Raw genomic sequence first — 72089 nt, 5'->3', positions numbered from 1 at the left:
AGCAATTACTTCTATTTGAATGTGCTCAAACGTTAATAGCACATTCATTACTGGGCCAAAACAGATTTGACCGTTGCTTCACACGCCCCTCTACATTCTTCATTCAAAGTTATATTTGCGTGGCATTCGTGTTTTCACCAGCATTTCCCAATAGTTCTCTGAGATTTACGAAATCATTCCAAACGCTCTGCTTCTCCATGGCTACCTCACCAAAAGAAACTTCAGCTCCTGGTTCACCCTCTGCACCATCAAACCAGGAACGACCTGAATTCAATATCCACCCCATACAAATAATTCCTGGTCAAGCTTCTGTCCCTGAGAAACTGGTTCCCAGAAGACAACAGGGAGTGAAGATTGCTGAAAACCCTAGCCTTGCAACAAGTCCTAGGGAAGTAGACACGGAGATGGACAAGAAAATCCGCAGTATTGTGAGTAGCATTTTGAAAGACGCCTCTGTTCCTGATGCTGAGAAAGATGTTCCAACATCTTCCACCCCAGATGTTGCTGTCCCTGAAGCTGATGAAGATGTCCCAACATCTTCCACCCCAAATGTTTCTGTGCCTGATGTCAATAAAGATGTTCCAACATCTTCCGGCCCAAATGCTGAAGTACTCTCTTCCCCCAGCAAAGAAAGATCAACAGAGGAAGATGATCAAGCCACAAAGGAGACCCCTGCACCACGGGCACCAGAATCTGCTCCAGGTGACCTCATTGACCTTGAAGAAGTAGAATCTGATGAGGAACCCATTGCCAACAGGTTGGCACCTGGCATTGCAGAAAGACTTCAAAGCAGAAAGGGAAAAACCCCCATTAAGAGGTCTGGACGAATCAAGACTATGGCCCAGAAGAAAAGCACCCCAATCACTCCTACAACATCCAGACGGAGCAAAGTTGCAATCCCTTCCAAGAAGAGGAAAGAAATTTCCTCATCTGATTCTGATGATGATGTCGAACTAGATGTCTCGACATCAAAGAGGGCCAAGAAATCTGGGAAAAAGGTGCCTGAAAATGTCCCTGATGCACCATTGGACAACATCTCATTCCACTCCATTGGCAATATTGAAAGGTGGAAATTTGTATATCAACGAAGGCTTGCTGTTGAAAGAGAACTGGGAAGAGATGCCTTGGATTGCAAGGAGACCATGGACCTCATCAAGGCAGCAGGACTGATGAAGACAGTCACCAAATTGGGAGACTGTTATGAAGGCCTAGTCAGGGAATTCATTGTCAACATTCCCTCTGACATAACAAACAGAAAAAGTGATGATTATCAGAAAGTGTTTGTCAGAGGAAAGGGTGTTAGATTCTCCCCTGCTGTGATCAACAAATATCTGGGCAGACCTACTGATGGAGTGATAGATATTGCTGTTTCTGAGCATCAGATTGCCAAGGAAATCACTGCCAAACGAGTCCAGCATTGGCCAAAGAAAGGGAAGCTTTCTGCAGGGAAGCTAAGTGTGAAGTATGCAATTCTGCACAGGATTGGTGCTGCAAACTGGGTACCCACCAATCATACTTCCACTGTTGCCACAGGTTTGGGTAAATTTCTGTATGCTGTTGGAACCCAGTCCAAATTTAATTTTGGAAACTATATTTTTGATCAAACTGTTAAGCATTCAGAATCATTTGCTGTCAAATTACCCATTGCCTTCCCAACTGTATTGTGTGGCATTATGTTGAGTCAACATCCCAATATGTTAAACCACATTGACTCTGTGATGAAGAGAGAATCGCCTCTATCCCTGCACTACAAACTGTTTGAGGGGACACATGTCCCAGACATTGTCTCGACATCAGGGAAAGCTGCTGCTTCAGGTGCTGTGTCCAAGGATGCTCTGAGTGCTGAACTCAAGGACACATGCAAGGTGCTGGAAGCAACCATCAAAGCCACCACAGAGAAAAAGATGGAGCTGGAACGGCTGATCACAAGGCTCTCAGAAAGTGGCATTGATGATGGTGAAGCAGCTGAGGAAGAAGAAGAAGCAGCTGAGCAAGTAGATGAAGCAGCTGAGGAAGAGGTAGAAGCTGCTGAGGAAGAGGAAGATGCAGCAGAGGATACTGAATCAGATGAAGATTCTGAAGCCACCCCATGAACATCAGACCTTTATTTTCACTTTTACTGGCTATAGGGGCATGTCCCTTTGAACAATTGATTACTATTGGTCTGTAATATTTGCACCTTAAGTTCATGCATTCTACTTTTGTCAAATTCTGTCTAAAAAGGGGGAGTAATAGTATTATGCTTGCTATTATGCATGATTTTGAGTAGTAGGATACTATGTATGCAATAGTAGTATTATGCATGATTGATACGATGTATGGCAGTAGGATACGTTGTATGTATATGACTTTGAGGGGGAGACTGCTGCCAATGATGACTGATGTAAGCTACTAGTAAGAGCATGAAGACAGGGGGAGCAAAAAGCTGATGTCACATGAGATGTCTCGACATCCTGGAAAAGACTAGTAGCTGATAGAAGATGCTGCAGTAAGCATGAAGACAGGGGGAGCAGGAGCAGAAAGCTGATGTCACGTGAGATGTCTTGACATCCTGGAGAAGACTTGTAGATTTGCAACTTGAAGAATTTCCGCTGTGCTTGATTACTCTGATAATGAAAGTTGCTGATCCCACTTGCATAACTGCTCGTACCTGCTCAGGAAGTGTCTAAGTATGTTTTAGACAAAATTTGCCAAAGGGGGAGATTGTTAGTGCTTAGCTCTACTGAGCTTTAAAAGATTGGCTAAGATTTTGTTAAAACATAAGCACTTAGACAATGAAGGAAAGCTGGAGTTGCTGCACATGATGTCCAACGTTATGTCAAGGAATAAGATCGGGCTGCACAATGCACAAGGCAAGATAAAATGTCAAATGAAGAATTGAAGTTGCAGGATCCACGATGTCGGATACAATGTCCTGACATCCTGCCCGAAAATACTGGAGTTGCTGCACAATGCATAAGTCAAGATAAAATGTCAAATGAAGAATTGAAGCTGCAGAATCCACGATGTCGGACACGATGTCCTGACATCTGGCCCGAAAATACTGGACATATAAATCTGTTATATCTTTAACAGATTATTGTGCAGTTAGCAAGAGATTAGAAGATCTATCTTTAGGAACGAATTAAAAGATCATTAAAGTTCGAATTACAAACTAGAAGAGTTCGTTCAGGGATTAAAGATTAAAGATTAAAGATTCAAACTAAAAGATCAAACGTTATCTTTTAGTTCTTTAACTGCAGATTTTCAGGAAGAATGATAGATCTCCTCCAGCACAAGCTGTTGCAGCCCAGAATCACACACTGCTATAAAAACATGGAGGCTGCACGAGTTCTGTACCAAGTCCGGGATTGAAGAGTTATTTTGTGAGTTTTGGGACTTGAGTCTTTTGTGAGCCACCTTGATGGTACCCTAACATCAAGTGTTGGACCTAGTGTGTAGAGTTGATCTCTTGTGTGTAGAGTTGATCTCTAGTGTGTAGGGTTGATCCCTTTTGTTCAGAGTTGATCTCTGGTGTGTCTTTGATTTAATTGTAAACTCGGGAGAGTGAGTGAGAGGGAGTGAGCGGGGTTTCTCATATCTAAGAGTGGCTCTTAGGTAGAGATCGCACGGGTAGTGGTTAGGTGAGAAGGTTGTAAACAGTGGCTGTTAGACCTTGAACTAACACTATTTTAGTGGATTTCCTCCCTGGCTTGGTAGCCCCCAGATGTAGGTGAGGTTGCACCGAACTGGGTTAACAATTCTCTTGTGTTATTTACTTGTTTAATCTGTTCATACGGACACATATAATCTGCATGTTCTGAAGCGTGATGTCGTGACATCCTGTACGACATCTGTCCCCAGTATCAGAATTTCACTCTTGACTCATGCTCTTTTATAGGGTTTTCCTCTTGAGCTTCAACCTTTACAAAGTATTTTTCTCATCTGGACATAAATTGAGTCACTTCTTCTGCCAGCTCACCAACCTGGATTTCTACACTTTGGAGTACTCGTTGAGTTGATTTAGTTGTTTCCTTGAATTGCATCAACAAATTATCCAAATTGGAACCTCTTTCTGCTTCATTTTGATAGTAGGGTTGTAACTCTGGTCCCCCTTGAAAGTTTTCTATTGAGTAGCTCGTGCCAAAATGCATTTCATGATTTTTCATTGAATTTTGATTGGCTTTTGAGCTAGCATGGTATGCCATGAATTCCTCAAACACACTTTCAAGATTAGGAGTTCTTTCTTCTTCATATTGATTGTAAGGACTTAACTCCTATTCCCACCTAGAGTCATTCATGGAGTAGAGATGACAATTATCATTGTAATGCTCTCCTCCACAAAAATCACAATTGATCAATGGTGGTTGGTTGACCCATGATCGTGTGCTGTTAAGATATTCATTCCACCTCTTAAAAAGCTCTTCCATTTCTAAAATTTTGTCATGGAATAAGTTCTTCTTAAATTCAACACTGCAAGGATAGACTCTCAAGAAAGAAAAAGTTAAACAAAATAAGTAAGAAAAATAAAAGTACTAAATAATAAGAAAAAAACAAAACTTATTGCTGTAAGATCTAATGAGTTCCTTTGAAACTTAGTGGTGTCGTTCTGTATTGCAAGATTTTTTCTTCTTCGCTCTTTGTTTTTCCTACTACAATTGGCTTGAATCTCCAAATCTCATGGAACCAAATCATCTGCATAAGATTTACTATGCATACAAAGCACTAACAAGAGCAACAGTCACCAAGTCAAGAGGAAAACAAACATAAACAAAAACAAATATTCTCAAGTAATAAAAGAATAAAGAATAGACACCTAAGACTGAACTAACTTTCCAAATAGAAAGAAGTTCCCTGGCAACGGCACCAAAAACTTGTTCGCTTCCGGCAAGCGCACCGGATCGCACAAGTAGTATAAAACGGTAAGAACCGAGTATCGAACTCTCGGGGAACTTGTGTTACTTGGTAAAGCAATTTCAGTGAATAGGTATCTAGTGTGAAAAGAGATATGTTTACTATGAACAGGTGTGTAATCTAACTATTAAAAGGAAAATCACACGAGTAATGAGGTGTAAAGACAAATAGATGACACGTTGGTCTTGCTAATAGGTGCCTGATGTTAAAAGAATATTCTCTACTTAACAATGCTTACGCGTTCTATGGTGTCTCCTGAAATGCTAAACCCCAATTCCTCATGATAGTCTAGCCTAATCCTGATCAAGCATCATCCGCAGATTCCTCTTGTTGGACTAAACTCGGCCAGGACCGCATTAAGACAAACATACAACAACTAGGTTATCGTACCCCGATCCCTCGTGATAGTATGACAAACTAGCCCTGTCCTATCAAGTTCAAAGAATTAGACTAGTTTCCATTGTTGAATGACCCTAACAAAGCATGCATCTATGTGATCAAGGTAAAAGCGTACTAGAATGAAATATTGATAGCACAGAGAACACACAAAACATCATTAGATAGATAAAAAGATATTTACATCAAGTACCTACAAGGAAGATCCAATAGAGGATTTAGCTTCCCATAACTGGGAAGCTTCCTTTACAACAAAGAGAAGAGAAAGATGAAAGATTGCATAAATACAAGTAGTGGGGATGTCTCCTCCACCTCTAAGACCTCACAATCACTCACAAACTCATCTCAAGCTCTCAGGACGACTTCCTCTTCAAGCTCTGGTCTCTGCAGATCTTCACACAACAAAATCTCTCAAACTCTCTAGAACTTGGACCTTTCTCTCTCTAGAACTCTCTAGACATGCAGAAGCTTCAAGAAAAGTCCAAACTCCCTTCCAAAATCTGATTTCAAGCTTAAATAGGTGGCTTTGTTCGTGCTCGTGCGCTTAGCGCAATTCTGAACCTCTTAGTGCGCATTATTGAATTTCGGCTTAGCGCGGGATTTTCTTGCTCAGCGAATGGACTGAAGTGGTGCGCTTAGCGGGATGGCCCTTCGCTCAGTGAACATGCTTAGCTCATCCTTCTTCCAGATTCTTCCTCGCGTTCAGCCGAGGAGTGTTGTGCTCAGCGAATGTGTCGCTAAGCCGACAAGTTGGCTTAGCGAGAGGGTGAAAATCAGCACTATACAAACTCGCCTAATTAGCCTGAGATTGAGAGAAAATGATTATTAAACACACAAAATGGAAGTACTAAGTATTTATTACCTATCTTTACCCAAAAGTAATTACAACACAACAAAATAACCATAAATTGGAGGAGTTTGATACACTTTACACAGGTTTTATACACAAAAGTTAGTCGTATTCATCGACTAACAATGAGCTCACTTATCTTTGTACATATTAGATTAGGATTTCATTATTTTTGGGCCTTGTATTTAGGGCTCCATAATGTAGGTAGGGTACCCTAGAAATGTAGGATTTTTCAGCTCTTGTATTTTAGGGCACCTAGACCAGTTTTTGTATTAGGGGTAGTTTTGTAATTTCACATGCATTAAGTGAATATTTGATGTGTGTGTTGAGAAATAAATTTAATTGAATTGGGAGAAGCCCAATCCAATTAAATTTTAGAGGGGGAGGTGAGCATTTGCTTCCTACACCCCATTGCCACATCATATAGTCACACTTTGTGCATGTCCTTCATGCTTTACATGTCTCATGACACCTAAGCACACTTAGTGGATAATCTTGGACTTGATCTTGGATTAGTGGGCTGAACCATAGCTAAAATTCACTAATCATAATTAGTGAAATTTTGGCTCCAAAATTTGGCTCCACAAATTCAATTTCAAATTCAAGTGAAATTTGAATAGAAATTCAAATTTCCCTCCAATTTTGTGTGACACTTAGGCTATAAATAGAGGTCATGTGTGTACATTTTTGCAACTTTGATCGTTTAAAAATTAAACTTCAGATTTTAGAGCTCTTTTGGAGCACAAAATTCCGTGCTCTTCTCTCCCTCTCGCTTCATTCATTTCCTTCTTCCTCCAAGCTCTTATCTGTGACCTCCTATGGTGGTGAGCTTCTTTTAGACTCATCTTCTCCTTGAAGTGGTGTCTCATCTCTCTCTTCCTTATCTTCCAAGAAGCAAAGGAATACATTGATGAAGAAGATCCTAGGCCTTCAAGCTCCAATGGGGCTTACATCATGATTGCTTATTATTTATTAAGGCCAAATCATCTAAAGTCATACTTGTGAAGGAAGTGCTTGATATTTTTTGTCATGCTTCGGGATTGAAAGTGAATCTTCAAAAATCAAGGTTCATGCCTTCCAAGAATATTTACAATGTTTAAGTGGACAAGTTTGGTTCTATATCTCTCTTCCAACACACTTACCGTATTGGTAAGTATCTAGGCTTTCCAATGCTAAGTAGGAGAGTTAAAAATAGTGACTTCCATTATATTCTTTAGAAAATTGATTCAAGATTGGTTGGGTGGAAAATTAATTTTTTGAATAGAGCAAGGCGAGTCACCTTGGCAAAATCAGTGCTTACTTTAATGCCCATTTACACGATGCATAATATTTGGATTCCTAAGGGCATGTGATAAAATTGATGCTTCTACCAGGAGGTTCATTTGGGTAACAATCATTGGCAGTAGGTGAAATACGATTATGTTTCTCTTCCTAAGAAGTGTTGTGCCCTTGGCATTCATCTAGCAAGGGATATTAGTATCTCTATACTAGCTAAACACACTTGGGACTTAATGTATGAAAAAGAGACATTATGGATTCAACTGCATCAAAGTATCTACAAGAGGGCTCCATTTTGCAAGCTCCATCAACAAAATGAGCATCTTATATGTGGAACTTCATTGTTTGTGCCACTAGCTTACTTAAGCTGGGATTTAAATATCATATTGGAAGAAGGGATATATCCTTGTTGTATAATAACTGGCTTGAGGATGACTTACTTAGCACCAAGCTACCTTATGTGAATATTCAAGATACTGCCCTTTAGCATAGAGACAAATATCAAGATGGAATCTGGCACTTTGAATGGTTGACAATGATAATTCCTTAGGAGGTGAAACAAAAACTCCAAAGCTAGATTCTGAATGTTAATATGGACGACATTGTTATTTGGGGAAATTCACAAACAGGAGTCTACTCTTCTAGTTCCTCTTTCAAGTGGCTTTGTGTCGACAATCCATTGCCTAATACTCCTTTCAAGAACCAGCCCTAGGTCTGGAAACTTAAAATCCTAGAAATTGTCAAACACTTTTTTTGGCTCACCCTTCATGGCAGCCTCCCAACTAACATTTTTCGTGTCTTTAGACATGTTTCTTCTGTTTCTCTTTATAACATGTGTACAAATGCACAAGAGACGGTGAACCACCTCCTTCATGATTGTAATCTATCTCAATAAATTTGGACATCTATGAATCTTGATTGTGACTGAGACTTTTATTAAGCGGATTAGATGACATGGCTCGTAAATAACTTAGAGAGCTATATCGGTTCTTTAATGTGCTATTGCCTGTTGGATTGTTTGGAAGACAAGAAATGCAAAGATCTTCAATGACAAAGTGTAGTTTTCTTGGCATGTGATCAACCAGATTCGCACTATCCATGCAAACATCATCATGGCCTTCCCTGCTCCTCTTCAAATGAAACCAGTTTGCCATGTTGGATAGGATCCACCTCAACACTTAGCCATTAAGGTTAATATGGATGGCAACTTCAAAGGTAACCCAGGGAACCCAGGTTTTAGTGGAATTCTTACAGAAGAATTTGATAATTGGCTTGCTTCTTTTTTGGAATGTTGTGGCTTTACTATTAGCTTGCAAGTAGAGCTCATTGCTATTTTCCATGGTCTCTCTTAAGCTTGGCAACAAGGTTATAGACTGGTAATTTGTGAGTCCAACTCTTAATTGGCTCTGAACCTCATTTGTGATAAGACTACAGTTTTTTATCCTTACCACTCTTTGATCACAATGATTAAGGAAATGGAAGCTAGGGATGGGTTCTTGACCTTCAACCATGCCTTAAGAGAAGGTAATATTTGTGTAGATTGGCTAACTAACTATGGTGCATCATATGATGTCAATATGATGATTTTGAATGCATATCCTCAATAGCTAGTTCTTCTTCTTCTAGCCGGTAGAATAGGTGTTACCCACATAAGGGGTTAATTTTTCTTTTTTTTCTTGTTCTTTTCCTTCCCATGTATATAAAAAACACAACAAATATATGATAATTAATTTACATACTTGTAAATTTCCTTGGTGCTTGCATTTTCCAAAATACATGAAATTATTATATATTAATACTTCTTAGTTTATATAATTTTTTGTGAAATAAAAATTATTAGGATAAATACCCAATTTGGTCCTTGAATTTGTAAGGTGTTGACACTTGAGTCCCTAAAAGATGGAAAAATAAAATTGTCCCTGAATTTTCAAAAAGTGCGACAAATCCGTTTCATAGTCGAATTTCTCCGTTAACCTAAATGACTAATCCTACATGGCACCGCTAGACCTATTTGTGATGCAAGCTCCATTGGAGCTTGTAGGCCTAGGATCTTCTTCATCAATGGATTCCTTTGCTTCTTGGAAGATGAATGGCAGCGGAATGGAGAAAGGAAGAGAGAGAGGAGACGTCACTTCAAGGAGAAGATGAGTCTAGAAGAAGCTCACCACCATAGGAGGCCATGGATAAGAGCTTGGAGGAAGAAGGAGATGAATGAAGGGAGAGGGAGAGACAAGCACGAAATTTTGTGCTCTAAATGAGCTTTGAAATCTAAAGTTTAATATTCAAATCATCAAAGTTGAAAAAAATGCACACACATTACCTCTATTTATAGCCTAAGTGTCACACAAAATTGGAGGGAAATTCAAATTTCACTTGAATTTGAAATTGAATTTGTGGAGCCAAACTTTGGAGCCAAAATTTCACTAATTATGATTAGTGAATTTTAGTTATGGTTCAGCCCACTAATCCAAGATCAATTCCAAGATTCTCCACTAAGTGTGCTTAGGTGTCATGAGACATGAAAAGCATGAAGGACATGCACAAAGTGTGACTATATGATGTGGCAATGGGGTGTAGTAAGCAAATGCTCACCTCCCCCTCTAAAATTTAATTGGATTGGGCTTCTACCAATTCAATTAAATTTATTTCCAACCACACACATCAAATATCCACTTAGTGCATGTGAAATTACAAAACTACCCCTAATACAAAAACTAGTCTAGGTGCCCTAAAATATAAGGGCTGAAAAATCCTATATTTCTAGGGTACCCTACCTACATTGTGGAGCCCTAAATACAAAGCCCAAAAATAATGAAACCTTAATCTAATATTTACAAAGATAAGTGGGCTCGTACTTAGCCCATGGGCCCGAAATCTACCCTAAGGCTCATAAGAACCCTAGGGCCTTCTCTTGCATCTTTGGCCCAATCTACTTGGAGTTTTCTATCCAATGCCCTTGCGGGGTAGGATTGCATCAATTTGTCATCCTAAATTTTGTTGTGTGTTGCTAATGCAGAAGGACTAAATTGTCACCAAAATTTTGACGAACTAAATTGACACCACCACCATCACCACAAGTTGCCACCACCACATTAATCATGTCTTCACTGATTCCCCTTATTGAATGGTGAAAGCCATTGTAGACCTATCAACAACCACCAGAATCACCCCAAAACTTCCCAATAGCAACAAAATCATTATCTCTGTGAACAATAACAACAAACATTCATTGCAAACAATAACAACAAACCAGAACGAACCACCATGAACAAAATCATCTCGTCAGGACTTGCAACCCCACAAACAAACAAGTAAAAAAAAAGAGGAAAAAATCGAAGCACGATGCCCCTTTCCTGATTTTTTTTCTCCTTTTGGTTCGATTTCATCTCCCATTCATGCAAATCCATTCTCTTACAGCTTAAATGTCATGGTTAAAATAAATTATCAAACATGTGACTACTTTTGCATCTTCGGCAATATTGGCAAGCGTTGACCTCCTAATGAGTTTGTTGTTACATGTTTTTAGAGGGATAAAAGGGGGAATAGGTGAAATCGTCTAGGGTGGTGTTGGGTTTGCGGTAAGAGACTAATACGCTACAATGGTGGAGAGTGTGGAGGCACAACAGAGGTGGAGAGGACGAAGGTGCAATGAAGAAAGAAAGGGGAAGAACAAAGGAAGGGAAAGAAAAAGACATAAGAAATTAGTCTGTCGAAATTTTGGTGACAATTTATTTCTACCATGTCAGCCACACACACAACAAAATTTAAAATGAAAAATTGGTCCAACGACACCACGTAGAATTAACCATTTGGGTTAACTGAGAAAATTGACGGTAAAACATATTTGTCGTATTTTTTGAAAATTTATGGATAAAATTTTATTTTTTCATCTTTCAGACACTCAAGTGTAAACGCCTTACAAATTCAAGTACCAAATTAGGTAGTTATCCTTATTTATTATATAGCAATTTGTTTCAACTAGTATTGTTCGAGCTTCCGACAACCAACATGTCTAAAATTTAATGAAAATGAGAAATTTCTATAAACTAAAGTTAATGTTAGTGCGAAAATGTTAGATAAGAAATAATATGTTTGGGTTTAGGGTTGAAAGAAAAAATGAAGAGGACAGACACATAGCACATGCTAGAATATATAGTAGGATAATATTTTACTTAAAATGAAAATTGCATGTCTTATTTATTTTGTTTCGAGTTATTCATTTTTATTAATTCTTCTCTTTCTTTTTGTACATTTTTCAACACATTCAAATGCATTTGTAGTATCAAATCAAACTTACTATTATTTATGACTTGTCCAATATTGATGGTTTTTTACATTTTGTTTTCAATTGAAATTTCAAGTTCTTTGTATCCTTTTAGTAACTCGCGTTTCCTTTTCGGGTATCCTGTGGGATGTTGGTAACGGAAAAAAAATTGGGATCTTATTTGGTTATATATAACACAACCCCAATTGTGCTTGTCACCACTATTCTTTGGTTTCCCCAACTCAAGCTTTAGAGAGTTGCAACGTGTGGTGATGGTAAGGAAAGAAGATAACAAGATATTATGAATCTTGAGCTTCTTTGGTAGTGTGCAGTTCTGCCACTACACACATGTTTCTTGCGGTTGTTCTCTAATGGCTCCACCACCTTAATTGTAAGTTGTTCGACTCTCACAATCCTATGTAATTCAACCTAATTGAGGCAAATGTTTGTTTGCATGTAGATGGCCATAGGGTTAGACAAGATGCTCATAAAAATATTGAAGATATTTTTGGTTGCAAGCATTTCTTATTTTATCTGATACTTGATTTTGCTAGCTAGGCTCAACTTGTTTTAATTATCTAAGGACCAAGTTTGTTAGCACTGGACCATCCAATAGCAAGATCAACCTTCTTCTTTTTCTCCAGACTCTTGGTCATTGTATCAATGGATACATACTCTGGAACTCTATACTCATCTTCCATCCTATTGAGTTTGTCTTCATCCATTTCATCAGACAGGGTAGGATCAACTACTTTCTCACTAGCTCCAGGCATATACTTTGTATAAACTCTTTCAGCACCAGAGTTTGTCCCTATTGTGTCCTCTTCCTTTGGTATTCATACAGATGCTTCAATGACAAAACTGAAACATAGCTTCCTCCAGAGCTTCATTCTAAGTAGAGTCCATGCCTTCCAAAATTGTCCAAGTTACTTATTTTTAGCTTTCCTCAAAGCTTCAACTTCCTTCTTGCTTGTAAGGAGAAAGCTGGTGCTTGTTTAGGTTGAGGTGGTGGTGGAGGTGGATATTGAGGTGGAAAGGCTATTGAAGGAAAGGGTTGGGAGTGTAGAAGTCTCAAGAATCTCAACATCAAATTCTTGATCCTTGGGTGGTGAGTTTGATCAAGGTTAAGAGAAAAAGTGTTTGATTTTGATGGTTAACATTTTGGTGATTGGTTCAGATTCAGGTTCAGAACGAGTGTTAGGTCTGCCTTTTGGTAGGGAGTTTGGGTTTGGATTGTGTATGCTTAGTTTGAGGGGTAGGTTTGGGCTAGCTCCCCCTACGTCTATTGAGACGTAGTTGTAGACTCAAGATCCATTTACTGATCTTGAAAGCCTTATATTTGGCCCATCATAAACTTTGGTTCCTTAGGTTCCCTTCTTGAATTTCTTTTTAATTTGATGTTTGTTAAAGTCAAAGAAATTGTCAACAATACCCATTCTTACAAAAGTTGTTCCAGTCAACTGTGTGTTAGGCTACTTGTTAAGCAAGTGTATGAAGGAATGACCCATGGCAAGTATAGGAGGAAGCCATACTAGTAGCCAAAGCAACCAGAACCAAGGTTAGGTATTTGACTAAGATTATTTACAGTTTAATAGTTAGCCTTGTAGCTGTTTAGGTCAGTTAAAGGCAATTAGTTAGTTAGTCATTAGCTATAAATAAAGACTAACTACCTAGAATTACTCATTCGGGAGTAATCATAATGGTTGGTTAGGGAGGCTAGGCTCTAATCCCTAGATGTACATTTGTACCACAAGAGTAATAAAACGGGATATTTGACTTGTTTTATCATTGCTATCAGAGAAAAATTTTGATCCTGAGATGTGAAGCTATTCATGGTTTCAAAGCGAGCAAACATGGATGTGCGTGTGGAATTTCTGGAATGAGGTTTTGAAGGCATAATCAACACGCATGAGGATGTCGCAAGTCTGAAGCGATTGTTTGAAGATGAACACATCGAGCGAGAGAAACTGAAGGCACAAATGGCGAAGCTAATGGCGGCGGTGTCAAACTTATCGAGCACCGATCATGGAAGCGAAAATCATGACCATGCAGGATGTCATAATCACGATTATATCGATCGAGAGTTAAAGTGGCAGAATCTTGAGATTCCAATTTTTGACGGAGAAGATGTGTTTGGCTAGACGAATAAGGTGGAACGCTATTTCGAGATTAAAGGTGTAAAGGAATAAGATTGAATGTAGGCAGCCATGGCCACAATGGAAGGGAAGGAACTAACCTAGTACCAATGGTGGGAATTTTGCACGAAAATGCCCTAATTGGATCGATTTCAAGCAAGCTGTGATTCAGCGATTTCAGCCTTCGATGAACCAAAGCCCCTATGAGTTACTACTTAGTCTAAAACATGAAGGAATGGTAGAAGAATATTGCAAGAAGTTTGAATTGTATGAAAGTCCACTGAGAGGAATAGAACCTGAGTATTTGAAAGGGATATTTCTGAATGGGCGGAAAAAGGTGGTGAGGGGCAAAGTTGAAGTTGCATCCAGTAAACTTTCTCCCTGATCTAATGGACTATGGGCAAAGGATAAATGAGAAAAATTCACTAATGGAAAAAGGTCATGTTGGAGGAAATAGAGGTGGTCCAACTAGAAGTTATAATTCCTCAAGAACTATAACATGGGATCCAAGAAACAAAGGCACCATGGTCAAAATAAGAGAGACAAGTTCGAGCTCAAAATCAAATAGTGTGAAGTCCACTATGTAGAAGCAAGCTTCATGGTGATGAATCAAGTTGATTCAAGATGTTTTGATGATAACAAAAGATGATGACAAAATGCCCAAGAGAATGATTTCAAAATTGAGTCAACAATTCAAGAATCATGAGAAGTTTGATTTCAAGATTCAAGAAAGATGAATTCAAGTTCCAAGAGAAGAAATCAAGAAGACTTCACAATGGAAGTATTGAAAAGATTTTTCAAAAAACAAACATAGCACAATTTTGTTTTTCAACAGAGTTTTCTCAAAATTTTCTAAGTTACCAGAGTTTTTACTCTCTGGTAATCGATTACCAGTGGCAAAGTTTGATTTCAAAAGTTTTCAATTGAATTTGCAACGTTCCAATTAATTTCAAAATGGTGTAATCGATTACAAGATATTGGTAATCAATTACCAGTGCATCTGAACGTTGGAATTCAAATTCAATTGTGAAGAGTCACATCCTTTCATAAAATGTTTGTGTAATCGATTACAAGGATTTGGTAATCAATTACCAGTGACAAGTTTTGAACAAAAATCAAAAGATGTAACTCTTCCAAAGGTTTTCAGACTTTTCTAAAGGTTATAACTCTTCCAATGGTTTTCTTGACCAGACTTAAAGAGTCTATAAAAGCAAGATCTTGATTTGCATTTGAACAACACTTACAACCTTTACAAACAATTCTTCCACATATTCTTTTACAACCTTTGAATCTCTTTGAACATTTTCTTGAACTTCTTCTTCTTCTTCCTTTGCAAAAACTTTCTAAAGTTTTCTGGTTTTCCAAACATTGAAAACAGAAGTGTGCTATATCTTTTATTATCTTCTCCCTTTTCCAAAAAGAATTCGACAAGGACTAACCGCCTGAATTCTTTTTGTGTCTCTCTTCTCCCTTTTCCAAAGGAACGAAGGACTAACCGCCAGAATTCTTTTGTGTCCCCCTTCTCCCTTGTCAAAGAATTCAAAATGACACAGTCTGAGAATTCTTTTATTTCTTTCCTTTCCCTTATACAAAAGATTTTAAAGGACTAACCGCCTGAGATATCTTTTGTATCCCCTTCACAAAGTTTCGAAGGACTAACCGCCTGAGAAATTTGTCTTAACACATTAGAGGGTACATCCTTTGTGGTACAAGTAGAGGGTACATCTACTTGGGTTGTTGTGACTGAGAACAAGAGAGGGTACATCTCTTGTGGATCAGTTCAAGTGGAGAGTGTAGAAGCAAAGCTTCATGGTGAATCAAAGGTGATTCAAAGGTGTTTTGATGATAACAATGATGATAACAAAAAATGATGACAAAGGTGATGACAAAAAGCTCAAAGATCAATCAAAGAACAACTCAAGTGAATCAAGAACAATTCAAGAGTTCAAGATAAGAATCAAGAAGAATTCAAGACTCAAGAAGAAAGTTTAGAGTCAAGAATCAAGATTCAAGGTTCAAGATCTCAAGAATCAAGATCAAGATTCAAGAATCAAGAGAAGGCTTAATCAAGATAAGTATGAAAAATTTTTCTCAAAAATTGAGTAGCACATGATTTTTCTCAAAACATGTTTAACAAAGAGTTTTTACTCTCTAGTAATCGATTACCAGATTGTTGTAATCGATTACCAGTAGCAAAATTGTTTCGAAAAAGTTTTCAAATTGAATTTACAACGTTCCAATTAATTTCAAAAATTTGTAATCAATTACAATGTTTTGGTAATCAATTACCAGTGCCTTTGAACGTTGAAATTCAAATTCAAATATGAAGAGTCACATCCTTTCACATAAAAGCTTTGTGTAATCGATTACACTGATTTGGTAATCGATTACCAGTGCTTGTTTCTGAATAAAATCAAAAGATGTAACTCTTCAAATAGTTTTTGACTTTTTCAAATTGGGTTTTAAGTTTGTCTAAAAGTCATAACTCTTCTAATGGTTGTCTTGACCAGACATGAAGAGTCTATAAAAGCAAGACTTTGTTTTGCATTTCAAGAATCTTGAACACTTATTCAATCAATCTTTTACAAGACCTAAATCTCTTTGAACTTCTTCTTCTTCTTTGTACCAAAAGCTTTCCAAAGTTTTTTTGGTTTTCTAAACCTTGAAAACTTGTGCTATTCATCTTTTCATTCTCTTCTCCCTTTGCCAAAAAGAATTCGCCAAGGACTAACCGCCTGAATTCTTTTTGTGTCTTTCTTCTCAATTTTCCAAAAAGAACAAAGGACTAACCGCCTGAATTCTTTTGTGTCTCCCTTCTCCCTTGTCAAAGAATTCAAAACGACACAGTCTGAGAATTCTTTTGATTCTTCCCTTTCCCTAATACAAAAGTGTACAAAGGACTAACCGCCTGAGAATTCTTTTGTATCCCCATTCACAAAGTATCAAAGGTTTAACCGCCTGATATCTTTGTCTTAACGCATTGGAGGGTACATCCTTTGTGGTACAAGTAGAGGGTACATTTACTTGGGTTGTTGACTGAGAACAAGAGAGGGTACATCTCTTGTGGATCAGTTCTAGTGGAGGGTACTTCCACTAGGTTCAAAGAGAACAAGGGAGGGTACATCCCTTGTGGATCTTTGCTTGTAAAAGGATTTTTACAAGGTTGAAAGAAATCTCAAGGACCGCAGGTCGCTTGGGGACTGGATGTGGGCACGAGTTATTGCCGAACCAATATAAAATCTCTTGTGTGTTTGTCTCCTTCTTCCCTACTCTTTTACTTTCCGCTATGCATTTAATTTCCGCTTTTACTTTCTGTTAAGTTTCTCTTCTACTCCTCATTTTCTTAACAATTTAGTAAAAGCCTTAGAAGAGTAATTTTTAATTAGTAAAGGTTTAAAAATAATTAATTCAACCCCCGCTTCATAATTATTCTGAGGCCACTTGATCCATCAAGTGGTATCAGAGCAGGTTTCTTGTAGAAAGTCTAACCACTTCAAGATAAATGGCCTCCTCAAATCCCTTGTTTCCTGAAGGAAATTCCATTCACAGACCACCCATTTTCAATGGTGAGGGTTATCATTATTGGAAAACCCGCATGCAGATATTCATTGAAGCCATAGATCTAAATATTTGGGAAGCAATAGAATTAGTACCACACATACCCACTATAGTAGATGTAAGCACAAGCACTACAACCCAAAAACCTAGAGATAAGTGGACAGAAGAAGATAGGAGAAAAATCCAGTACGATCTCAAAGCCAAAAACATCATCACTTCAGCCCTAGGAATAGTTGAGTACTTCAGAGTGTCAAATTGTACTAATGCCAAGGATATGTGGGATACTCTCCAGTTAACCCATGAAGGAACCACAAATGTAAAAAGATCTAGAATAAATACCCTTACCCATGAATATGAATTATTTAGGATGAACCTGAATGAAAATATCCATAGTTTGCAAAAAAGATTTACTCATATAGTAAACCATCTTGCATCTTTAGGAAAAATCTTTCCTAATGAGGATTTAATTAATAAAGTCTTAAGATGTTTAAGTAGGGAATGGCAGCCCAAGGTAACTGTTATTTCTGAAAGTAAAGACCTTTCTTCCATGTCTCTTGCTACTTTATTTGGTAAATTGCAGGAACACGAGATGGAACTTCAACGCCTCAATCAGAATGAAGAAAATTACAAAAAGAAGAGAAGCATAGCCCTTAAAGCCTCATCTTTAGTACAAGAAGAAAACAAAGAAGAAGATTCAGATGATGAAGAAGATTTTTCCTTCTTTGTTAAGAAATTTCAGAAATACATCAAGAAAAGAAGAATTGACAGGCGTCAGAATTTCAATAATGGAAGAAAATCACAAGATGATTCTCAAGTCCTTAGGTGCTACAAATTCAACCAAATTGGTCACATCAAGGCCAATTGTCCTTCAAATGAAGAATGGTCAGAGAAAAGTGAAAATAAAAGATTTGATGAAAGAAGAACTAAGAAAGCATACATTGCATGGGATGACAATGATTCATCCGATGGTTCAGAAAAGGAGATTAATCTTCTAACCAAAGATTATGAAAGTGATGAGAACATCTCTCAAGGATGAAAAACAAGAAGAAAAAGCATGATCCTCATCTTTGAAGATCTAGACACTTCAATCCTGAAAAAAGGTAATATCAAAACCATTATCTTATTAAATTTCTCTTAAAATTGAAATTTTTATTCAAACAATTTGATTATGATGACTAACAATTCTGTATTTGTTTTGTTTTTTGATTGTTTGAAATCATGAGTATATGTTCTTGATTGATTTCATCTTATTTGCATGAAATATTCATTCATTTATTTCAATACTCTTCATACTTGTGTTAATTGTTTTGATAATATTGATTATTTGCATGTTTTAATGTTCATGCATAATATGATGTGTGAATTACATGATTGAGAACTATTCATAAAGTATTTTTAAATATATTTCTTATGAAAAAGTATTTTGATATTTACTCAAAACTTCTTCTCTCCTAGAAAGCCTTTTGTTTTTTATTTTCTGGCTAAAATGACCTCTGGTAATCGATTTCCATAATAGTGTAATCGATTACAAGCAGTTATTTCTGGCTATGTTGCTCTCTGGTAATCGATTACCATATTTGTGTAATTGATTACAACGCGTCCCTGCACCTATATATTCAGATTTCAAATTCTGAAACCTGCAACAAGCCTCTCTCTCGAAAAACCCTCGCCCCCAATTTTTCTTCCAGCCATATCTCACTCAATTCTTGTCCAAATCACTCCCTACAAAGCCCAAACTTCATATTTTTTCAACCTCTTTCATTTGAACTGATTGAAATTCCGAAAAAAACTCCTCAAATGGAGGAACCATCGAAGAAGTGGAAAGGCACTTCGAGTCGGAGTCAACGGCATTCCGGGGCACAGGAAACCCCAATTCCTTCCTCCATTCCCTCTGGATCATTGTTCTCATCAGAGGAACAACGTATACGGTACACAAACCTCTTTTCCTCTCGTTCCATTATCGACCCAAAATTCATAGATATGGATTTCTTCTCAAATGAGAGTTTTGAATGCCTTCAAGCATTTGAAAACTCCAATCTTATTCCATTCATGTCTCTGAAATTACCTATTTATTCTTAACTAGTCAAAGCCTTTTATTCTAATCTATAAATCCATGAAGGTAACCTAATGTCTGAGGTTTATGGGACTAAGATGGTCATTGACCAGCCCGTATTCTATGATTTAACCCAATTGCCAAGCGAAGGTGTACCATTTGAAGGTGCACTGATTGATGATTGGAAGTTTGATTTCTCTGTACATGATATCTGCCGATTGGTTTGTACCAATCAAGCGGATATGACCGGAAGGCTTCTTGCCGGTTCATTGGCTTTTGAAAGCCGCATTCTCCATTACCTTATTGTTTGCATCTTGCTTCCTAGATCTTCAAACCTTGCCCAGGTTTCTGAAGAAGATCTCATTGTCATGTGGGCCTTTCATAAAGGTTTACAAATTGATTGGGCACACCTTGTTAGATATCGCATGCATAAGGCATTGCGATTGAATGCCCCTTTGCCTTATCCTTATCTTGTTACCCTTTTCCTTCAACACTTCAACATCCCTCTTGATTCTGAACCTTATGTTCCAATCAAGAGATCATTCCTTATAGGCGCTTCAGTCATAGCATCCTTTGGTTATATAAAGGAGCATGATGGCTCATGGGTGAAGAAGGGTGCTAGAAATGTTGGTGAAGAAGGACATGAGGGAGAAGATTCATCTCTTCTTTCGAAGATTATGGACAGGTTTGATGGTCTTCAAACCTTTGTTGGTGAGAGGTTTGACACTTTGGAATTGCAAGTGGATATGCGCTTCAATGAAATGAAGTCAAGAATCACAAAGGTTGAAGAAGATGTGTCTTACATTCGTTCAAGCTTTGATCTTCCACCACCGCCGCCACCATCATCTTAGATCTCTATTTTTATATTATTAGTACTTTGATTTTCAGCCTTGTATTTTGGCTATATTATTATGGTATTTGAACAATTTACTATTTCCCTATTTGCATGGTATGTTTGAACAAATATTAAGTATGTTATTTGACTATATGGGTTTTATAGATAATCTATTTATGATTGTTGCTTCATGATTCTTGCTTCATGGTTTAGTTGTTAGAATGTTGTATGGATGTTTAGTTATGTTTGATTATTTCAAATTTGTTACGCACTTTGGCTTTTTGTTGATGCCAAAGGGGGAGAGAAATGGGATTAAAATCAAGAACTCACATGAGTAATCAATTTAATTTTAAGATATGCACAAATTCAAAAACAAAGGGGGAGAATTTATGTGAGTGATCGACTAGGAAAAAGTGTGTGTGTGTTTCTTGATTTCAGAAGTTGTCATCATCAAAAAGGGGGAGATTGTAGAAGCAAAGCTTCATGGTGAATCAAAGGTGATTCAAAGGTGTTTTGATGATAACAATGATGATAACAAAAGATGATGACAAAGGTGATGACAAAAAGCTCAAAGATCAATCAAAGAACAACTCAAGTGAATCAAGAACAATTCAAGAGTTCAAGATAAGAATCAAGAAGAATTCAAGACTCAAGAAGAAAGTTTAGAGTCAAGAATCAAGATTCAAGGTTCAAGATCTCAAGAATCAAGATCAAGATTCAAGACTCAAGATTCAAGAATCAAGAGAAGGCTTAATCAAGATAAGTATGAAAAGTTTTTCTCAAAAATTGAGTAGCACATCATTTTTCTCAAAACATGTTTACCAAAGAGTTTTTACTCTCTGGTAATCGATTACCAGATTGTTGTAATCGATTACCAGTAGCAAAATTGTTTTGAAAAAGTTTTCAAATTGAATTTACAACGTTCCAATTAATTTCAAAATGTTGTAATCGATTACAATGTATTGGTAATCGATTACCAGTGCCTTTGAACGTTGAAATTCAAATTCAAATGTGAAGAGTCACATCCTTTCACATAAAAGCTTTGTGTAATCAATTACACTGATTTGGTAATCGATTACCAGTGATTATTTCTGAATAAAATCAAAAGATGTAACTCTTCAAATAGTTTTTGACTTTTTCAAATTGGTTTTTAAGTTTTTCTAAAAGTCATAACTCTTCTAATGGTTGTCTTGACCAGACATGAAGAGTCTATAAAAGCAAGGCTTTGTTTTGCATTTCAAGAATCTTGAACACTTATTCAATCAATCTTTTACAAGCCTTAAATCTCTTTGAACTTCTTCTTCTTCTTTGTACCAAAAGCTTTCCAAAGTTTTTCTGGTTTTCTAAACCTTGAAAACTTGTGCTATTCATCTTTTCATTCTCTTCTCCCTTTGCCAAAAAGAATTCACCAAGGACTAACCGCCTAAATTCTTTTTGTGTCTTTCTTCTCCCTTTTCCAAAAGAACAAAGGACTAACCGCCTGAATTCTTTTGTGTCTCCCTTCTCCCTTGTAAAAGAATTCAAAACGACACAGTCTGAGAATTCTTTTGATTCTTCCCTTTCCCTAATACAAAAGTGTTCAAAGGACTAACCACCTGAGAATTCTTTTGTATCCCCATTCACAAAGTATCAAAGGTTTAACCGCTTGAGATCTTTGTCTTAACACATTGGAGGGTACATCCTTTGTGGTACAAGTAGAGGGTACATCTACTTGGGTTGTTGACTGAGAACAAGAGAGGGTACATCTCTTGTGGATCAGTTCTAATGGAGGGTACATCCACTAGGTTCAAAGAGAACAAGGGAGGGTACATCCCTTGTGGATCTTTGCTTGTAAAAGGATTTTTACAAGGTTGAAAGAAATCTCAAGGACCGTAGGTCGCTTGGGGACTGGATGTAGGCACGGGTTGTTGCTGAACCAGTATAAAAACTCTTGTTGTTTGTCTCCTTCTTCCCTACTCTTTTACTTTTCGTTGTGCATTTAGTTTTCGCTTTTACTTTCTGTTAAGTTTCTCTTCTACTCCTCATTTTCTTAAAAATTTATTAAAATCCTTAGAAGAGTAATTTTTAATTAGTAAAGGTTTAGAAATAATTAATTCAACCCCCCCCCCTTCTTATTTATTCCGAGGCCACTTGATCCAACAGAGGGTACATCCACTTGGTTGTTACAAAGAGAACAAGGGAGGGTACATCCCTTGTGGATCTTTGCTTGTAAAGGTTTTTACAAGGTTGAAAAGAAATCTCAAGGACCGCAGGTCGCTTGGGAACTGGATGTAGGCACGAGTTGTTGTCGAACCAGTATAAAAATCTTGTGTTTGTCTTCTTCTTCCCTACACTCTTTAATTTCCACTGTGCACTTTAATTATCGCTTTTACTTTTGGTTAAGTTTCTATTTTTGTTCTTTACTTTCTTAACATTATAGTAAAAGCCTAAGAATGATAGTTTTTTAATTAGTAAAGGTTCGTTAATAATTAATTCAACCCCCCCCCTTCTTAATTATTTCGAGACCACTTGATCCAACACACTAGGGCATATAAAGGTAAGCCTTTTAGGAGGCTTTCGGATGTTGAGTTCTAGGAGGGGGCAGAAAAAGGACTTTGTTATCATTGTGATGGGAAATTTGGCCATGTTCATACATAAACCAATAAACAATTCCAAGTCCTTATTTTGGGAGAAGGAAAAGATGAAGAAGTCAAAAGGGAAAAGAAGGCAAGACATGAGAAATAACTGCAAAGTATTCAGCTATCCCTGTACAATATGTTAGGATTGACTTCAAAAAAATCCATTAGACTATGGGGCAATATTGCCAAAAACAGAGTCATTGTATTAGTGGATTGTGGTGCCTCTCATAATTTCATTTCTGCTGCAGTAGTGGAACAACAATAAATACCAATCACACTTACTAAACCATATACTGTGGAAGTAGGGGATGGATGAAAAATCTGGTGTGAAGGAGTTTGCAAGAATGTCAAATTACAAATCCAAGGAATGAAAATCCAATAAGACTTATTTGTCTTTGAAATGATGGGAGTGGATGTGGCATTAGGGATGGAATGGCTGACATCTCTAGGTAAGATAAGGGAAAATTTTAGAGAGTTAACTCTGAAGATACCTATAACTGAAGGGTCATTCACATTAAAGGGAGAACCTACAATGACCAGATCTACTGTTTCACTGAGATCCATTGTCAAGGTCCTACGAAATGAAGAAGAGGGATTCCTGTTGTGCTGCCAGGATCTACAAGTTGTACATGAAGTAAACTTGATACCTGCATGGATGGAAGGTATTCTTGACGAATATAATGAGGTTTTTCAAGACCCTAGTGGTCTCCTTCCTTCAAGGAGACAAGACCATAGCATTGAGTTAAAAAAATGGAGCTAAAATCCCCAACATATTGCCCTATAGGTACCCTCATTACCAGAAAAATGAAATTGAGAAGCTAATTGATGACATACTGAATTCAGGGATTATTAGGCCCAACATTAGCCCTTATGCAAGCCCTATTATATTAGTGAAAAAGAAAGATAGAGGATAGAGATTTTGTGTGGATTATAGGGATCTCAATAAAATAACGGTCCCCAATAAATTTCCTATACCTATTATTGATGAACTCTTGGATGAATCAGGGGGTGTAGTAATTTTACTAAACTGGATCTTAAGTCTGGTTATCATCAAATAAGAATAAAGGAAGAATGTTGGACCTTGTGGCCTCAATAATCTTACGAGGGATAGGCTTAGAATACAGAAGAAGCAACAACAATCAATTTAACAATGTTCTTTAAACATGCAAGACACAATTGATTGCAACAAAATAAATAAGATAAGGGAAGAGAAAATGCAAACACAATTTTATACTGGTTCGGCCACTTCCCGTGCCTACATCCAGTACTCAAGCAACCCACTTGAGATTTCCACTATCTTTGTAAAATCCTTTACAAAGTCTGAACCACACAGGGACAACCCATCCCTTGTTTTCAGATGCTTTACAACAAGAGACTCACAGTCTCTTAACCAATCTCATTGAATAAGAAGAATGGAAGAAGAATTCTCTCTTCAAGAGAAGAATATTACAATGAAGATCATGTAAGAATCCTTATAGATTTTGCAAGTTTTTGGTCAAGGATTTCTTTTGAGAGAGCATTTGACAATGAAGTTCTTTTGGAATCTCTCTCATTGTCTTTTGAGAGGATAAGACATTTTGGACCAAAAATACTCTCTGTCTAAAATTCGTGCCCAAGTCACCTATTTATAGGCCTTTGATGACCATTCACAAATCTAATGAAAAGATGTGACTGTTGGCAGATTTTCTGAAAACTTTCCACTGGTAATCGATTACAATGTTTGTGTAATCGATTACACAGTTATAATTTGAAGGGTTATGACTTTTGAATTTGAATTTCCAAAGTTTCGTTGCTGGTAATCGATTACAGACATATGGTAATCGATTACATGTTGAAAATTCAAATTCAAAACCTTTTTCAACAGCTATTTCTCAACCCTGTCTTCTGGTAATCGATTACACTTCCTGGTAATCGAGTACCAGAGCCTTGCATGTCTTGAAAGCACATTGTTTTAAGGCAAGGCTTGGTCTTTAGTGAATCTTGAAACAAGGCTTTGTTTGTTGAAGCAATCTTGAATTATTCTTGAAGCAAATGCTTATCATTTGAAGCAGCCTTGTTAGATTCTTCTTTGACATCATCAAAATCATGTATACATACATTCACAAAGAAGATATCCCAAAAACTACATTTAGAACCCATGAGGGCCATTATGAATTTGTAGTAATGCCTTTTGGTCTTACAAATGCGCCTTCCACATTCCAAGCATTAATGAATGAAGTCATGTGGCCCTACCTAAGGAAGTTTTCCTTGGTATTTTTTTATGATATCCTCATCTATAGCAGAAGTAAAGAGGATCATAGGACTTATGTGAGAGTTTTCCTATCCCTATTGGCTAAGAATAAGTTGTTGGTCAACAAGAAAAAGTGAAGTTTCGTGCAGAGTCAATTAGAGTATTTGGGGCACATAATTTCTAGGGAAGGTGTAGTTGCAGATCCCTAAAAACTAGAGGTCATGAGAAGCTAGCCTACTCCTAGCGAAGTGAAATCCTTAAGGGGACACTACTTAATGGGCTACAAATGGGCAACTACTTATAATTTTAAAGTCAATTTATGAGAGAGAACTCATGGCTATTGTGTTGGCAGTAAAGAAATGGAGACACTACTTAATGGGCTACAAATTCACTATATTAACAAATTAGAAAAGTTTGAAGTTTTTAAATGATCAAAGATTACTTGGAGAAGATAAGTTTGAATGAACTTCAAAACTAATGGGGTTTGATTTTGATATAGTGTATAAGCCAGGATGTGAAAACAAGGCAGTGAATGCATTATCTAGAAGAATGACATATTCGGCCATTTCTATGATTTGATTTTCTGATGAGGAAGAGTTGGAGTCTGAAGTTTTGGCTGACCTAAAACTATAGAAAATCATGCAGGATTTATTGGTAAATGGATCTGCACATCCAGGATACTCCTTATAGGATAAAAAAATTATGGTATAAAGGCAAGTTAGTAATTTCTAAAACATCTCCCAAGGTGCAAACACTTATGACAGAGTATCATAACTATGTTGTAGGGGGGTCATTTAGGGTTTTTTAGAACATTTAAAAGGGTAGCAGCCTTAGTTTATTAGGAAGGTATGAGGCAAGACATCTTACGGTTTATGGCTACATGTGAAACATGCCAATAGAATAAATACTAGGCCCTATCCCCGACTGGTTTGTTGCAACCTCTTCCTATCCCTACATAAGTTTGGTCTGATATATCTATAGATTTCATAAAGGGACTATCGAGAGCACAAGGAAAGAATGCAATTCTGGTTGTGGTAGACAGATTGACTAAGTATGTTCATTTTATCCCCATTAGCCACCCCTTCACTTCAAAGGACATAGTTGATCTATTTGTCCAGGAGGTTTTGAAATTACATGGGTTTCCAACACACCATAATTTCTGATCGGGATAAAATTTTTCTAAAAGTCAATTTTTGAGGGAATTATTCAAATCTCTTGGAACTAAATTGAAATTTAGTTCAGCATATCACCCTTAGACGGATAGCCAGACTGAGGTGGTCAATAGAGGAGTAGAAACATACTTAAGGTGTGTTACAGGAGAAAAACCGAAGCACTAGCCTTCTTACTTAAGTTGGGTAGAATTTTGGTTTAACTCCAACTATAATAGTTCATCTAAGCTCACTCCTTTCAGGGCTTTCTATGGCAAAGACCCACTTCTCAATTACTTAAAGGCATCATTGTTTCCTTCAGCAATAGAAGAGGTCAACAGGATGAACCAAGATAGAGACTCTTTGTTGGACCAACTATGAACTAATTTGCTTAAGGCTTAGGACCAGATGCAAGCCTATGCTAATACACACCGTAGGGATGTTAACTTAGCTGTGGATGATTGGGTTTACCTGAAATTATAACTATATCGTTTGAAATCTTTGGCTAAAAAGTTGAATGAGAAATTAAGCCCTTAATTTTATGGACCATAGGAGATTTCTAAGGTCATTGGTAAAGTAGCTTACAAGCTCAACCTACCACCTGAGAGTAGTTCATCTAGTCTTTCATTTGTTTCTATTAAAGAAAGTCATTGCTCTTGTGGTGAAACCCCAACCCTTGCCTCCTATGCTGACTGATGGGTTGGAACTATGGGTAGAGCTTCTAGCTGTAAATGCTGTCAGAAAACACCCTACAGGCACAACTGAAGTGCTCATCCAATGGAAAGATTTACCTAACTTTGAAGCCACATGGGAATTGGTTGTTGTTATGAAGCAGCAATTTCCTGCATTTCACCTTGAGGACAAGGTGGCCTTTTGGGGGAAGTATTGTTAGGCTACATGTTAAGCAAATGTATGAAGGAAGGACCCATGGCAAGTATAAGAGGAAGCCAAAGTAGCCAGAACTAGGGTTAGGTAGCCGACTAAGATCAGTTATAGTTTAGTAGTTAGCTTTCTAACTATTTAGGTCAGTTAAAGACAGTTAGTTAGTTAGTTAGTTGTTAGCTATAAATAGAGACTGAATGCTTGGAATTACTCATTCAAGAGTAATCATAGTGGTTGGTTAGGGAAGCTAGGCTCTCATCCCAAGATGTACATTTGTACCATGAGTAATAAAATGAGAGATTTGGCTTGTTATATCACTGTGTGTTGATCCTTCAAACGGTTCCTGCATCCCTCATGATTTGAGTGAACAACATGCAAAAGGGATTGGGTTCTTTTTCGTCTTTTAATTAAAGTGATCCTTGAATGCTTGCAACCAATAGTAAAAGATCACCTTAGGTGGGTTGACCTTTTTTCCCACCATCACATTGTAAATGCAAAACCTATCCTTGTCACTCGCATAGTCTCTGGAACTAGTTTCAGGCACCACAATTTTAAAGATGATGTTGTTAATCAATCTGCACATATATATATCATGTTTGCAGACCTCAAAAACTTGTTCACAACTTACTTTTCAGACGAAATAGGTCTAAAGCCATGATAAAGCAATTTATCCATAGTGTTTCGGGTCATCTTCTTCTCCCCGTCTTTGTCGAACATAAGGCCTTCCTCCAAACAACCTAACACAACAACTATGATTGTGGGAGAAACAATCACCTCATTTCCATAGATAGTGCTTTTGATGTTGACTCTATCTTCACAAGCAGTACCCCAAACATCTTCTTATTTGATGTCAACTAAAAAAACTTATAGATGACCTTAAAATATTGTTGAAAATAAATACTAATTGATAAAAAAATAATTTAACAATTCAACAAAGTCCACTATTATCATTAAATAGTTGAGTTCATTATTAACAATGATTTAATTCTTATTTATGTGTCTATAAAATTACTTTGTTATAAAAGAATTTTTTTTGAAAGAAATAATATTTATTTTAAGAATCATTATGCCTCAAAATAATTAATATCTGTCTTGAGACATCTTTAGTGGAAAAAAAAGTTTGACAAAGGAGAATTTATTACAACTGTGACTGGAATACAGTTACTAAAAAAAAAATGTACATGTAAAAAATTATAAATTTAACCAAAGCAAGATTAGTGCTTCGAATTTTTTGGTATATAATGACAGGAATAAGTTAGAATAAACTACTCAAATACTTTATCACTCTGTAAAAAAAGAAAATCCTTTATCACTAAGCTAAATCCAGTAAGTTAATTAGTGATTAATTTGGCTTTGTCATAATCATATTTGGATTATTTTTTAAAAATAATTAGAGTAAACAGTTAGTCACTCTGGTGCTTAAAAAATATTTGGTTTACTTTTAAAAAAATAATATTTCTATGAAACAATATTTTTTAGCTATGTTTTCCACAAAATTGTTCCAATAGAGAGATGTGATCTAATTTTTCCAAGTTAAAAGAAAGTTTTACTATAATAACAATACAATGTTACTCTTTTATTAGATTATGCGATAAATAATTAAAATATTTTTTAAAAATGTCACATACTCTTTAATCTTCAAGAAACTTACAAGAATATTTTTTTACCAACCATATTTAGTTATTTTTAAGAATCATGATTTTTAAACATGAATTTTTTTTCCTTATAACAAATATATCCTGGAATGTTAAATAAGTTTCCTGAACTTAACTATTTGTTTCTCTTTTAATTCCTAAATATATATTAATATTACTACTTTAGTAATTTTTTTATAATAATACTCTTTTTAAATTTAAACTAATATAATCATTTATTTATATTTATATTTTTTTTTATTTTTCTCAATTCTGTGACTAACCATATACATTTAGATAAAAAAAAATAACTATTTACCTAAATAATTATTATGGAACGTTTGTTTGACAGATTATCTCTTTTATCTTAAAAAAACTCTTTTACCTAAATATATATATGACATATCTGACAATAATTATTTTATTACCTTATAATAAATATGAAATAAATTTTCTCAACCCCGTACTTTCTCGGAAATAAAAAACTAATCCTTGAAATAAATGCTTCTTTGTGTTCAAACTAATCGGTCACTATTATTGCCACCTCGTGGTTGCTTCTTAATTTAAAAATGTAAAATATGCAGACACCACACAACAACCAATAATGCAGAAAGACTGGAAGAGAATACGAATGCACGTTCATCCAATCCATTAACTACCTATCCCAGCAATAGCCAATCAAAGTCAGAGACTTGAGGCAGATACAAGAAAAACCTAGAAAGATGCATTCCTAAATAAGAGGAAAATAAATAATAGCCAAAATAGGAAAGAAAGCTGAAAACTATTTTTAAAGATTTTAACAGCAGACAAATCAGATCCGAAAGTAAATCATGTTACTTCTTTTTAATCTTATACATCAATAAACGTATAAGTTAGCAGGAAACGTATATGTTAAACAACACCTAATGTATATGTTAAATATTTTCATTATTTTAGAAAATAAGTATTAAATGACTTTATATTTGAATATTGTAAATATCTTTTAGTAGTACAAGAAATGAGTTGTTAATCTTACATTATTAAATTTAAAACTTAAACGAAAATTTACTTTAATACTAAACTTGATAAAATAAGTGTTTAACTTGAGTCATTATAATTAGTGACGGCAAAATATTTTTTTTATTTGCATGAATTGGTTAAGTAATGATTTCCTATCTCAACATTTAATAATGTATTGCAAAGTCATTTGTTCCAATGGAAAAAATGTTATCCACTTATTTTTTTTAAATCCGTAATTTTAGTCTTCAGATTTTTAATTAAAATATTTTCCCCCACTCCTAAACTATTCGTGATTTTAATTTTCATTTTTAAATTGAGACATTTCATTTTTTATTTTTAAAAAATTTGTAATTTTAATTTTCATATCTAATTTCAGACATTGATTGTGTATTATTTTATATAAATTAAGTTTATAAGCAATTAAGTAATTAAAAAAAAATCTGACATGTAGCTAATAGAAAAACACATGCCAATCAACTTTAATGAAGTATACATATCAACTTTTGAAATTAGACACAATAATTAAAATCAGAGATTTTTTAAAAGTGAATGACGACATGTTTCAATCAAAAAAATGAGAAACTAAAATTGAATATTTTTTAAAGTGAGAAATAAAATATCTCAATTAAAAACTAAAGGAATTAAAATCACGGATTTGAGAAAATAAGAGAATGAGAAATACATTTTAGCTTAAATTTTTCTAGTTAATTAAGTTTCTCTATTTTTAAAATTGAAGAAAAAAATTTCTTATCAATTTTATTTTACTTAAATTCATTAAAGTCTCAATTTTTATTCATATCTTTTACCAATTGAACCAATTAAATTTTCTGTCATTCCAAAGTTAAAACTAATTAATCACGATATGAAATTTCTACCCCCTTTAAATCCTAATACTTAATCTTATAAAAGAATCAAATTTAGAAAAAATAATGTTATATTTTCTTATAAATCTTCCTATAACTTTCTCTATTATTTTTTGAGGGATTTTCTGTTATTTTATGAAGAAAGTATTAAACAAAAAATGAATGTATACTAAAAATATAAAATATGTTTAATACTTTCCATAGCAAAGAAGAGTTTAATTTTTATGATTATAAAATTTTAATTTTTCAATCAATTAAAAATCATGATAAATATGAATTTTACCTTGTGTTTGGATTAGGAATTTCAAAATTTCAGGGAAGTTGAAATGTCTAGAATTTGAATTGTTTTGATTTTGATTTTATTCATTTTTCAAATGCTTTATTTGGATAAGTCAATTCAAATTTTTTTCAATTTTAAATTCTTTGTTTGGATAAGGCAATCCAATTTCCTTCATATGCAAAATTTTAATATATGAAATTTTAATATTAAACTTTATAGAAAACAAACACAATCTTATTTTGAAATATTAATTAAAAAATATTTTTCAATTTTTAATAATTTAAAAATACAAAATATTGATAATTTTAACTAGGGTTGTTTTGTTTGACCACAACCAATGATGTTTTTAAACCGACATCAACCAAGACTATTTTTTGGTCGACATCAAATATGATTTTTTTGTCAAAGTATGCCGGGAATATTTGTCAGCTGACGTCAGCCAGGACTATTTTTTGGCTAACATTGGTTGAGTCTATTTTTCAGTCGATATTGGCTAGGTTTTTTTACCAACATCGGCTAGGGTTTGTTTGACCGATACCGGCTAGGATCTTTTTGAACGACATTGACCAAGGCTATTTTTAGCCAACGCCGGCCTAAAAAATCCTAGTAGGCATTGACAAAAAAATCTATCCATTATCGGCTAAAAAATAGCTTGGTTGATGTCGACCAATAGAACCTACCCGATGTCGGCCGAAAAACATCATTGGTCAACGTTGGCTGAAAAATCCCTAGTCGAAGTTGGCTAAAAAATAGCCATGACCAATGTCAAACAAAAAACCCTACCCAACATCGGCTATAAAAAAGGCTTGGTTGATGTTGGCTATAAATTAGCTTTAACCGATGTCAACCGAAAAAACTCTAGTGGATGTCGATTGTAAGAACCTAGTCGATGTCGACTAAAAATAGTCATGCTCGATGTCGGTCAAAAATACCTAGCTGATATTCGCAGAAAAAACCCTAGCCAACATCAACCAAAAAACTTAGCTAATGTGGTTAAGAAATAACTTTGGCTGATGTCAGCCAAAAAATCCTAGTCGATGCTAGCAAAAAAAATCCTAACCGACGTCGGCTAAGAAAATCTAGTTGACATTAGCCAAAACACCCTAGCTAATATCGATTGAAAAATAACCCTAGTCGATATTGGCTAAAAAATAGCTTTGGTTGACGTCAGCTGGAAAACCCTAATAGGTGTCTACTCAAAAAGTTAGCCATGACCGATGTCAGTAAAAAAATCTAGCCAACGTCGGCCAAAAAATTCATTGGTCAACATCAATGGAAAAAACCTAGATGACAACGGTCGAAAAAATCCTTGGTTGACGTCAGCAAAAATTCCCATGATTAACGTTAGTGAGAAAATAACCCAAACCAACATCATCTAAAAAAAATCTTAGTCGATATCGGCAAAATTGGTTAACATTATACAAAAAAATTCTAACCGAAAAAACCTCGGCCAACGTCAATGAAAAACAACTTATGTCGATGTTGGCCGTAACAACTTTGGTCACCCGTAGTTGCGAGTGTTGAGCGGGAAAGAGTCGCGAGTAAGAACATGAGTTAGAGTCAACATCTCCAAAAAAAGAATTTCAAATTCTATATTTTTTTAGAGAATTTGAAATCTCGCTATTTTAGTCAATCAAAATTATTCATAAAAATACCAAAAATTATATCTTCTTTCAAATATTCTATCCAAACAAGTTATTTTATCATGAATCCTTTTAAATTCCTTGAAAAAATGAATTCCCCTGCTGAATTGCTCCATCCAAACACACTTAGGGTTTGATAGAAGGAAAATTTTCTCATGCACAAGAATCATCATAATTCTTAGGAGTTATGAATCCCCTAATAAATTCTAAAAATGACTAAATTCTAAAAATGGTTTAAAATATTTTTTGGAATATTTTTATATTTTTTTTGGACTACAAAGATTTTCATGTTGAGTTTTAATTGAACTTATATATTTATCACAGTGAATGATATAATAAGGATAACCTAAAACTTTTTTAACACAATTAGGAAAGTTAGGTTTTTACTTCTCATAAGAAAATATTTTTTTTAGAAAACATAAGTAAAAAAAACATTGTCAACACCTTGGGGATGTTATTTTTAAAATAAAAAAAATTAAAGAATTTAATAAGTTTACATTATCAACTAATAAAAAATAATTGTTATTATTTTTTGTTTTAACCCTTTAGTTCATTAAGGGAAAATGATCCTAACTAAACCAAAGTTCGACCGAGAGATAAGTAAAATATAATCAAGAATTATTTTTGTCAAAAATCAAATTTAAATACTATCTGAGCTATTTAATCTTAATTTTAACACATTAAACATTTGTGGTTAATTATTTAGTTAAATTATTGTTATTATGATTCTTAAGGTATTTAATATAAAAAATCATTAAACTTATTATACATAAAAATTTAAATAAATGATAATGTAAAATTGTTTTACACTATTTATACAAAATCTATGTTTTCTAAATCAAATATGGAAATCTAAAAACTTTCTTTATGTCAAATGTCTCCCTTAAAACAATCATCTTAGAAATTAATAAATTTACCATTAATTTGTAAATTAATAATTGTGTATAGATTATTTTTTAAAATAGATTAAATAAAATAATTACATAAAAGAATTTAGAGTTATTTAATTTTTTTCTGCAAGAATTATTTATATAATTTTAAAACATAATCGGTTTGCTTAAAAACTTAAGAAACAAACTCAAATTTATGGTGTATAATAAATTTAATATTTTTTATGATAATTATTTTAAAAATTATATTAAGGTTGAGCTGAACAATATCATAAAATGATTTAGAATAATAGTACTTCTAGTTTAAATTCAAAAAAAAAAATGTAACTATAAAGGAGACAAAGCACAGACGTTATGATATACCAGAAACACCCTTTGTCTTCGTCATCATCATTCAACTAAAGTAACGCGCAAGATAAGGAGTCGCAGTCACACACTACAGACTACAGAGGCTTCCTTGGCAGATCAGAGGGAGAGAGAGAGTGTGAAAGTTGGAATGGCGAAAAAGGCAGTGTTGATCGGAATAAACTACCCAGGAACAAAGGCGGAGCTGAGAGGATGCATAAACGACGTGTGGAGAATGCATCGCTGCCTGATCGAGCGATACGGTTTCTCCGAAGACGACATCACCGTTTTGATCGACACGGACGAGTCCTACACGGAGCCCACCGGGAAGAACATCCGGTCAGCGCTGACCAGGCTGGTCCGATCGGCGGAGCCCGGGGACGTTCTGTTTGTGCACTACAGCGGACACGGCACGCGCCTCCCCGCGGAAACCGGAGAGGACGATGACACTGGTTATGATGAATGCATTGTTCCTTCTGACATGAACCTTATCACCGGTTGGTTCTTGCTACCACGATTCGTTTCTAACTATTTGTCTTTGGGTGTGTGTGTGTTTGGTTACTTATTGTTAGAGATCCCACGTCGACGAGTAATATGGCCAAAGTTAGTGTATATTGGTGGGGGACAATCTTGATCTTACAAGTTTTTGATGATAGGGTCAAATCCATAGGATCACCATTATGGGGCAGTTATTGGATCATCTGCGGATGTTCAGGTCCAGTAAACTTTAAGCATGATATGTCCAACCGTTCGCGTGAGGGGGTGTGTTGGAGATCCCACTAATTAAGTGAGGGACAAATTTTCTCAGTCACTTTAGAAGTTGGCTTTGTAGGATTGACTTAAGCTCAAACTCACAATTTAAGACTTTTGCTGTGTGGTTATGAACTTATAAATTATGATTGCTTTTTTATTTGACGGGCTTTTCTTGTTTTGAATTAATGGAATTAATGAATGGTTTGTCTGTTTGTGGTGCTGTGTTTTGAGATGAAGAGAAAGGTGAAGTTGATCTAGACTGATACGTGTGAAAACATATTAGATTTGTGTTTTGATTTGATAATTAAACGGTTGATGAAGTGAAATGCACCCAATTAGTGCCTTGGAGTTAATGGCTGAAATTATAAACTTCGTGTTTTAATCTTTGAAATTGATAAAAAGGATAATTTCTTATTAGTTGAAGGTTTTAGTGTATAGAAATGAAACTCTTAGTCATTAACTAAATAATCTTAATCTATGCAATGATTTTATATTGTCATTGTTTTCTGATAAAAAATTGTCATACATGATAAATTTGTAGACTTTTACAATGTTAACTAAGAAATCATACTAACAATAATTTCTGATCTGACAAAAAAAAAACAATAATTCCTGGTCTGATTGGTTGACAGTGTATTTACACTCATATAATGTAGGGAAAAACTCTTGCTGTCTTTTAGTAATGTTACCCATACATTGACAATGTGAAGCTTTTCGATACTGTCGTCAAACAAACTACGGATTGTCGGTATATCAAAATTAAACTTCTATTACTGATGTTTGTAATGTCATAGATTAATTTAATGTATTACTTCCTAGTGTTTTACTTTGTAATGGGTGAATATTACGTTTGTGGACTTACCCACGAGTCAAAATTTGGTGCACGGATCCGTTTTAGCGAATACAAGTGAAATGAAAAAAATAAGTTTGGATCTGTTTAATTAGTAAAACGGTGCTATAAATTGATCCGTGATTTTCTTTTTCTGACTGGTGCTTATTCTGTATTTGTGTGAGTAATTCTAATATTTATAGCAACTTAATTGGAAAGCAGTTGTATTATTCTGTGGGTAGAAAAATGTTGCATTGGCATGATTTATGTGGTGGGCAATAAATAAGCTAATCTGTTTATGTCTGTGCAGACAGATGATGTATGTATTCAGGGAATATGTTGAAAACCGATTCATGATATTATCAGATCAATTAATTCTCCCAGGACAAATGCATCCTTAATGTTGATGTAAATAGCCAACTTAGTTCAAACATAGTAGAAGTAATTTGGTGTTTTCTTTTGAATGGAACATTGTTACATTGCCATGATTTTTGTAGAAAGTTAGCTTATTGTGTATACCTGTGAAACAGATGATGATTTCAGAGAATTTGTTGATGGGGTCCCTAGAGGTTGCAGGATCACAATTGTGTCTGATTCTTGCCACAGTGGTGGCCTACTTGAAGAAGCTAAGGAGCAGATAGGAGAGAGCACAAAGGGAGAGGAGGAACAATCTAGCTCTGGCTTTGGATTTTCAAGTTTTCTACATCGGACTGTGGAAGATGCCATTGAGTCTCGCGGATTCCATATCCCTTCAGCGTTGCGCCACAACAGAGGCAGGGATGATGATGGTGATGAAGCTCAAAATAGGGATATTGAACTTCCGGATGGGGGCTATGTAAAGAACAGGTCTTTGCCCCTTTCAACCCTCATTGATATACTCAAGCAGAAAACTGGGAAAGATGATATAGATGTTGGGAAACTGAGACCTACCCTTTTCGATGTTTTTGGGGAAGATGCTAGTCCTAAAGTGAAAAAGTTCATGAATGTTATTTTTAACAAACTCCAACATGGAAGTGATGAAAGTGGGGGTGGAATATTGGGGCTGGTGGGTGGTCTTGCCCAAGAGTTTCTCAAGCAAAAGCTTGATGACAATGATGAGGGATATGCAAAGCCTGCACTGGAGACAAAAGTGGAAAGTAAGCATGAGGCATACGCTGGACCAACCAAACGCGGCCTTCCGGATGGTGGGATATTGATGAGTGGATGTCAGACTGACCAAACTTCTGCAGATGCAAGTCCTGCAGGCAACGCTGCCAGTGCTTATGGTGCTTTTAGCAATGCGATACAGGCTATAATTGAGGAGACTGATGGTGCAATCACAAACCAAGAACTTGTTCAAAGGGCAAGAGAGAAGCTGAAGAACTCCGGTTTCACACAAAAACCTGGACTCTATTGCAGTGATCACCATGTTGATGCTCCTTTTGTGTGTTGATCTCTTCTCATCTGATGACTGATGCAGAGAAAGAGAGAATAATGTGTGTTGTTTATAGTATGCTTGTGTATTGCTGTATATGTTTGGACAATCAAATTGAAGTTAGTGTGTTTTCATACAGTTTTCCTATGCATCACTATTATCAGGTACGGACCATTCCCTCCAACATTTTAGCACTTCTAATGTCTCCGCTGATTACAGCATTATGGTGTATTTGCTGCTACTTGACCATTTTGCGGGGAGACCAAACTATCAGAGCAAGTTCTATGCACCAAACCACAGACTTCGGCTCTGTAAATCTGAATAAAATGGTGTATGTGAAATTATTATAAAATATATGGTTAAGTTTTGTATTTCCTTTGCAACATTCTTGCAACTTTGTAAGGATTTTAATTTGTTGAACTTAGTTGTAGTATACTTATAATGTTATGTTTGTTTCTCTTTGTTGAGTAGTCTAGAAAATAGGAGAAATTGACTGTATTTGGATGAAGAATTTTAAAATTTTAAAGAATTTGAAATGCTTAGAATTTAATTTTCTTCATTTTTGAAATGTTTTGTTTGGATAAATTAATTCAAATTTTTTAAATTTTAAATTCTTTGTTTGGATGGGACAATTCAATTTCCTTCACATGCAAATTATCATTCTTATATTTTAAATAGATGAAATTTCAATATTAAACTTTATAGAAAATAAACTATCTAATTTTGAAATATTTAATTAATTTTTCAAAATATTTAATAATTTAAAAGTGCAAAATATTGATAATTTTGATAGATTTTTTTGATTGACCACAACTAGTGATGTTTTAGGTTGACATTAGCCAGAGCTATTTTTCAGTTGACGTTGGCTACTGTTTTTTTGGCCAACATCGGCTAGAGCTATTTTTTTTTACATCGACAAGTGTTTTCTTGGCCAACATCAGCTAAGATTTTTTTGGCAAACGTTGATCAAGGTTTATTTGGTCAACATCGGTTAGGATTTTTTTGGCTTACATCGTTGACATCAGCGAAGGTTATTTTTTAGCCAATGTTAGTTAAAGATTTTTTTGCTGACATCGACCAAGGTTATTTTTAAGCCGATGACGGCTAAGACTTTCCAGTCGACATTGGCCAAACCTATTTTTTAGTCGAGGTTGACCAAAAAAACCCAAGCCGGCATTGGCTAAAAGATAATTATGGTTGATATCATCAAAAAACCCAAATTAGCGTAAAAAAAAAAAAAAACCCTGCCTACATTAGCCAAAAATATCTCATGGCTTTCCAACCTCATGCCTTGTTTTCTTATGGAGACTAACTCCCAATTAAGAGAATACCCATTGCTATATAGATTAATTTTAAATAACTTAAGTACCCACCAATTAGTAAGCTCATCGTCGAAATATGTTTGTCTATCCAAAGGAAGCAACTGACAGAAGCATCAATCACATAATGTCAGGTAGTGGTAAGATAGGGCTAATAGACCAATTTGGGTTAGTTTTTAAAACTTTTTACCAAAATGGGTCTATTTCAAAAAATATTACCAGCACGAATCTGCTTTAACCAAAGACCCTAGGTTTTTGATGGTTGTTTGATGAATCCAGAAACAAATCTTTAAGGAACGGCAAAACGGACATTTCATGAAGATTTCTGGCCTTAAATTCGCCCAGGCTAGCATCTAGCTCGCCTAGGCTAAAGGGGAAACTTCACCCATAAGCAAGCCATTCCTGGGCGAGCTCCAGCTCGCTTGGGCGAGTAGATTACTTCAGGCTTAAGTCCCAGACTCACTTGGGCGAGTCTCCCCTGCACTAGATGGATTCTCCTATAAATAGCCATGCAGGGGAAGAGAAATATTCATTTAGTTGAAGCAAAATCCTTAGAAAAACGTAGAAGAAGAGCAAGAAGAGGAAAAGTGGAGCCGAGACACTGCAGAGTTGTGACCGTGGATCATTTCCTTCGTCATTTCTCTTGTTAGGCTTGTGCTCTGCACAATGATCAGTTAGTTTTTTCTTAAGGATTGAATGTAATCTTTATACCCGTATGTATCCCTTTTGATATTATATATGTATTAATCTTTTCTACTCATTATTGGTAGTTTCACTCTACTCGTAATGCTTGATTCTATTTGATCACTAGTGTCATGAAATTGGATTCTAGGTGAAACTGGAAATCAATCTTAGAATTTGAACCGAATGATTTTACTCTTTACGTTACGTTGCTAGGAATAGAGCGTTTTGATTGCAAAAAACACGAGAATATAATTGTAATGCTGAGATATTTACTACATATGCGAGGGATCGATATTTAGTAAATATTCTTAGGTTCCAAGTGTAAGGAATCAACTTGGGATAACTATGTGTGTATCAGTAATGTTAGAAAATGATTTATACGTGTTAATCTTATTAGGCTACTAAGGGCATGAACAATGAAATCCAATCATATGTTTTCTTGAATTAATTTAAATTATTTTTGCAATTTCCGTATTTTTGACGCACAAAATTCCGTATTCCGTATTTCCGTTATTTCTGCTAATTTCATTATTTCTGTTATTTTCGTAAATTTGTTATTTTCACTATTCTTTTACTTTCAATTATCTTTAGTTAGTTAAAACAAAACCAAATGACATTTGATTGAATTTGTACATAATTATTAAACTGATAACCTAGAACCAAATGAATTAAGTAACTCAAGTCCCTGTGGAAACAAACTCTTTATAAATTTGAAACCTACAACGACAATTGGTACGCTTGCCAAAAGTCTTAACAGCATGCCACGTAGACATTCGTAATTGTTATCTACGATTTTCATGAAGTAGCAATTCTTTGAAATAGAAATAAACACATTAAAAGGGGGGAGGGGGGTTGAATGGTGAGTATATCAAAGATATAAACTTTTACAATATTAAAGCAAATATAAATAGTGATATATATATTATATGTGGCAAGTTGTCCATTGAAGATAAAACAGATATTTAGTGAAGATCAATATGGTCGTCCAGTGACTTGATAAAAGAGAGTTCTTAAAAAAGTTTTTTCAATAAACACTTGGTGTTAAGAAGGTGATAGAGAGTGCTATAAGAATGTTCAATAAACCGTTACGGAGAGAAGTAAAAACACTTGGTTTATACTAGTTCACTTAACCTGAACTATGTCTAGTTCTCCTTTACTCATTAGTGAAGAGTTCCACTGATCAAAACATGATTACAAAACAAGTATTCTAACCTGCCACTCCTGACCTTACAACTATTCTTAATACAACTTCTGACACTTCCTTAAACTCCTCCTGACTCTAAGAAACCCAAGTATTGTTTAACATTAACCCATTCCTGGCTTTCACAAACAAAAGTTTAGATGAATACAAGTATTATGTAACACTCAATGAGTGAATAAACAATTTAGCTCAATATACAAAATATTTATGCTTAGCAAAGAGTAAACAAATGAAAATTGTATATTAGTTGTCTGGTGATTTCAACAGTGTTTTGCCTCAAATATTTTCTTGCTCTTGTGTAAGATTTTTTTTGTCAAAAGCTTCCTAGATGGAGATGGCCTTTTATAGACTTCAGTGAAGGATTTGTTATAGGATCAACGTTGATTCCTTGAAAAGACCGTTGTCTCACATTGAAGGATAAAGCGATGCGTCATGCTCTGATTGGAGAGGAATGAACCATAGTATAGACAGTGCCAAGTGCTTCTTCTCCGTAATGAAAAAAACCTTTAAAATAATATTTCATGAAAACCTTCTATATTCTTTTATATTGTCCTTTTCTTAAATTCAAATGTTAGCAATTTAAAAATACAGAGAGGCAAATTGAACTTGTATATGATAGAACATGTGCACTTCCCTTTTTCATCATTCTCAGTCTTTTTGAGTTTCTTTGAGATTGGACATGCAAGTTAACTAAAAGACAGTGAATAATGATGATTTTCACAAGGGTGGACGCTCTCTGGTTTTAGCATGTTGGAGCTAGATAAAATAGAACATTTTCTCTTGGATTGTGAATGATATTGAATATTGTTGAGTCCTTTAACATATTGATCCTGTCCACTTGTCAAAAACTCATTAGAACATCTATAATTTATACTTATTGTTATTCATCAACATCTAAGGTGGATGAGACGAATGGTCGTCCAGACCTAACACTATTGACTGCAACTTTATTGTACTTTTTCTAACACATGTAAAGTGAAGTAGCAACTAAGATTGCTACTTTGAATTTAACAAAGTAGTAATTCTTATTTGCTACTTCATTGTACTTTTCAAGCGCACATAACGTGAAGTAGTAAATAAGAATTGCTACTTCTTTGTTAACATCAAAGTAGCTATTCTTATTTTCTATGTCATTTACTTTGTCTAACACCCACAGTTTGTACTTTTCAGGCGCACATAAAGTGAAGTAGTAAATAAGAATTGCTACTTCTTTGTTAACATCAAAGTAGCTATTCTTATTTTCTACGTCATTTACTTTTTCTAACACCCACAGTGAGGATGAACTCGCATTAGCTAATTTAATGGGACACGCTAACCTCGTGGGTGAAGGTGTAATTTGCATAAACGACTCTTCCACCTACAAATATAGTTATTTTCTCATTTTCTTCACGCATTAAACAAATATAGCTTTTCCACCTTAATATTTTGTTGTTCCCACCTTAATATTTTGTTGTTCTGTAGGTACATTGATAACAATTACGGTTGCTCCAATTGTAGCATTTGTGTATATGAATGGAGGATATAATGGTGATGAGGTTTTGACATTTAAAGGAACAAAGAGAGTAATTAAGATTAGACGTGGTGTTAGCTTTGATGTATTAAAGAGGAAGATTCATAGTTGATGATAATGATGGAAAATATGCCGCATTGCATATACATGATGATGATGTAGAAATCATGATTAGTGCTTTTGATCAACAAAATGGCAGGGCAATAATAGAAATGAATGTTGAAGTAGACACTGTCAGTTATTCTAATATCCCATTACCAGGTGGTGCAGTTAGTTATCGCATGTCAAGTGGGCCAAACTTATCATGCAATGATTGACAAACATTAACAATTATGCAAAGAGTTGTGTTTTCAGATGATGATGACAACTATATTATGTCTAACTCATTTACCAAGGAAACATCTAAGGAGGAAGATGAAATTGATGGTGATTTTTTTGACACAAATGACAAAGCAATGTCTATTGAGACAAGTTAGCTTCTCGAACCATTTTCAATATCTGAATGTAAAGAAGGTATGTTTACTTTTAGTTACTCATTTTTTAAAAATAAATAAATGTATGCTTTATTAATTTGGTAGTTTAGTGTTTTTGGTTTATGACATTTTGAATATTTAATGTAGTGTTACTTTAGTTTGTTAAAGTTTTTATGCTATTTAGTCATATTTTCTTCATGAGTCTTATATGATAAAATATTTATATACTCTAACTACCTTTTCATATTAACATAAATTTCTTTGAGGATGAAGTCAAAGGTCACTTTGGAATGATGCATCCCATTATTTGTACATTAATTGGAGTCTCCCTAATCATGAAGATATTTTGGGTGAAGATGTGCATGATTCATGGAATATTAGAGAAGAATTGAACAAAGGATTAAAAAAATGCCTTGATCCAATATTCTCTAAACATACACCAAAATTAGTCTATTGTTAAATCAAAATCAAAGAAATACATTGTTATTTGCCCAAACATGGAGGATGGGTGTTGTTCGGTCGCGACAAGTGCACCGAATCATGCAAGTAGTATAAAATGGTAAGAACTGAGTATCGAACTCTCGGGGAACTTGTGTTACTTGGTAAAGCTATTTCAGTAAATAGGTGTCTAGTATGAAAAGAGATGTATGGATTATGCACAGGTATGTAAACTAACTATTAAAAGGAAAATCACGTGAGTAATGATGTGTAAAGACAAGTAGACAATACGTTGGTCTTCCTAATAGGTGCCTGATGTTAAAAGGATATTCTCTACTTAACAATGCTCATGTGTTCTATGGTGTCTCCTGAAATGCTAAACCCTAATTTCTCATGATAGTCTAGCCTAATCCTGATCAGGCATCGTCCATAAATTTCTCTTGTTGGACTAAACTCGACCATAACCGCATTAAGACAAACAAACAACAACTAGGTTACCGTACCCTGATCCCTCGTGATAATACGATAAACTAGCCTCGTCCTATCAAGTTCTAAGAATCAGACTAGTTTCCACTGTTGAATGATCCTAAAAACACATGCATCTATGTTATCAAGGCAAAAGCATGGTAGAATGAAGTTCTGATAGCACAGTGAACACACAAAACATCATTAAATAGATATACAAGTATTTACATCAAGTACCTACAAGGAAGAACCAATAGAGGATTTAGCTCTCCATAACTGGGAAGCTTCCTTTACAACAAAGAGAAGAGAAAGATGAAGCATTGAAGAAATACAAGTGGTGAGGATGTCTCCTCCACCTCTAGAACCTCACAATCACTCACAAACTCATCTCAAGCTCTCATGACGACTTCCTCTGTAGGTAAGGAAGTACCATATCATGTGGTACCTTCCAAGAAAGAGAAGGACCGTCATTTGGCGAGATTTTTGGATATTTTCAGGAAACTGGAAATAACCATGCCCTTCGGAGAAGCTTTACAGCAAATGCCACTCTACTCCAAATTCTTGAAGGATATGTTAACAAGGAAACATAAGTATATTCACCAGGAAAACATCGTAGTGGAAGGAAATTGTAGTGCTGTGATTCAATAGATCCTTCCACCCAAGCATAAAGACCCTGGGAGTGTAACTATTCCTTATTCAATTGGAGAAGTCACTGTGGGAAAGGCTCTTATTGACCTGGGAGCCAACATTAATTTAATGCCACTCTCCATGTGTAGAAGGTTGGGAGAGTTGGAGATCATGCCCACTAGGATGACTTTACAACTTGTTGATCGCTCCATTACCAGACCATATGGAGTAATTGAAGATGTGCTGGTCAGAGTGAAACATTTTATCTTCCCGGCAGACTTTGTAGTAATGGATATCTGTGAAGATACTGACATTCCTGTAATATTGGGAAGGTGTTAGTCGATGAGTATAACTAACTTTTGTGTATAAAACTTGTGTAAATTGTATCAAACTTTCCCAATTTATGGTTGTTTTGTAGTATTATAAGTACTTTCTATTAAGTATAGGTAATAGACACTTAATACTTCTATTTTGTGTATTAAATAATCAAATTCTCTCATTTTTAGGTGAATTAGGCGATTTGGCAAAGTGCCATTTTTCACCTCCTCGCTAAGCCAATCTGCTGGCTTAGCGAGCGTCCACTAAGCGCAACACTTAGTGGCTATGCCCGAGGAAGGATCTGGAAGAAGATGAGTTGTACAGGTTCGCTGAGCGCAACGCTTCATCTCATCAAGCACACCACTTCAGCCCATCTGCTAAGTGAGAAAAGAGCGTTAAGAGAAAATTCACTAATGTGCGCTAAGCGGATCATAAAGTCCCTAAGTGCGTGAGCACGAACAAAGCCACCTATTTAAGCTTGAAATCAGATTTTGTGAAGAGTTTGGGCTGGGATTCAGAGCTTTGCATGTCTAGAGATGGGATATGCTAGGTGCACCCAGCAATATTGCTGGTGCACCCAGCAATTTATTGAAACTACCATTTTACCCTTCATTAAAAAAGTTTAAAATATTGAAATAGTTTTCTTCTCCTCTCCCGGAATCACTAAGCCTTCTTCTTGCTTCTGCTTTTCTTCCTTCCGCGAGCCTTCTTCCGCGAGCCTTCTCGTTCTTCCTTTGCATACCTCTTCCGCGAGCCTTCTCCTTCACCGCGAGCCCAGCTGCTGCTTCGGTTGGACGCCATTTCCGTTCGAGGTAGGTGTCCCTAATCTTCCCTTTGCTTTTATTATGCACTGTAGTTGTAGCATTTAGGGTAGGTTAGAAGAACCTTAGGTTAGCGGAACCGTAGGGTAGAAGACGAGAGCAGGAGACGCCGGAAAAAATGGGGAAATGGCTGACGACGGAGTCTTCCGGAAGACCCGTTAGGGGTTCTTCCGGAAGTTCCGGAAGAACGTTTTCCGGAAAGTTTCCGGAAGAAGTGTTCTTCCGGAAGTAACCAAACGTCTTCCGGAAGACTTCCGGAAAACGTCTTCCGGGAACTTTCCGGAAGAAGTGGTTCATCCGGAAGAATTCCGGAAGACGCCCACTTCCGGAAGAAGTTTCAAACTTCCGGAAGACCTTTCCGGAAGAACCCTTCTTCCGGAGTGTTTCCGGAAGAACCACTTCTTCCGGAAGTGGGTTTTTTTTTTTTTTGTGTTTTTTTTTAAAATTTTTTTTAAACAGAAATTGTTTTGTTTTTTTTTTAAATGAATTATTTTATTTATTTTGGTTATTTTGTTTTTTAGATTTTATGAAAAATGAAGTTTGGGTTTTTGATGTCATATTTTTTTTATAATTTAAATTGTGTATTTTTACTAAATATTAATTTGTAAATTAATTTTTTTTTATAAAAGTAGTTGTGTTTGTTTTTGTTTATTGTTTTTTTTTAAATTAGTGTTTTTTCTTTAAAAATGAAGTTGGCTATTTTTATAATTAAAGTTGTGTGTTTTGGAAGTTTTATAAAAATACTAATTTTTTATAATTAATTAGTTTATTTTATTATAAATGAAGTATTTTATTTACTAAAAAAATTGTGGATGTTTACTAAATAATTTTTTTTTTACATTAGTTGTTTAATTTTTTTTAAAAATTAAGTTGTGGATGTTTAGTAATGAATTATTTTTATATTAGTTGTGTTTTGTTTTTATAAATGAAGTTGTTTATTTTTTTTTTTTAAAAATTAACTTGTTGATGTTTACTAAGTAATTTAGTTGTGTTTTTTTTATAAATGAAGTTGTTTATTTTTTTTTAAAAATTAAGTTGTGGATGTTTACTAATTAATTTTTTTTATATTAGTTGTGTTTTTTTTTATAAATGAAGTTGTTTAATTTTTTTTTAAAAAAATTAAGTTGTGCATGTTTATTAATAATTTTATTTTACATTAGTTGTTTTTTTTTATATAAATGAAGTTGTTTAATTTTTTTTTAAAAAAATTAAGTTGTGCATGTTTATTAATAATTTTATTTTACATTAGTTGTTTTTTTTATATAAATGAAGTTGTTTAATTTTTTTTTAAAATTAGGTCGTGTATGTGTGAAAATGATTTGATTTAAGTTAGTCTTATTTGTTTATAAATAAAGTTGATTTTTTATAAAGAAAATTGTGTATATTTTGACCGAAAAAAAAAACGTGTTCGACATGATTTACAGATCATGGCCAGAACACGAGGTTTAGGTCGTGCCATAGGTAGATTTGTAGGCAGAGATAGAGCTGCTGACGAGGATGCTGGCGATGTTCCCGAGAGGCGTAGGCCTACTGCCTCAGCCCGTAGGCTACGCGTTCATCAGATGACTACGGAGGGACGTGATATGGCTGAGGACGTCGCTGACATGACTGATGATGTCCCTGAGCAGCCTACGGAGGCACCTGAGATGCGTGCGGACGCACAGGGTGCTGATAGTGGTGAGGGGTCAGATGGTGATGATGCTGCAGAGGGATTCCCTGGTGGTCCACGTGACCCGTCAGTGCTCACATCATTTGCCGAGCATGTTGCACATGCCGTGTGGAGTGGACAGGTATTTTAATTTGTTAATTATTTGTCATTGTTTATTTATTTGTTTATGATTAATTTTTTTTTAATAATTGTATAATTTGTACTTCAAATCAGGAACGTCCTGATTTGAAGTTAGTGTCACATGGGAGGAAGCTGACACTGATTGGGAGGCCAGTGCCTGAGATTGAAGGCCTGGTGGCTGCCACAGGATTAAGTCCACTGATAGATTGTTCAGTTATTACTGGCGATCTTGGACTTATATCCGCATTTGTGGAGAGGTGGCACAGTGAGACTAGCACCTTCCACCTTCCAGTAGGAGAGCTGACGATCACATTGGATGATGTGTCGTCCATTCTACATTTGCCCATCACTGGCGCCTTGCACAGTTTCCACGCTCTTTCTACGGAGGAGGCCAGATTCTTGCTCACGGAGTTGCTGGAAGTGTCTGCGGAGGAGGCCAGAGCCGAGACAGCGCTCACACGTGGAGCATATGTACGATTAGGATGGGTTCGTGACATTTATGAGACCAGATGTCAGGCCCGGCGGTGGATTGTCGCAGCTCGCGCTTATTTGCTGCACCTTGTCGGTTGCACTCTTTTTGCTAATAAGAGTGCAACATACGTGCATGTGGTCCACCTTGACGCTTTCCGGGACCTCGCTCATAGTGGTGGTTACGCTTGGGGGGTTGCCGCGCTGGTTCATATGTACGACCAGTTAGATGAGGCTTGTAGGACCACCACCAGACAGCTTGCGGGGTACTTGACGCTATTTCAGGTAAATTTTGTGTTTATTAATATGTTAGGTTCGATTATGATTTAAACATGTTTTTATGTTATGTTAACCTCAATTATTGTGTAGTGCTGGATCTATGAGCACTTCCCTAGTGTGCATCAGTGCGTGACTGACGACACATACCAGGAGACGTCCCCACGTGCTTCCCGGTGGTTGACGTCGAAGGCGCACATGAAGGGCATCACAGGAGCACCCTACAGGGCACGTTGTGATGGTTTGACCGTCACAGATGTGTCCTGGTTGCCGTACACGGAGCATCGGGGTGTTAGGGCGTTTCAGGAGATTTCATCGTTCCAGGGTCAGCTCAGATGGGGTCCTATGATCGTCGCAGTTCGACCGGAGAGGGTGGTACGCCAGTTCGGTTACATCCAGAGCATCCCTCCGCCGCCTGTTAGTGCACGATTGTCACAGGAGCAGATAGATGACAGGTGGATGGAGTTTGCGGATCACTTACTACCTGCGGGTCAGCCTTGTTTAGTGCCTGGGCAGGTATCTGCGGATTACATTGAGTGGTTTTTCCGCATATCTCACCCTTTCATGACACCGACCCAGGCAGCTGACCAGCAGAGGGATGCACCAGCTGCAGACCCTGAGGACTACATACAGCCGCCCAGCCCCCAGGTTCCAGTGGCATTTGACCCCCCTCCATATGTGGTAAGATTATTTGCGCGTTTAATGTTTTATGAGTTGTTGTTTATTTTGAATTTCATAATAAATGTTTTTACTGACTTTGACAGGATGATTACGAGGGATATGAGGCGATTGCACAGAGGTTGGAGCGTGTGCTCAACCTTAGGATAGTCACTGCAGGCACAGAGTTATATGACATTATGCAGGACTGCCTGACGATCGCGAGAGGGGGACCCAGTGCTGATGGGACGGTCAGGGCTCGTCAGAGACGCCGCACGGACCATTGATCATTGTATTTATATTGTTGTGTTGTAGTTGACATGAATATTTGTAATTATTACAGTTTTTGTTTAATATAGTTGGCGTGTTTTGCACAGTTTATTATTTTATAATATAGTTTGTTATTCCGATTGTTTGTGGTCCTTAAGCGAAGTTTACGGTTGTTTTAAATTTATTTTTAAAAAAAGGGAACCTAGAATCATGAGTTTTGTTTGTAAGAATTACATAAAAAATAAAAGTTTTTAAAATAATTAATAAATCAGGAAATAGTCCCGTTCCCCAGTTCTCATGTTTGGACGTCAAAGAATCCAAAAAAAATAGTCCCGTTCCCCAGTTCCGTCAATTAACACGTCAAAACAAAGCCTCAAAATCGAAAAAAATAGGAAATGAACCCTTTTTCCATGTTCAAGTACCCATGTTTGGGATTTTTTTGCGTGGGTGTGCCTGTGCCCTGAGACAATGGAGGGCGGCCATTTCTCATGTTTGGACGTCAAAGAATCCAAAAAAAATAGTCCCGTTCCCCAGTTCCGTCAACTAACACGTCAAAACAAAGCCTCAAAATCGAAAAAAAATAGGAAATGAACCCTTTTTCCATGTTCAAGTACCCATGTTTGGGATTTTTTTGCGTGGGTGTGCCTGTGCCCTGAGACAATGGAGGGCGGCCATTTCTCATGTTTGGACGTCAAAGAATCCAAAAAAAATAGTCCCGTTCCCCAGTTCCGTCAACTAACACGTCAAAACAAAGCCTCAAAATCGAAAAAAATAGGAAATGAACCCTTTTTCCATGTTCAAGTAAATAATTACTGTAATAACCGAATTCATGATTGGCCTAAAGCAAGCAGAGCTAGCATGCACAGTTCCATTATAGGCTACATAACAGCATATTAGACCTAATCATCTTGCTTGTTTACAATGTGATAAACGGATTAATTAAAGGATCCTAAAAAAGATCAAATCTTCCAAATGCACAGAAGCTCCACGATCACAATCTTCAAAACCTATTCATTAAAGAAGCAAGAGAGTTCATTAAAGTTCAAACTTGGAATATTCTTATTCCCCTTGTATTCTTGTAACTCTCGCAAGCATACTCATCGTCACCATTAAAACGCATTCACGCATAGAAGGCGGCGCGCACATTCTCCAAGCAATTAATAGCCACCTTAAGTTACATATGATTCACTCTCATCATCGTATATTCCTATTTCGTATTCATATAAATTGCCAACTTCCTTTCATATTCCCCACGTTCTACTACTGTTTCAGCAAGGAAGGGACTTATAATCCTTCTTCAATACTTCAACGTCTTTATATATCTTCGTGTCTGGAGCATGATCATGGAGTCTCAGCCACTTATGGGTTGGAGCTCTTTCTACGAAATAGATGAAGAACCATTTCCATTTACGTGCCAATTTTCTTACAGGTAAACTATGAATGTCATTATGTGTTGTCAATTATGACAATGATGTATGCTGTACGCGTAAATGATTTTTGTTGGACCAACAATTTCCTTGCTTAACCAAACGAGTAGTTGATAATATTAATTGGTTAGTGACGGGTTACAACGAATTATATCGCATAATGAATACAAATAAATAAACAATGAATGTTTAGTCTTCATTTAGGTCTACATAGTGTGTTTTGAATGACATCAAGCTTGTGTATTCCTGCATTCTACTAATATATGGAATTGCCCATTGCTTTGCCTGAGAATAACAATTGGTTGACCACAACAGCGCTGGGGGCGGCAACGGACAATGGTCTTTCAAATAAACCTGTTGTACATGAACAAACATTATATCATGCGCTGACCGTGCCAAACGAACAAGCGAAGTCATTGCATAATTGTTACACTAACTATATTCAATGTACCTGAACAAAATGATTTCCAAACACGTGACCGACACATATGATGCGGTGGCCAGAAGAGTCAGGTGGTGGTTGACTTCTAAGAGGGAAAAATGTCATGCTTTGTTGTTGGGACAACGATACAAGGATTACGTTATACCGTGAAGCAATCACATATCCCATGTCTGTTATATCCATCCACTTGTCCACACTAACCTGAATGAACCAAACATACACATGTAAGTAATTTAAACATTGTTATTAAAAAAAATTAACCTAAAAACATACCTTTGAAAATCCATCAACAAGTAGGGACAACTTTAATTGTTCAAATCTCTCTGTGCCACCGAAGAGGTTCATGTACTCATGCGACCACCTGCCAAGTTCTTTAAGCAATTCATTACGCACTAACGGCCACGAATCTTCCCCCATACCTAATAAAGCGCCAATGGACCGATATCCACAGTTACCGTCCGCTTTCACATCCACAACGTCACGAATGAAACCTTGAAAGAATGACGCAAATTGATCCAACATCGGGATGATCCTTGTTGGCTGACGCGGTTGAGAACATGATGCACTTCGTTTCACTGGAGAGTTGCTGCTTTGAACAGAATGAAAAGCATCAACATACTCCCAGTAAGACGGATCACGCTTTGTGGATGTTTGACTTCTTTTCATCGGTTTCTTCGGTGCACCTTTAGTGTTCACCTTTGATGGAGGAGGGCACATAGAGTTATGATCAGGGTATGCGATTTCTCGAAGCTCTTCAGATTTACTTTGCCAGCCACATCAAGTTCATCAAACCTTTTAGATATGACCTCTATTTCTTCCTTGATGGTGACTTCCGTCTCACATAACCCTTGGTCTGAAAAGCAAAGTCTCCTCCAAAAAAGATGGACTGACTCCAATGGGATGCTGCTAGCAGTATACCTAGAAAGCTCACATGCACAAGGAAGCCCGTGCGTGCTTCTCATCACACAACCACAAGAAGAGAGATTGTTGCCGAGATAACGTAGACGGTCAATCTCAGAAGCAATCTGATTTAAAGCATCCCTCGAAACCATCCCAAGAAGCCTCTTGTATAAGGTTTTTTTATATACATGGCCAACCACATGCGTACTGGTTTCAAAGGATGCTTTAATTTCGACGTGTTGCAGCGTGATCATGTTGTTCATGGCATCCCAAACACTACATAGGTCTCCAACGCTATTTTGTAGTACTCTTTTGAGAGCCCAATGAGCTGATTCAACCCTACATTTAAAATACACAACAAACATGAAAATATACAACAATTAAATACCATTTAATATTAATCGTTACTAACAAATAAAATCAGTTGTTAATACCTGTTTGTTGTTGTGTTGCCTAGGTGCATGACCTTATTCGTCCATGCTGTAATAAATTTTTCCTTGTGGGGGATAATCCATGTGTCGTTAACATAGTCAACGAACATCGGCCAAGGCGAACAAGCAACTTGAAACTTCTGATATGACTCATGGAACTCGTATTCGGACGGACAATCAACCAAAGTACCCCAGTTATCCATTACATAGTCCCACGCATTTTTTTCCCCGATTAAAGATTTGCACTTCGCCTTCACATTCTTATCGATATGAAACCTGCACAACAAATTAGTAGACTCGGGAAACACAGTTTTCACTGCATTCATCAGTGCTAGGTCTCTGTCAGTGACAATAACAAGAGGGAGGCGATCGTGTCTTAAAAATAGGCCTCGAAATCGTTCCAAAGCCCATACAATATTATTAACACGCTCAGCCTCCAGATATGCAAACCCAGCAGAGAATGTCATCGCCGTTGGTGTCACTCCAACAAAGTCAAGTAGTGGGAGTCTGTACCTGTTTGTTTTGTAGGTACTGTCTATAAAAAACACCAGATGACATGCATTGCATAACTTTACTGCATCTGGGTGACACCAAAACAGATCACGCACCACAACTTCATCCTTCAATCTATGCCAATGAATGTATTGATCACGTTCGAGAAGCTTCATCAGATGCTGCATTTCGGTATCAGCTCCTCTTATTGAAGAACGATATGCACTTCTTGCATTGTAAATTTGCTTTATCGTGGTGTAACTGTCGGCATTGTGTTCCTTCAACGTTAGCAAGATGTTTTTCGGTTTCACCATCGACTTTGTCATATCAGCAATAATTTTCTTTTCTTCCTTAGTCAATCGCCCGGCGTATGGATGTCCAACTAAGGACTTCGCCAATTCATGATTATGAATCCCACAGATCAACTTCACCATCCAACCTTCCCCTCCACGCACTGGTTTCCCACGAAGCCTGAAGGGACAACCACATTTCCTACTCCCGGTGTCTTTTCTAACGAATTCTTTATTTCTACACTTGTACGTACCACTCCTTTCACACCCAATTAACACAAATGAACTTCTTCCTCTGCTACCGGTCTCTGTGTCAGATCTCATAATCACTGCAACAAATCCATTTTCATGGGCAACTGTTCGAGCCCATTGCAAAACATCATCTCGAGTAGTGAATACCTACAACGCAACCCTAACACATTAATTTTCGTACAAACCATCAATTCAACCAATGACTCAAATTATCTATGATTACCTGAGATGTATTAAAAGCATTTGAACAATCGACATGTCGTTCATTCACTCCACATTCTTCTTGATTATCATAATCATAATCCATATCAACTTCTTGTGACATCGCAAAGTCATACCTCCATTGATCTTCGTCCATCTTAAGGACATATGCATCATACACAAGTACATTCAAATTATCATATAACCACATCCAAAAATTTACTACACCTTAAATAACAAACATATTAATAGGACATATGCATCATACACGACTATATTAAAATTATCACTATATTCTAAATTTATAACTACATTATTTACTTAAACTAAACTTATCACTATAATAAACAACTAATAAAACATTTTTGTACCATTATACATTTAAGTTACCTAAATCATTTAATATTATACCATTATACCTAATTAAATCAATAATCCACAACATATATAAACCAGAAATAAAAAAAAATTATAAAACAGAAATATATATACCATTATAAAACAAAAAAAATTATAATCCACAATATATATCATTATACCTAATTAAACCAATAATTCATTATTAACTAACAGAAATATATATAAAACAGAAATTAAAAAAATTATAAAACAGAAATTAAAAAATTAGTAATAATTTAACATTCCGGAAGAAGTTCTTCCGGAAGTTACGAAGGCCAATTCCGGAAGAAGTGCTTCCGGAAACTATTTCCGGAAGACCTTCTTCCGGAATTGGGCTTCTTAACTTCCGGAAGAAGGTCTTCCGGAAGTTACGAAGCCCAATTCCGGAAGAAGTGCTTCCGGAAGTAGTTTCCGGAAGAACTTCTTCCGGAATTGGGCTTCTTAACTTCCGGAAGACCTTCATCCGGAAGTGGTCATTCCGGACCTTCCTCCTTCTGTGCCTAAAATTTCTTCCGGATACATTTTTTACTGTTTTTCTTCTCTAAAAGCTAACCGGAAAACGAAATAAACGCGTACCTCCGACAAAATAGGAACAACAGCCACTAATAAAACTTCAAATACGGAACACGGGACCACCAAATCTTCAAATACTTCACTTCACTGGACCACCAACAGACTGCTGAAGGGACCACCACCGAAACAACAGCAAACGGAAGAAGAAACAAAGCAAACGGAAGAAGAAACAAAGCAAACGGAAGAAGAAAGAAAGAAAGCGCAGTAAAACACAGCCTGAAGACGTTAATTTAAAGAAATTTACACAAGGGCAAAATCGTCATTACGTACGCATTAAAAAAAAAAAAAAACTTCCGGAAGAAGCTTCTTCCGGAAGTCTTCCGGAAGAAGCTTCTTCCGGAAGACACTGGAATTCTTCCGGAAGAAGCTTCTTCCGGAAACATTCCGGATGACGTTCTTCCGGAAATTGTCTGTGAGTTTTTCCGGAAGACACAAATTATTCTTCCGGAAGAAGGTTCTTCCGGAAACTTTCCGGAAAAATTATTTCCGGAAACTTTCCGGAAGAACCTTCTTCCGGAAGAATAATTGCTGAAGAGCAGTTTCGCCACTTCACTGTTTGCTGGGTGCCCCAGCAATAATGCTGGGTGCACGTAGCAACTCCCCTAGAGATTCTAGAGAGAGAAAGGTCCAAGTTCCAGAGAGTTTTGAGAGATTTTGTTGTGTGAAGATCTGCAGAGACTAGAGTTTCAATTAGGAGCCGTTCTGAGAGCTTGAGATGAGTTTGTGAGTGATTGTGAGATCCTAGAGGTGAAGGAGACATCCTCACCACTTGTATTTTTGCAATCTTTCATTTTGTTCTTCTCTTTGTTGTAAAGAAGTGTAATACCCTAATTTCGTCCGGGGACCATTGTTTGATAGCCTGCAACTTTTGCTTGACCGCTTCAAGGTACTTAACACCCATCGTTAGGCAATCCGTGAAGTTCCGCGACATGCCAGAAGTCGAAAGGGAGCATTGTCGCACAATCCGTAAAGTTCCGCAACATTCCAGAAGTCAAAGAGGGGATTATTGCGTAATCCGTAAGGTTTCGCGACATTACGGAAAGAGAATAAGTGTCGTTATGTAATTCGTAAAGTTCCGTAATGTTACGGAAAAGGAATCAGCAAAAAAAGGCAAAAGGGGGGTGTATTTAGTAAAATTAGGGGTGCAAATAGAAATTTTCAAATCTGGGCCCTTCTAGAGGATTCTGGGCATTTCCTTGCTTAAGGTGGAAGCAACCTAGCTCGCCTGGGTGAGCTGAGCTCGCTTGGGCGAGCTGGGCGGCAACCACCTTCCCCGTTTTGTTAAAAAAAATTGCTTCTACGGCTTCCAGGACTTCTGTAATGCTTTCGTAAAATTCCCATAACCCTAAATAAGCATATTTCACTTAATATGGGTGAGAAGGAAGAGAAAAAAAGTTGAAATTCAAGTCCTATATGCTTCTATAAGACTTCCGTAACTTTTCCGTAAATTACGAAAGAAGGGGGGGTGAAGTTATCAAAACGGGTGGGGGTGCATATAGCAATTTTCAAAATTTTGAATTTGGGCCTTGCAGAGTATTTTCCAAGTTGGGTTGCTTCCAGAAGCAACCCAGCTCGCCTGGGCAAGCTGGGTGGCAACCTCCTCCCCTTTTTTCCTATAAATAGGCGAAAGGGGGTTGTTCCAATGATCCCTCATCCCCCTGGATATGCATTTCAGCTGTTTTGGGTGAAAAAAATTGTTTTCGTGAAGAAAATCCAAGCTGAGGGGCTTCCGTAACGCTTCCAAGACGTTTCCGTGAGCAAATCCGTGAAGGTTTTCCGTCGTTCTTCACCGTTCTTCATTCGTTCTTCGTTCTTCAACGGGTAAGTTTTCGAATCCGTTATCTCGCTTAATAAATGATAAAATGAATTTCAACCGATCATTTGTGTTGTAATCTTATTTAATCATTGTTAAAACAAAATCTAACCGATCGTTCACATTGTAACCTCGGTTAAACAAAAAAAAGCAAAATAATAATAAAATAATCAAAATATCTTGAAAAATAATAATAAAATAATCAAAATATCTTTGAATAAAATAATCAAAAAAATCAATCGGACGTTTTTCTTTGGAAGTTTCCTTGGATCAATTGACTAATAATCAAAGTGAAACTAAGGCTAAAATCAGCTCATAAATCAAGTTTTGTCCACAAATCACTTTAAAACCGTTTTAAGGTCCAACGCCTTAAACGATCCTCTTTGCTTTTATCGGTTAACATGGACCGTTCAAAAGCATGAAATCAACATGTAACTTTACCACTTTTGCAAGAACTACGTAGGTCTGATTTCATCATCACAATTGAGGATACGTAGGAGCAAAAACCCCGCTTTTGTCGACCCCCCCAAGAGATCGTTAATGGTCCAACGCCTTAACGTTTATCACCTTTCAAAATCAAAAGATCGTTTAATGGTCCAACACCTTAAATGACCTTTTGTTCAGTCGAAATATATCTTGCAAAAAAAGATAAAAGCAACTTAACCAACGTTCAGTTCTCAAAGAACTACGTAGGTCTGATTTCCTTATCACAATTAAGGAATACGTAGGAGCAAGGGAAACACCTTTGTCGACCACAAAAAGATAAAAAAATACAAAAAGCGTAAAAAAACATAAAAACGTAAGAAAGGGAAAATAAAACAATTTGAAGTCATCTTTGCACACTTGATTAAAGGCTGCCGTCCTTTGTGACGGACGCGTGGGGTGCTAATACCTTCCCCGTGCGTAAATACAACTCCCGAAACTTTCACACTTAAAGTTCGTAGACCACACCTTTTCCGATTTTTCTGACATTTTTCCTCGAATAAACGTTGGTGGCGACTCCGCGTATTTTCTTTTCTTGGAAGACGCACCCGTGAGCCCTCGCGTCGCGCTCCCGCCGAAGGGTAGGTTGCGACAAGAAGGCTTCCTGGTTATGGAAAGCTAAATCCTGTGTTGGATTTTCCCTGTAGGTACTTGATGTAAATATATTTCTATCTATTTAATGATGTTTTGTGTGTTCTCTGTGCTATCTGCTTTTCACTCCAGTATGCCTTTACCTTGATCACGTAGATGCATGCTTTGTTAGGGTCATTCAACAGTGGAAACTGGTCTGATTCTAAAGTCCTTGATAGTACAGGGCTAAGTTGTCGTACTATCACGAGGAATCGGGGTGCGATAATTTAGTTGTGTATGGGTGTCTTAATGTGGTCTTGGTTGAGTTTAGTCCAACAAGAGGAATCTGCGGATGATGCTTGATCAGGATTAGGCTAAACTATCATGAGGAATTAGGGTTTAATATCTCAGAAGACACCATAGGAACACATGAGCATTGTTAGATAGAGTATATCTTTTTAGCATCAGGCACATATTAGGAAGGCCAACGTGTTTTCTACTTGTTTTTACACATCATTTCTCTCGCGTGATTTTCCTTTTTGCATAGATAGTTTACACACCTATTCATATTCACACTTATCTTTACACACCAGACACCTATTTGCTGAAATAGCTTACCAAATAACACAAGTTCCCCAAGAGTTTGATACTCGGTTCTTACCATTTTATACTACTTGTGCGATCCGGTGCACTTGCCAGAAGCGAACAAGTTTTTGGTGCCGTTGTCGGGGAACTTCTTTTTATTTGGGAAGTTAGTTCGTTTTTAGGTGTCTATTCTTTATTTGTTATTCTTTGATTGTTTTTGTGAATATTTGTTCTTAATTCCTATTTGTCTTCTCTTGTTAAACTGGATAACCGCTGTTCTATTAGTATTCTACATGTATAGACTCTCCTACAAGTGATATAGTTATTCCTAACTAAGGCAACTCTTTCACTGCTATATCATGAAGATTATTATCTCGATTCCATTAATGAATTGTGATTTAGCTAGAGGAGAGCATCACAAGGACAATTGTTATTTTTATTCTATAAATAACTTTGACCGGAGACAGGAACCGGTCATGTATGACTACCATGAGAAAGAAAGAGCCCTTGATTTTGAAAGTATTTTGGCAGACTTCATGGCATATCAAGCTAGCTTTAAAGGTTACTGTTATTCTATGCAACAACAGGGAACTAAATTTGAAAGGGACTATTCTTCTGCAGATTATCAACGGGAGTCACAATGGCAACCTGATTATCAAAATGAAGCAGAAAGAGGTTCCAATCTGGATAAATTGTTGATGCAATTGAAGGAAACAAATAAATTAACTCAACAAGCACTCCAAAGTGTAGAAATCCAGGTTGGTGAGCTAGTAAAAGAAGTGACTCAATTTATATCCAGACGAGAAAAATACTTTGTAAAGGTTGAAGCTCAAAAGGAAAGCCCTGTAAAAGAGCATGAGTCAAGAGAAAAAGATGAGGAACAAGCACAACAACAATGGGAGAAGTACTCAATAGTAGAAAACAATCAAGAAAGTATTTTCCAAATCAATAACCTTCCTCATCAACAGATTGACAAGAAAAGAAGGCAAGGAAAGCATGAGGAAACCTTAAATGCCATTCTTTCTTTAATCACTAACACTTCTCCTAAAATGATTTGGAATGTACTTCCAGACTACATGAAGTTCATGGAATTTCTAGCTAAAAGGTGAAACTGCAAGGAAGATGTGTTCTATGTGACTTTCATGCCACCTTGAAGGCATTAAGCTATGCGTCAAGCTAATGATGTTAAAGAAGCGCTTCCTGGGAGGCAACCCAGTTTTAATTTCTATTATCTTTGTTTTTCATGCATTATATCATGTGGAACTTGCTTTATAATCTGTACAGTGGAGTATATCAACTTATCCTTGAATGTTAGATATAAGGGTTTTAAGTTGTTGAGGAAGGGACTGAAAAATAACTTAGAAAAAATTTTCTGAAAAATAGTCCTTTTGCTAAGCGCAAGCCTCGTGCTAAACGTATCTTTGTTCATGCGCTAAGCTGAGAGTCTAAAGCACTTAGCACCCAACGCTTGCATCTGAGGCTGATTTGGTCTGCTAAGCTGGCCAAGGCTGAGCTAAGCCAATTTCAATTCCATCTGAGTTCGGCTAAGCGACAGCCTAACCGCTAAGCCCATTATACACTTTGGCTAAGCGCGAGCTGTTTCCGCCAAGCTCAGTTTTTTGCGGCCAGAACTAGGGTTCCTGAAGCTAAGCACCAATCATGGTGGCTAAGTTGAATTCCTTGCGGCAATGTGAAGCGCTAAGCGAGTCCTTATCAGCTAGGCGCATGCTCCTCTATACTTAAGATGCATCATTTAAGCTAAGCCGGTCAGAGCCTGGCTTAGCGAAAGTTGCAGCTTTTCTGATCTGCAAACCTCGCTAAGTGGTCTTATCCTCATGCTAAGCCAAGCCCGTGTGCAAAAAAAAAATAGAAACTGATTTTGAATTTAAAACATTGGCTAAGCGCGCGGATCCGCTAAGTGAGCCTCGTTGAGAAACCAAATGTCTCTCTGGCTCGCTTAGCACAGTTGTCCGCTAAGTGAGAGTGTCAAAAATTGCTTAAGTGAGTGTAACAACAGTTACACTCACACTTGCCAGATTTCGGAAACTTCGTCTCTGCATTCTCTCTCTCCAAAAATTCGCACATTTTGCATCTGTGCTTTCTTTTTTCATTATCAACTTCGAAGCAACAACCATACACCATCCAAGTAAGTTCCTTGGTTCCTTTTCTCTTTTTCTTGTCTAAACTTTAGGATAGAAGACTTCACTTGTAGTTTTAGATTTTTAGGGTTTTAATGTTTTGTTAGAATTAGTTTAAGATTAGGACTATATACGCTTATATACTGTATTGAGTATGATGCACACATTGCATGTCTGATATGCCTTTTAGAGGCTTGAAAAGTGCAAGAAAACGAACTACGTTTTCTGCATTTTCTGAAAAACACGATGAACTCACTAAGCGAGCATGCTGAGCTAAGCGAGTTCATCAGTACGCATTGTATATAGGCCTTTGAGGATGAACACTCATCCTCTTGCTGAACTACCTGTGGCTAAGTGAGGCTGAATCGCTAAGCCTAGGTAACTTAGACAATTTTTTGTTGATAGCCGCATGCTAAGCTGAGCTTTCCTGGGCCAAGCCCGATTTGTTGCTGCATCCGCTGAGCTAAGCGAGCTTCGCTCGCTAAGCTCCCAATACATAGTGAAATTTTTGAGGAGTTGGTGCTGCTAAGCGCAACCTTTAAGGAGCTTAGCGCATATCCTTGCGGCAGATGTTCAGCTTAGCAGGCACTTTCCAGCTAAGCCAATTCTGCAGAAGCTGAATTTCTACAACTTCTGCTAAGCGGCTCCACATGTCGCTAAGCGGTAGTGTTTTTTTTTTTTTTTTACAAAGGCCAGCTAAGCAGACCATGTCTCGCTAAGCGGCCAGTGTCTTTTTCAGTTTTGATTTTTAATAAATTGTGTCCTGATTAATTGTTTGGTTTCTTTATTTGTAGATGGCTTCTAGGAAACGTAAAAGTATTGGTTCAAGACCCACAACGCAGTATGACACCAGATACACAGATAATGTCCTGGGGAGAAACATTTTACCAGAGAGGAAAGTAGAGATATATCACCCTGAGCTAGATGAGTTTAAGGCTGAATTGGAGAAGGGTAATTTCCATAAATGCCTCACCAATTTAGTCGATGGGAGCATAGACCTAGCTTTGGTGAAAGAATTCTATGTAAATTTATACAGTTCTGAGGACCATCCACCAAAGCAGTCCAGAGTCAGAGGTCATTTGGTGAAGATTGATGCTGATAGTCTCAACACATTCTTGGAGACACCTGTGGTATTAGCTGAGGGGGAGACCTTGCCCGCTTACTCCAGATACTGCAGGTTGCCTATAGACTACAGAGAGATAGAGGTTGCCTTATGCATACCTAGCCGAGGGTTCTTCTTGAACTCTGAGGGCCATCCTGGGAAGATTCTTAGGAAGGATCTGACTACACTAGCTTAGGTGTGGAGTGTCCTCTCATACTTCAACTTGGCCCCCACGAGCTAGGCTGATCTTTGGCCTAGTCTCTTGCTTGGATATGAACATAGGAGCCCTGATCTCTGGCCTGATGACCTCTATAGCCCAATCTAAAACTTCTAGACTTGGCAAAGTGCTATTTTTCACCTCCTCGCTAAGCCAATCTGCTGGCTTAGCGAGCGTTCGCTAAGCGCAACACTTAGTGGCTAAGCACGAGAAAGGATCTGGAAGAAGATGAGCTATACAGGTTCGCTGAGTGCACCACTTCATCTCATCAAGCGAAAATTCACTAATGTGCGCTAAGCGGATCATAATGTCGCTAAGCACGCAAGCACGAACAAAGCCACTTATTTAAGCTTGAAATCAGATTTTGTGAAGAGTTGGGGCTGGGATTCAGAGCTTTGCAAGTTGTCGCAACCTACCCTTCGGCGGGAGGGCGACGCGGGGCTCACGGGTGTGTCTTCCATTGGAGGAAAATGCGTGGAGTCGCCACCAACGTTTATTCGAGGAAAACGTCGGAAAAACCGGAAAGGTATTAGAACCCCACGTTTTTACGCACGTGAAAGGTTCGGGAGTTGTTTTTACGCACGGGAAAGGTATTAGAACCCCACGTGTCCGTCACAAGGGATGACAGCCTTCAATCAAGTGTGCAATATCATGTCTTCGATTTGTTTTATTTTCCCTTTTTTACGTTTTTATGCCTTTTGTATTTTTTATCCTTTTGTGGTCGAAAAGGGTGTTTCCCTTGCTCCTACGTATCCTCAATTGCGATGAGGAAATCAAACCTACGTAGTTCTTTTAGAACTGAATGTTGGTTAAGTTGTTTTTATCTTTTTTTGCAAGATATATTTTAACCGAACAAAAGTCGTTTAAGGCGTTGGACCATTAAACGATCTTTTGATTTTTGGAAAGGAGAGAAAAGTTAAGGCATTGGACCATTAACGATCTCTTGGTTTTTGAAAGAAGAGAAACGTTAAGGCGTTGGACCATTAACGATCTCTAGGGGCGGTCGACAAAAGTGGGGTTTTGCTCCTACGTATCCTCAATTGCGATGAGGAACTCGGACCTACGTAGTTCTTGCAAAAGTGGTAAAATTACATGTTGATTTTATGTTTTTGAACGGTCCATGTTAACCAATAAAAAAAAAGAGGACCGTTTAAGGCGTTGGACCTTAGAACGATTTTTTGTGATTTTTGCGGACAAAGCTTGATTTGTGAGTTGATTTTAGCTTTAATTTCACTTTGGTTATTAGTCAATTCATTCAAGGAAACTTCCAAAGAAAAACGTCCGATTGATTTTTTTGATTATTTTATTCAAAGATATTTCGATTATTTTATTATTATTTTGCTTTTTTTGGTTTTAAACGTGGTTATGGCGTGAATGATCGGTTGGATTTTATTTTAACAGAGATTAAACGATATTACAACTCAAATGATCGGTGGAAAATTCGTTTTATTTTCTATTAGGCGAGAAAACGACTTAAATAAATGGTTAAAGCACGTCAAAAGGGGATACGGAAAACAAACGAAATAAAAATAAAAGCACGCGAAACAAGTGGGGACCACTAAGGGTGCATAGAATGAATTGAAAGATTGGATTTCGAGAACTTACCGGTTGAAGATCGAAGAACGATGAAGAACAAACGAAGAACGATGAAGAACGGTGAAGAATCTTCACGAAATCGCTCATGGAAACGTCTCGGAAGCATTATGGAAGCGCCTCGGCTTGGATTTTTTCCACGAAAACAATTTTCCTCACTAATTTCGAGAGAATCCTAATTACTAGAAGGGCTGAACATTTTTACTCTGCCCTCTTTCCCCTATTTATAGGAGAAAAGAGGGAGGTGGTTGCCGCCCAGCTCGCCCAGGCGAGTTGGGTTGCTTCCCCCCGAAGGCACCGCGTTCTGTTGGAACCCCCTCGAAGGCCCAAGTGGGCCTAGTTTCTATTTGCATCCCCTTTTTTACTAAATACACCCCCTTTTGTGTTTTTTTTTGCTGATTCCTTTCTGAAATGTTACGAAACTTCACGGATTACATAACGACACCCATTTTCTTTCCAGAAATGTTGCGAAATTTTATGGATTACGCAACAATGCCCTTTTTGACTTCCAGAATATTACGGAACTTTACGGATTGCGCAACAATGCTTCTTTTTGACTTCTGGAATGTCGCGGAAATTTACGGATTACCTAATGATGGGTGTTAAGTACCTCGAGGAGGTCAAGCGAAGGTTGCATGCCACCAGACAATGGTCCCCGGACGAAATTAGGGTATGACTGTTGCCCCTCTTTACTTATCTTTTATTGGAGATGAAAGCAAAGTAAAGATAAGACAAAAATTTCGTTTGAGTGGAACATTATTCGGCCAGTCAATATCTCGACCAGTGGAACCTGTCATTCAAAAAGAAAAGCATCAGAAATGTCAACAAAACTTCAGTTTCTTTGAAAGCGATAAAATGGGACAACCACGACACTTCCCCATGCCATCGCACTCGATCGCCCCCGCCCAGTAGAGAAGAATCCCGTGCGTCGTCGGGCTTGAATGTCTCCGGACGACGAGAGTAAAAACCTGCAAAAATTTTAAGAATAATCAGAATCAGACGACCAACGTCATCCTGATACCGTTGAATTCGTTCGCCTCGGTTGAAAAAAGGTGCGGATGACCATAAGGTACCCCCACCTATCACCTGGCTCCATTGGTCAGGATGACAAAAGGTGCAAAAAATGATGCTCAGTCTCTACGCATCAACGGGCTCATTTTCCCCTAATTGACGAAAGGTACGGATAACCATACGGTACCCTCACATGTCACCTGACTTCATGGGTCAAGATGATAGAAACCATTTGTACAGATAGCCACTTGGGTGTCTCCGCCTGCCACCTAACTTCATGTGTTAGGATTAACAGAAATCGTTTGGGCGGATAATCACTTGTGTATCTCCGCGCGTCACCTGACTTCACGGGTCAGGATGACAGAAAGCGCGGAAGACGACGTTTATCTCCGTGTGTCAATAGGTTTGTTGGCCCTGATTGGCAAAAGGTGCGGATAACCATACGGTACCCCCGCGTGTCAACGGGCGTGCTGCCTCGGGATGACAAAAGGTGCGGATAACCATACAGTACCCCCGCGTGTCATCGGGCTTGCCGCCCCGGGATGATGAAAGGTGCGGATAACCATACGGTACCCCCGCATGTCATCGGGCTCGTCGCCTCGAGATGACAAAAGGTGCAAAAGATAACGTAAGTCTCTGCGTGTCAACGAGCTTGTTTTCCCCTGATTGACGAAAGGTGCAGGAGACGACGTTAGTCTCTGCATGTCAATGGGCTCGTTCGCCCCTGGTTGATAAAAGATGTGGATAACCATACGGTAACCCCGCATGTCATCGGACTTGCCGCCTCAAGATGATGAAAGGTGCGGATAATCGTATGGTACCCCCACATGTCATCGGGCTTGCCGCCTCGGGATGATGAAAGGTGCGGATAACCATACAGTACCCCCGCATGTCATCGGGCTTGTCGCCTCGGGATGACAAAAGGTGTGGATAACCATACGGTACCCCCGCATGTCATCGGGCTCGTCGACTCGGGATGACAAAAGGTGCAGAAGGCGACGTAAGTCTCTATGCATCAACGGGCTTGTTTTCCCCTGGTGGATGAAAGGTGCAAGAGACGATGTTAGTCTCTGTGTGCTACCGGAATCTGAGTCTGACAGATAGCAAAAGAGTGTGGGAAGGTTACCGTATAGGGCGTCTCCACGTGTCAATGGACTCATGGGTCACAATAGTGAAAGGTGGGGCGGTCGACAAAAGTGGGGCTTTTGCTCCTACGTATCCTCAATCGCGATGAGGAATTCAGACCAACGTAGTTCTTGCAAAAGCGGTGGGAGACTAAAATAGTCTCTACCGGAAGATGTTGTCATCTCCAGAAAGGGTGCAGATGACCACATTGGTCTCTGCTTGTCAATCGGACTTAGGGTCTCCGAATGACAAGGTGCAGATAACTGTAAGGTGTCTCTGCATGCTACCGGACTCTCAGGTCGCTGGATAGCAAAGGTGGGGTGGTCGACAAAAGTGGGGCTTTTGCTCCTACGTATACTGAATTTGTGATGAGGAACTCAAATCTACGTAGTTCTTGACTTTCTGAGACTAAAATAGTCTCGGTGTTTTTTGACTAAAATGAGAACATGCTTTAGTAAAGAAACAAAACCTCCAACTGATTAGAGCAACATATGATTTTTTGATGAAAAACAATGTGTCTATTGGGGAAGGAGAGTATGTTGATAAAATTTTCTCATAACCATAAATGAGATTTTGGATGTTAGCGTTTCATTTCTAAACGACCATTTAGAGGAAACACTGGGTCCAACAAAATAGAAGAAAATCACTCGAAGTGTATCAATCTCACACAGGTAAGTGTTTTATCCTAATTCCGAACCATAGATATGTCATGACTTGATTTTGCAAATCATTTCCTATCAAATCAAAGATTACGTGCGTGATCATGGATCAATAGGACCTTTTCAGGAATGGTGTTTTGGTGAGGAATTTGGCTCTGAGTGTTTGGGCCTTTTCCTTTTCTGTTTTTGTTTAGTGCGGGGCGAGAAAGTCGCTAGCGCATAGGATTTTGGTTGGCAATCAAAGGGAGGGGACCACTTCAAGTCGTGGTTTTCTTTCTTTTTCTTGTCTACTTGTGACAATTCTGTATTGTTCAGATATTGTTTGGTCCAAAGACCTTTCTGTATATTTTGTTTTCTTCCGATCCTTGATCGAGAATTTTTCTTTTTTTTTTGCTTTCTTCCAATCTTGATTGAGAATTTTCTTCTTTTGCTTTCTTCCGATCTTTGATTGGGAATTTTCTTCTTTTGCTTTCTTCCGAGGGCAAGGATGTTCATTCTCACCCTGGGTCAAGGTTTATGGTGAGTTGAGATTTTGGCTCAAGGCTTGTAGAATGGCTGGACATGATATATGTCAGGGCGTTGGTTCGGCCAGCGGTTCAGGAATAAAGGAATGTCTCACATTATTTCCATGACACACATGCAACAATGATGATTTGGAAATTTTATGCAAAACTGGTCATGCATGCACCCATGTGGACACTCAAGCATCAAGTTTTATGGTCATGTGACACTAGGGCTCAGGATTCATTTTCCCTATTTAAGTCAACCCAGTGTTTCCAAAACATGTTCTTTTATCAATTCATGCATTCATCCGAGTCCATTTTGGGTGTTCGGGAAAATTTTCACAGCATTCACCCTTCAGGTGTATACACATTTTTTCTTCAAAAACCTTGTGTTCTGAATGACAAGTTCATTTCCTTTCAAAAGCATGTTGGCTTTTTAGCTAACCAATTTTATTTTTATTTTACTTTTTCTGTGTTTTTTTTTCATGAGGTATTTTGCTACCTTAACATATGTATATTTTCGTGAGGTATTTTTGCTATATACATGCGTATCCAAGGTATCTTGCTACCTAAACATACATATATATATTTTCTGAGGTATTTTTTCTATATAAATGCATATCTAAGGTATTTTCGCTACCTAAACACACATACATATATTTTGTGAGGTATGACTACCTTCCGAGCTTGTGCTTGTTTTATTTAAATTCCTAGGATCATGAGCAACTAGGTGTGTCCTACTATGACTTGAGAAACAAAAGGTGATCAAATAACAAGAAGAAATTTAAAAGGTACTAGGTTGCCTCCTAGTAGCACTTCTTTAACGTCTTGAGCTGGACGCGTGATGACTTGTTGGTCACGGACCTAGTACTTTGCTTACCTTTGGCTTTGGACTTGGTCGCTTGCTGGTCGGCCTCGGGTCGTAGGCAATGCTTCAGCCTTTGTAGATGAGCTGAGGGACTCTGGAGGTGGCGGCGGTGCATCTATTGCCCATTGCCGGCCATCCCCAAGCTGTTGTGGTGTCTTGCCTTGCGCCTGCCTAGGGACGCAGTACTTCCTGATGAAAGCTCGATTAGTAAGAGGCCTGATGACCTTGTTAGTGGCGACGGGCACTCCGTAGAACTGACAAAGGCTCGTAATCAGAATTGGAAACCCTAGGACCCTGTTGGACTTCTTCGGGCCCACTGAGTTTCTTATAGGCACAATCCCTACAAACAGTAGATGACATCAGAAATCGGTTAAGCCATGTCCATACTCACTTATGTCACGATGGCATGACCTTGCTGGGGGGACAGGCACCCGGTAGGACTGACAGAGGCTCAAAACCAGAGCTGGAAACCCTAGGGCCCTGTTGGACTTCTCCGGGTCCACTGGGTGTCTTGTGGGCGCGATCCCTACAAATAGTGGATGGCATCAGAAATCAATTGAGCCACGTGCATACTTACCTATGTCATGACGGCACAGACCAACTAACACTTCGGCAGGGGGAGATCGGAGTTGTGGTGGTATGCATGATCCACACTCGTCTCCTTGTAGCGGTTGGGTGAAATCTTGCCCCGATATGCATAGTAGCTGTGCGATAGCCTCCCTCTCTGGTTGTGTTTGCACAGTTGGTCACCCTCCAATAGCAGGGGGTGGCCCAGGAACTGATAAAAGCAAACTACTAGCCCCTCACCTGGGAGCGCAAGTCTCGGTTAAGCATTAAGGGTTGAGGACCTTAAGTCCTCTGAAGACGCAGATGTGGAGCCCTCTGAAAGCGAGGACATGCAACCCTCTAAAGGCGAGGACGTGTAGTCCTCTGAAGGCGAGGGCGTGCAACCCTCTAAAGGCGAGGACGTGTAGTCCTCTAAAGGCGAGGGCGTGTAGCCCTCTGAAGGCAAGGACGTGTAGTCCTCTGAAGGTGAGAGCGTGTAGCCCTCTGAAGGTGAGGACGTGTAGTCCTCTGAAGGGGAGGACGAGTAGTCCTCTAAAGGCGAGGACATGTAGTCCTTTGAAGGTGAGGGCGTGCAGCCCTCTGAAGGCGAGGACGTGTAGTTCTCTGAAGATGAGAGCGTGTAGCCCTCTGAAGGTGAGGACGTGTAGTCCTCTGAAGGTGAGGGCATGTTGCCCTCTGAAGGTGAGGGTACTAGTACCCAAGGGTCCACCCTTATGAGAATGCAAAAGATTGACTCATTGAGAGGGCCGGTCATCCCAAATTCAAAAGATTGAACATTAGAATTAGGAAATCTATGCAGTTAACATGATTTTTAGGGATGCAGATGTATGCAACCTTTGTCGTGAAATTTGGTAAATGCGGGCTTCATATGAAACAATGCAATGTAATGGAAAGTTGTACAATGTTCATGACATTCTTTCCCTATTTTTTGATTTTGATTTTGATTTAATTTTTTTGGAAAACACAGATTGACTGTCCTTTTGAAAGAGGTGATAATTAATGCAACCTTATCCTATCTTTTGCAAATCTCTCCGGGAACTCCCTCAGAGTGTATGTTTTGTTTGATTTAGTCACTTGACCATTTTGGAGTGACAGCAATGGAGTCATTTGATGTTTAATCAATCCATTGAAATTCCAGGGTTTGTCCCCCCCTTTTTTTGTTTAAAAATGTCGACGGGTGAGAACTTTTGATCTGCCTCTATGTTCACTTGAGGCTCATGCACGATGCCCCTCATTGCCCCAGTGTAAGGCTTTGAGGTACCAATCGTTGTCTTTCGTCATGACCTTGTAGTTGGGAACCTATTTGGTGAGAACTTCTAATCTTCCCCTAGGTTCACTTGAGGTTTATGCATGGTGCCTTTCATTGCCCTAGTGTAGGGCTCTGAGGTAACCATCGTTGTTTTGTTTCCACAACCTTGTAGCAAGGAAGAATGAAAGAAGCGGCTGATTCTTGCAAAAAGAATTTTCCATGGAAGAGAAATAGTTGAAGGATTTTTTAGTTGATGGATTAAGTCAAATGACTTCTATTCTTGATTACTCACTTCTCTCTAAAAAAGACAAACTTTCCGGAATGATAAAATGAGGTCACATGAACGTCTATATTTTACTTGAAAACACAATCAATCAAATGCTTTTTTCCTTTTCTTTTTGAACTTTTCTGCTTTACTCGGTTTTTACGACATCCTCACCAAATGTGTAGCACGAGTAATTTCTGATTGAACAGTCTTGGAAGTCCAAACTCAGGAGCGCATGTCGCTTGAGCAAACAAACCAATGGCTTGCACCCACATTCCTATGGAAGCAAAGATGTAATTACGAGAGGATGAGGGAAAAATATGTCAAATTTATCCATTTTTTTAGCATTGTAACTGTGGTTTACAATAATGGCATAAACTTGAAAATCCTGATGAGTCATTAGAGACATCTAACAACAGCTTTCAAAATTGCTCCATGTATGGTGTCGTTTGTCAATGTTAGGATTCACAAGCGACTCTCCTCAAATTTCAGCCAGCCTGCATCAATTAGACTTTGCACCTTATGCTTCGAGGTCATACAGTGCTCAATGGAATGTCTTGGAACTCCTCCATGATATGCACATGTTGCGTTCGAGTCGTATCCTCTGAAAAATAGAGGTTGAGGAACCTTGGCTAGGGTTATAGCAACCATTGAATTATCGAGTAGATATGGGAGCATATGATACCAGAATTTGGGGTGAATCCTACAGGCTTTTTGCTGCAAAATTCCTTTTTGGTTGGTGTTTTGGTTTGTGCTAAAGGTGGTGTTCGTCATTGGAAGTGCGGTAGACAGACTTTGTGGATGATTTAGGGATGGCCTTTGTGGATGATTGGGTGAGAGGGACTGTTATTGGCTGTGTAAGGACATTGTTGAGCTGATGGGAAATTTGACTATGTAGGAATGGTAGTCATAGCAAGGGTTTCTCCCTCATTCTCATCCTCTTCATTTGCCCCAACTTTCTCACTCATCAAAGTAGGATGATCAAATTTGCCTCTTTTCAAACCTGCTTCAATCCTTTTGCCGGCGAAGACCTAATCCGCAAAGCTTGAAGGTGCGTACCCCACTATTTTTTCATAGTAAAACACTGGTAATGTGTCTACTATTATTGTGATCATCTCTTTCTCCGTCATTGGAGGTGCCACTTGAGCTGCCAAGTCTCTCCACCTTTGGGCATATTCTTTGAAAGATTCATGCCCCTTTTTGCACATGTTTTGTAGTTGCATCCTATCCGGAGCCATATCAGAATTGTACTGATACTGCCTAACGAAGGCAACCATTAGGTCCTTCCAAGAATGGACTCGTGAAGGTTCCAAGTTAGTGTACCAGGTAACAGCTACCCCAGTAAGACTTTCTTGGAAGAAATGTATCAACAGTTCCTCATCTTTTGCGTATGCTCCCATCTTCCAACAATACATCTTTAGATGGTTCTTGGGGCAAGTAGTCCCCTTGTACTTGTCAAAGTCCGACACCTTGAACTTGGGAGGGGTGATGATATTGGGTACTAGGAACAACTCTTCTAGGTTAACAAAGGCATAATCTTCGCCTCCTTCAATGGCCCTGAGCCTTTCCTCTAGATGATCCAACTTTCCCATTTCTGCCATAGCATGAGGGTTTTTTACCTGTTGTGGAATGCAAGAGGTGTGGTTGTGGGTGATACTGAGGGCCCTCCAAAGTGTTTTGCAGGGGTATACCACCAACTTCTTGGCCTTCAGTGGCATATCCGAGGTAAGGCTCGAAGTTGGCTAGATTGTGGTGGGGCATTTCATGTGTCTCCCCAATGGGTCGAAAGACATGTGCATGATCAGATTGAGGTTGTTGGCTCTCAATGAGTATAAGAGTGGAGTTATTGACATTCTCACTGGGAGTGTACGCCACATTGGGTGGTGTATAGTTGGGAGGTAAGCCATATGGCGAGAAGGTGTGCTTGTTTTGAATTTGCGCATAATGGGGGCCACCCGTACTTCCTAAATCTTTGCCCACCATATCTGAGGTTGGATGATTCATTTAGTTGAGGCCATATGGGGGCATCGGGTTCACCTTAGCAACAGCGCTGGTAGCGGCAATTGCAACCGCATTGGCTTTCATTATCTTCTTCATGCTCATCATGGCCTCCATCATTATGGCCATTTGCTCTTTCATGGCCTCTATGTTGGCCTTCATCTACTCTTGCACCTCCTCTACTTCACCCATTACTCTAGCTCTAGCACGGGTTCGATAAGGGTGTCGTAAAGCGTGTTCTTTCCTTTTGATAACAATGATTAAGTTCGTTTTTTTTCAAGGAAAGAATGCAATGAGCAATGCAACCAATGAAAAACATGGATGTATGCGAATGATGCACAATTGAAGTATTGCGAATTTTTACGCAAGACATGGGGTTGAATCAATTTAGATTTCCAACATGGTTCATGACATCTTTGTCAAGATGAAACTGGAAGTAAAAAGGACATCAACAGTCCTAAATGTGTTTGGCAGTAGACGAAGCAGTGATGTAACTCGATCCATCTTTTGCCCCAATTTTTTGCAAGATGGTTACTTCCATACTTCAACTTGACTTGATGAACCTTTTCGTAAAAGCACGAGCTTGGTTCAACCCCATAACCCAAGGAATGGCAATTTTGATCGCCAATACTTCGACAACATTTCATAGAGATGAAAAACTCGGGAATACGTATGTTATGCATGGAAAATGTAATTATGAGATTGAGATGCCCCAAGAAACATCATTTCCTAGTTAACCACGCATTAGGTACCATGCTCAATCATTTTGTTTTGTTGTTTTTTTTTAGAAATGGGTTTATGATCCCAACATGGTTGGCTCATGGTACCTAACACATGCAACTAAGAATGTAGTGTGAATTTTCACGCTTCCTTTTTTTGTTTTTGTTTTGCAGAGGAAAACGCAAGGATCATGCATGAGCAAACATGAAAACAAAAGGTATGCAGTTTGTAGAACAAAAAGTATGTTGAACGCATATGCGTGATGATGCAATGACTCATGCAAAATGTGATGCTGGAATATGATAACGGGCAAATGCAGGAACAATATGTTCATTATGATGCCATGAAGAGATGCTTATGCGATGCATGATATGAATGCATTTACGGACACGAGAGCCCAGAAAATTATCTCTTCTTGCGCATTCGAGGGCGCAATGCCCCATGTGTGCAGTTAAGAAGGTGATATGGACCTTCTGGCTTCCCGTGACAAAAGACGAGACCAACATACAACGCATGCGTGACGACATGATGCAGATGTTCAAAAGCACAACAGGGGGATGTACACAACATGGCAATATCCTCAAATAATCATACAACAAAGGTGTACATGACATTTAGGTTATATGCATGGCAGTGTTTAAAAGGCACGTAGCTTGTTCACTTCGTGCCCTTATTTTAGGGACCTATAGGGAGGAACTAAAAGACTTTTAGTGATAATTCCCAAGGTGGTCATATCTTTCTTGATGGTTTCTAGAGGTATCATCCCCTTCGAAAAAACATATTGCGGTAGTAAGGACTACCAGCAACAGCATGCTATCAAAGAGAAAAACTCTAGATGAGGGTTCACTGTTATCAAGCAAGTCGGAGACCCAACATGATCACAGATTCACCTCCACTCCTTATGTTCCCATGGACTCGGGTATAGGACCCCTTTTCAACTCATCGTGTGTACAAATAGTGTTGGTGTTTGTGTGCATCAAATGAATAAATATCTATCTCATGCATACATTTCAAAAACACACTAAAAGCATCAAAGAGTTATATACAAGAACGTAAGAGAAATAAAAGGGAACCGACAGAAAAGGAAGTCATGATATTGCACGAGATTAG

The 72089-nt window shown here is 37.6% G+C and overlaps 1 protein-coding gene and 1 pseudogene across 1 annotated transcript; both read left to right on the top strand.

Annotated features, from left to right (window-relative positions):
- The first annotated feature begins 33826 nt into the window (after positions 1–33826).
- LOC114387810 (metacaspase-4-like) lies at positions 33827–37247 on the top strand. Its single transcript, XM_028348014.1, has 2 exons — positions 33827–34291; positions 35907–37247. Exons 1-2 carry the CDS (start codon positions 33946–33948, stop codon positions 36806–36808), a joined length of 1248 nt encoding a protein of 415 aa, XP_028203815.1. The 5' UTR covers positions 33827–33945; the 3' UTR covers positions 36809–37247.
- Positions 37248–46885: 9638 nt separating this feature from the next.
- On the top strand, positions 46886–47338 carry LOC114388283 (annotated as a pseudogene).
- The last annotated feature ends 24751 nt before the right edge of the window (positions 47339–72089 follow it).

This window comes from Glycine soja, chromosome 15 (genome assembly GCF_004193775.1).
Source record: "Glycine soja cultivar W05 chromosome 15, ASM419377v2, whole genome shotgun sequence".
Classification (NCBI taxonomy): Eukaryota; Viridiplantae; Streptophyta; class Magnoliopsida; order Fabales; family Fabaceae; genus Glycine; species Glycine soja.
Note: the sequence above shows the minus strand (reverse complement) of the source record. Positions and strands in the feature narration are given on the sequence as shown.

Bases quoted from the DNA above. Each gene is read 5' to 3' on its own strand.
- LOC114387810 (XM_028348014.1), top strand. From the start codon at position 33,946: ATGGCGAAAAAGGCAGTGTTGATCGGAATAAACTACCCAGGAACAAAG. The intron at 34,292-35,906 runs GTTGGTTCTTGC...CCTGTGAAACAG, and splicing joins TGACATGAACCTTATCACCG to ATGATGATTTCAGAGAATTT.